The 72,089-nt window shown below is 36.1% G+C and overlaps 2 protein-coding genes and 1 long non-coding RNA gene across 6 annotated transcripts; all 3 read right to left on the bottom strand.

Annotated features, from left to right (window-relative positions):
• Window positions 1-31,444: 31,444 nt before the first annotated feature.
• Window positions 31,445-53,997, bottom strand: LOC119692143 (cytochrome P450 4C1). 3 transcript variants are annotated; one of them, XM_048630642.1, is made up of 10 exons: window positions 53,781-53,997; window positions 53,543-53,632; window positions 49,824-49,934; window positions 49,396-49,581; window positions 49,000-49,199; window positions 35,193-35,241; window positions 34,900-35,089; window positions 34,465-34,616; window positions 33,752-33,931; window positions 31,445-32,266 (listed from the first exon to the last, which is right to left on the bottom strand). In XM_048630642.1, the coding sequence occupies exons 1-10, from the start codon at window positions 53,941-53,943 to the stop codon at window positions 32,112-32,114; spliced, it is 1,476 nt and encodes a 491-aa protein (XP_048486599.1). In that variant the 5' UTR covers window positions 53,944-53,997; the 3' UTR covers window positions 31,445-32,111. The 3 variants fall into 3 exon arrangements, with proteins under 3 accessions (XP_048486599.1, XP_048486600.1, XP_048486598.1); XM_048630643.1 differs by lacking the exons at window positions 49,000-49,199; window positions 49,396-49,581 and adding exons at window positions 35,446-35,645; window positions 36,468-36,653; XM_048630641.1 differs by lacking the exons at window positions 49,000-49,199; window positions 49,396-49,581; window positions 49,824-49,934; window positions 53,543-53,632; window positions 53,781-53,997 and adding exons at window positions 35,446-35,645; window positions 36,468-36,653; window positions 39,308-39,418; window positions 43,544-43,633; window positions 43,940-44,230.
• On the bottom strand, window positions 36,950-38,097 carry LOC125490676. The gene is made up of 2 exons (XR_007267829.1): window positions 37,834-38,097; window positions 36,950-37,310 (listed from the first exon to the last, which is right to left on the bottom strand). It is a non-coding gene; the product is annotated as an uncharacterized LOC125490676 (long non-coding RNA).
• On the bottom strand, window positions 47,164-71,450 carry LOC105387052 (cytochrome P450 4C1). 2 transcript variants are annotated; one of them, XM_048630640.1, is made up of 10 exons: window positions 71,092-71,450; window positions 70,265-70,354; window positions 67,545-67,655; window positions 64,378-64,572; window positions 63,361-63,560; window positions 59,847-59,901; window positions 58,411-58,600; window positions 57,686-57,837; window positions 57,118-57,297; window positions 47,164-47,375 (listed from the first exon to the last, which is right to left on the bottom strand). In XM_048630640.1, exons 1-10 carry the CDS (start codon window positions 71,252-71,254, stop codon window positions 47,221-47,223), a joined length of 1,491 nt encoding a protein of 496 aa, XP_048486597.1. In that variant the 5' UTR covers window positions 71,255-71,450; the 3' UTR covers window positions 47,164-47,220. The 2 variants fall into 2 exon arrangements, with proteins under 2 accessions (XP_048486597.1, XP_048486596.1); XM_048630639.1 differs by lacking the exon at window positions 47,164-47,375 and adding an exon at window positions 56,391-56,599 and having other exon boundaries at window positions 71,092-71,449.
• Window positions 71,451-72,089: the final 639 nt, after the last annotated feature.

The following is a 72,089-nucleotide window of genomic DNA, read 5'->3' as shown; positions in this document are numbered from 1 at the left end:
CTGTAATTGAGGCAATACTGTTTCTGTGTTTCTACCACAAACCTTTGTGTGGAGGTGAAATTATTATTGTTTTTGGATTAACGCAGTTGTAATTGTTACGTGTTGATATCGCGTTAAAGGATTACTTATATTTAGGCCCTGTTTCACAATGTCTGGTTAGTTACTACCTGTGAGATAAAATACACACAGGTAGCCACTAACCAGATATTGTGAAACGAGATACCTATGTAACCAATAGGTAAATAATATTGATTTTGGCCAAACGCTATAACTTTTAAGTTTTGGTGTAGAGAAAGTTTTGGAGAGTCTTACAATAATGAGATATATTATTTTCCCAAGGTATAAAAAAAAACTATAATCCGACTTGCAAATACGACACAGAGGATGTTGTGGTGGGTAGTAACAGAAACTGAAACATCATAGCGTAGCTATATCGAGATTGATGCAAATGTCTACAACTAGTAACTGTAGGAAATGGCCAATTAACCAACTTTGCGGTGACTTGGCTGGGACTAGGAGTTTAGTTACCGTGGCTTGTGGCTGATATTAATTATTTTATTAAAGGAAAATTAATATGATTAAGTATATTGTGATTTGTTTGAATATGAGACAGCAACAATAAGAAAAAACATAATTTAGGTACACATAAAAGCTATAATTATAGCTAAGCTAATTAAATTAAAATAATAGTAAAAAAAACTAAAGAGAACATGTTGGCTATATCGACGCCACTATCAAATAGGGTAAGTACCCAAGAGGCTGGCTACGTCTAGCAATGCTTAGGCTTTGTGCGAGGTAAGAGTCAGCTTAAGCTTCCCGTGAGGCTTCTATCAGCCTGTTCAAGATAATAATAGGTATTTTAATAATAATTATATTGCTGAAATTTTGAATTACAACTGGAATATCAGCCCTTCAAGGCATGACGTTGACTCTTGGGACATCCTGTATATTCGCAACGAGGACCACTAAGCCATGCCATGCGGTAGTCAACAAGTTCCCTAGTTAGTGGTCTTCATTTGAACACTCCTACTGTAATGGCTTTCCGGATGGATGACTGAATTTAATGAACACTTCACAAGATCACAAACGAATCTGATGTACTTACTATCGGGGAAATCCATGCTGGCCTGATTTCAAAACATTATCGCTTACGCACCCCGTCGCAACAGCCCCGCCCCTTCCATACGTGTGAACCAATGGCGTGTAAGGAACAGGTGTACAGTGTAGAGCCATGCTGTTATCGACAGGAACTTGTAATAATAACGGCCTCTTTTGTATATATTTCTTCTTTTTTAACTGTCAAAAGAGTGATTTTTTGGTTTTGACTTTGTAACCTCATTTAGTCATTGGTCGAGCGCGTGTATGTGTGGGTGCGGCAGGTAGCAGGCTGCAAGCGGTTCTAGCCTTAAAGGTAGGCCACCGGCCGATTCCCCGATAGTACCTACTAGAGAAGCAAACAACCGTATCCAAAGAATAAAGGGATCTAAATATAGAGCGGTAAGGCATGAAAATAATAAGACGCAACCACGATGATAAAATCAAACGCGTTCTTAGTTAGACAAAGGCGGTTGAAAGCCAGCATTCTTTATGTAGGAGTTTAATAGGCCGCGTTATCTCATTTTCATTTTGCAAACGGCACACAATACTTCGGGGCTAGTTCTGTGTGTAGGCATTTGGTTTTGTTTCGGCTAATTTACTACCTATTTTTTGGGCGGATGAGCTAGCTCAAGATAGTAAACAATTGCGGCGCTTCACTTCGGCCCTTTGCTCCCCAGCGGAAATTGAGAATTAGTAAGTAGGTATTTGTATGTTTGTTATTTTAATAATAAAAAAAAAATGTTTAACCAAAAGAGATAGACCAGTGGGCATTCTAAAGAACTTTGAGTCTGCCACTTTTGAAAATTCGTTAAAAAAATTATTGATTTTTCTAGAAACTTATGCTAGTTACTCGATATTTTATCAAAAGTGTTGTATTTCAAGGGTTTTTAAAGTTGGTTAAGGAAGGTTAGCTAATGTAATGTAGCCCTTATTTTTTTCGGCTACACCCGTCCCATCACTATTGCAGAAAGCGAAAGACACGTCATTTACATGAAGAGGCAGACACGAATTGAATGAGGAATGAAGTCAAAGGTACCCGGCAAATAAGTACCCTCAACGTTCTATTTATACAGGGTGCTGCGAAAAAGGTAACCTGCCTTATGAAGTAGGTCACACAACTGATAATTTTGTGGATTTATTTCGCTATACATATATTATACTTATCCATATAGTAGTGTGACGACAAGCCTTACATAATTATATCTACATACATATACATGCTTATTTTGACTGTAATTTTTCCAAATCAATGCGAGACTAACTAAACCCACTGATATTTATTCTGTATTTAAATAAAATTCTCTCCGCCGGAAATCGAATAGAAAACACGAACAATGATTTGGAAGTTTAATTTAATTGTACATTTCCGTTGTTTTCAACTCGCCTGTTTATTTTGTATGAATTGTATGATTGGTAAAAGTTGTGAATCAACGAGTAACAAATTGGATTCTCCCGGTGGGGCAAGTCTGCTATTTCTCAAATCCGCCGAATTGATTGTAAGGAAAAACATTGTGAGAAACCCTCCACATCTAGATATGATATTATGAGTTAAGGCAGTTTGTCCTTGTAAATGGGGATAAATGCATAATATTCTATTCCAGTCAGGCTTAGGCACCAACAACAGAACAAATCCACTTAATAATCCGCCACTTAATCGCCGGAGAATCGATTGTTGATGAACCGTCCAGAATCTGTCAATTTAGTACCTGAGATTAAAAAATAAACTTCAGCAGACTCCGACCGGTACGATAAATACAATGTCACACTTTGTTCCGATCGTCAATGTTGACATTTGAATAAATGACGACACGAAAATTCGGCGAATCACGAATTTACAAACCATTTCCCCACGGCCAATCAACGGTAACTTTAGCATAGTTATACTGGTTATACCTACCTGTTCCTAATTGTTTATCATTGCTGTGTAGGCAAATCTAGATAGTCTAACCCTTTGACTTAAGCATACATATTACTAACGTTAGGACAGGGCCAAATGCTCAAGAAAATGGCAACCTCAAGCTTTTTGAATTTGGGCTAGCGCGTGGGTGACATTTTCTTTAAGCAAAAAGCTTTTGAAATCATTGGTCTAACCATTCATTGGTAGTTAAGGAATGGTGAATGTCGAAAACAATGGGATGTTAGATAAGTTGTATAGTAGGTACTTACCTGAGCGAAAGAGGATGACTTTTATGAAAAAATTTTTGCTCGACGACTTTAGGAAGTTAGCTAACTAACAAAAATAAATAAACCGCCTTGGATGGACATGGAACTCAAAATTATTTACGGTTTGAGAACTGAGCTGCGAGTCTTGGCTTTTGTACAAGTTATGTTTTTGTTGGCATATTGTACTTATTTTTTAACTTCACAACATATGTAATTTCCCAATATCAAAAACCCTTATTCCTTTGTTTTTAAAGAACAATGCCATTCCTATACGAAGTTAGTAAGATTTATTCCTTTTCCGGGCTATTCTGAAGCAAATCGTAAAAAAACGGCGAAGCTGCCTGAAACTAAATTACTTCGTGCTTTACAGACTGTGACTAAATTTTGAGTAATGGTAACTTACCTTGCAAATTGGTACAGTGCGAACGGAAATAAACTTTAAATGCAACCGTTTAGGTTGAGTTTCCGCTAAAGCTGGGCACAAATTGAACGGCAGAAGGTAGAATGTAAATTAGTTTTCTTGCACTTTGAAAACGTACTTTATGTAAAATTTTCACCGTATATTAATATCTTGTTTGTTGTTTTTGCAACCTCGACCGCAGTAAATTGAGGTGTAATCTTCCGGTGAATGTATACAGGTGGTGGGTGTGGCTGGATGAGGACAGTGGTGCCACTCTTGAAAGGCAATGTTTTGCGTCTGTCTTGCGTTCCCAACATTAAAAAATCATAACTTCTCTTCAGATGCGTTTTTTCAAAAAGTAAAAATACTAATATGATCAGCTAGGTAATGCCTATATGGAGAACCTAGAAAAAATAATATAATGTTGAGAACGCAAGACAGACGCAATACATTGCCTTTCAAGAGTAGGGGGGCAGAGTATTGTGGTGCTTGGATGAGACTTTAAGGTAAGAATCCACCTTTCCCAAGGGATGCGTTGCATTCAATATTCTTTGTATAGGAATTTAAACAAGTGTGTTTACATTATCGGCATTGCCAACGCCGTTTCTGCATACATTTATGAAAATCCGTTTATTCCGACGAATTGAAATGCATTAAAATATAACAGCACATAAAAATATTTCTTTTCAACTAAAAACGTTAACAAAAATCGAATCCTAAACTAAATGTTTTAAAAAAGTGTGCTATTTAGTGTCGGAATTTTGTAAGTGGTCATTTTTCATTGCACGCGAGTGTAATGACGAGTGTAGTACCTTAGGCAAACGTAGTGTGGGACGCCCTCCGGCTAGATGGAGTGACGACTTGCGAAAGGTTGGTTGGTTGGCTGGTTATGATTGGATGTGGAAAGATAAAGATCGCATCCAGTGGCGTGCTTTGGGAGAGGCCTACGACCAGTAGTGGACTGCTATAGGCTGATGATGATGTAAAAGGTAAGTAACGTGGAACATTGCAAAGCAATTGACTGGATTGAGCCGACTGTTTTTGCGTCAGCGTACATGACTCAAACGCGAGGCCTTCGTTTTTCATGAGTGTACTACAGGAAAGTAATTTTGTATAACTTTTTTACCTACTCAATAATAAATGCATGTGCCACTGCTTGGAAATGTGTGTTATTAAACTATGCTATTTAACTATTTTGTTTTTTTTATATTTGAGAATTTTTGTTTTGATAAGCAATAAATAGGTAAGTATCTAAATAAAATTTTGCCACTTTTTGGAAATCGTAAACTAAACGTAGTCCTATTTTATAACCAGTTTGAGACTTCTGATCGTCTTTAGATTTAAATGATGCCAGGACTATTACCAGTTTGAAATCAGAAGTAAGTATAATATTGCATTCATCTTCTTTTTATTAATGTATTTATTTATATTTAGATAACAGGGTCCACAATAAAAAAAACAATAATTAGGTACTTACTTGAATATTAATGCACTGTGGGTATGGGTAATAATACATCAACTTCAATTAAAATATATCACAGTGTTAGAAATACACCACAAACTAAAAATAATAAAGGGCTATTAATGAATTCCTCATTATGATCGCTTCAGACACAATTTCGGTAAGTTCGTGTTAATAAACCAGTAGGTATGGTTCTAGGTTCAATTGAATCAATCAATCAATCAATCATCATTGTCATGGATATTGACGTTCATTAGATAATGTCATGTGCCAGTGACCCACTGTGACTTGATGAATGGATTAGTAATATTGTTTGACAAAGGCCGAGTTTCTGATTTAAGTTACTCTACCTAAGTATGACCTTAAGTAAATCCTGCCCACTGATTATACAGGGTGTTGCAAAAAGGGTATAATAAGCCGAAACCTACATTAGCAGCATGGTATATCTAAGCCCGAAACTGAAATCAGAATTTCAAAATTCGCGAAAAAATTAGCTTAGTATACCCTTTTTGCAACAACCAGTATAGCTAAACACAGCGATTGGTTTCAAACTTTACTTGTACTTTAGTTGACGTTCTTGAATGCGAAACTGACAGTTATGCACATTCAAACATCTTTATGATTTGTAATTAATGAGTTGTATTTCAATCATAGTCAGCGGTGACACGCAAGCGACCCACCTGATTTGTGAAGTAAATATGTAACTACCTAGGTATATATTTGCTATGTCGCAAGCCTTTTACCTAATTATTTTCTGTACTTAGGGTGGGTGGACCAAAGGTGCACCAAAAAGTTAATCAAAATTAAATGTATGATCTCACCGATATTGTACTGTAAAAAACAAGATAGTAATTGATTTAATTGTGTATAAACGTTTGGTGCAAGTCACCCTTAGTTTAGTAAGCTGACTCTACATTACCATAATTATACGCTACTTTTCATGCCTGAATTCTCACGGAACTTTTAACGGCAAGTTATATATATATATATATATATAACTTGCCGTTAAAAGTTCCGTGAGAATTATTATATATATATATATATATATATATATATATATATATATATATAAAACACATATATATATATATATGTTTTATAATGTTATATAATGTTATAATGTAATATATATAAACACTCACACCTTGTACTAATGTACTCCCTTGTGGGGTAGGCAGAGGTGCATTGCTGTCCCAATGTAATAGGGGGCGGGCCTATTGCCATTTTACGGGCACATCCAAGACCCGAAAACAAATATCTGTGTTTAAACAAATACTCGTATCTGCCCCAGCCGGGAATCGAACCCGAGACCTTCGGCTCAGTAGTCAGGGTCACTAACCACTACGCCATTCGGTCGTCTACACAGTTGCACATTTTCAAAATCCACCTTTGCCCTGGGGGAAGTGGGAAGGGTTGGGGCGGGGCGGGGTAATTGGAATCGTGCTTCAATTATTCGATATTTGTCGAGAGAGCTCGCGACTATCGCGACGCGAATCGTGCTGTGCCGCGTTTGAATGATTATTTATTTTTCTTCTGATGATAACCGCTGTTAATGAATATCCACTCACGACTGTAATCCCCAAAGGGGTGGTCAGAGGTGGCTCATAAGGGAGCCACCCACTTTTCGCAGCACATTTGTACTCACGTGATAGGTTGTGAACCATATCGTCGTTTTGAGATAAGTACAATGCACTTAGGATACAGGTTTCGTCACGATGTTTTCCATCAAGAGCACGTGGTATAGAACACCATCCTAAACACCCTTAAACGTTGTTGTGGTAGTACTTACGTACCTAACTCAGTGGAGTTGTAGCCAGTGGGCTTGTACAATTGTTTATTGTACTTTGTACAATAAACGAAGTGGATCTTAGTGGCCTCAGACACAAGAAGTCGCCACTGGTCTTTATCCTGCCTCTTCAGTCGCCTGCCTGTAGTTGGCGCAGGTCCTTGCAAGCGGTATTTGAGAGCAAATTTTGGGTACCAAATACTACTGTGGTATTTCAGTAAGCGTTAATCAAAATATATTAATCACTTAGGCTGCAAACCATGAAAAACAAAAGAAATACAGTTTCCCATTACATTTTATGCCATTCATGCGGATATTAAAATATAAAAATAAACACTTTCTATTTAACTTGTTCATTCCAACGCGATGAAATGGACAAAGCTTGTTCTATTAACTACAACGGCACTAGGATTTTGTTATATTCCAATTTGTAATGCTTGCATGCTTTTTGCACACCTGGAACGCTTGATCACCTATGTAATAAGTAAGCTTATTTGAGAAAAAAATACATAAAATAATGGTAGCACAATTATGTACATACGTACCTACATAATTGTGCTGTAAACTATAATCTCCGAAGAGGTATGTAGACATACAAAGGTGACTCACGAGTGAGTCACCCGCTTTTCGCTGTAAATTTAATTTTGTAGGTATATACTCAAGCGATAGGTCGCGAGCCATATCGCCGTTTTTGTTTTATTTCCTTACTCCATTACAATAGGAAGGTGAGGTGTTTGTCAAATGAAAAAACTGCAATTATTACGAAAGTGGAATAACGGAGATTAAATTTTAGATTCCATTAGTACATAGACATGTGTAAATGAAATAGGCTTCGTAAAACAAAAGTTGATCAGAATAACCCTCAGTCACCCTAGATATCGGCTGAAGATATCACCTTTAAAACACCCTAAATAAGAAAAGAAAACACTTCTAGAGGTCATCCGTAGGCATCGGGTATTGTTTTTAATATCTTCCCGAGACTTACCAATGAGAAATAGTACTTAGTATTGGGCCCTAAGGCATAATAATATAGTTTACGAAAGTAAATTAAATGCAACTCTGAAACAAAGAATTTGCCTCGTACACTATTTTCACTCTACTAATAGCAAGCATACTTCTTTAAACTTGTACTGCGCCAAACGAATTAAAACCTCCATTCCTTGCTGTTGAAAAACACTGAAAAACATAACAACTTTTTACTTAGCAGTTTGCGTTTAAAAACAGCCGGTTTAGCTAGCAGTTCGTAAGGAGTTGCAACTTTTTTTTTACTTGTTAACCTGGGGAGGCAAAACTTTGTAGAGTTTATCTTAGAGCCGGTGTTAGCATAGCAAATTATCATATTGTTTTTTTCTTTTTCTCGTTAGTTTTAAACGTCGTTTTTTTTAAGCGTCCAATTTACGGAATCGTACGCAACGGAGGCATCGCATTCAGTATTCTTTGTATACAGGGTGAGTCTTTCGCAGGTGCATATCCGGAAGTATGTTACAGAGCTCTTCATTCTGAACAACTTTTGTTATATTGACGTTGGGATATTCTCAAAAAAAATATCTACTCTCCATACACAGTGTCACGTAAACAACCATTTTTTGTATGGGGAAGCATCTTTTTTCCGTTATATCCCGGATATGCACCTACCAAAGAATCACCCTGTATAAATTCACACAATTGTGTCCTTTGCATCGGCATTGCCATAAGTTTATGACAATCCGATTGGTGCGATACGTACGAAACCGATAGGTGGACGCTTATGGGTCGAGTACACCTAACGACTACAGTGGTGAGACAGTATCCTCGGCGGCCGATCCTCGACCAATGAACGGCTAGCAAGTGACCGAGCGCGCGGCCGAGGACACTGACTCGCTACTGTACTCGTTAGGTGTAATCGACCCACTACTTTTCAAACATCATTTTGCAATCTGCAGTGAAGAGTAAACAAACGAAAATTTTCATGAGTAAAGTACAGCAGCACAGTACAAATTAGAGTTTACTTCTCACTGTTCGAATGGTGAAAAATCTTTTACTAGGCCCTACTACATATTATGTATTCATAAAATAGTTGGAAAAAAAAACATAAAAGTTTATTTATTTATTATTTATACCAAACATTGTGTAACATAGTTATTTTGTTGAAGTTTACGTGCCATTAAACCTGAAGGGTTTGTCTTGACACTAAATACAATCGTGGTCGACAAATCAGTAACATGAATATAACAATAGGTATTAATTATACATAGGTATTAACATTACTTATTTAGATAGTCATACAATTTCATTTCTAAGGTAACATACATAGGTTAACATTATTTGTGGACAGAGCGGATTACTAAAAGATGCTAAAAGTACATACTAGGTGTCATACAGAACGCGTCATCTACGCGTTTCGTACAGAGGCTCGCTTGTCCATACAAGTAGGAATTGTCACGAAATAATAATTAGTTTGACAACATATCACCACAGCATAGGCATCGCTCGCCGCGCCGGGCGGCCGCGAAACCGGTTCGCTCCCTACTCCCCGCAAAAAATATGCGACGCACTATACAGGATGTTTAATGTAGTGCTAATGAGTATGGTGATATGCATTTAGTTTTATTGCAACTTATGCCTTTTACCGTGGAAAAGTACAGTATGGTTTTGTGGTTGTTAGTAAATAAAATATTTATAAATAAATAAGTATACTCATATGATATATTATAATCGTAAATACATATATTGTAAATAATTGTTGTAGGTTGGTATTGAGTGGGTATATAATTGAAAATATTTATTAAATATTTATTATTTATATAATGTAAACGTCTCTCTTGTGTTTATATTTATGGGTAAGTATAATATACCTGAGTATATCTGTATTCACCGTAATGAACATTTATGATATATTTAGGCTTAGTAAACTCGATAAACTGCACCCTTGTCTTTTGGTAAGTCTTGTTGCCATCACGATCCCGGAAACTATCAAACCTTGTAAACTCTCATGCTATAATTTCTATAAGGCTGACTATAACGAAATTATATCTGCTTTGAGTGTAATTAAATGGCAAGATCTACTAGAAAGAGCAGCAGGGGATGTAAATGAAGGGCTGTCAATTTTCTATGACGAGGTCAAACAAGTTATTGATAAAATGGTACCGAAACATAACCCCAAAAAAATAAAATTTCCACGGTGGTTTAGTAACAGTTTAATCAAATTACTAGCTGAAAAGGAAAAACTAAGGCGAAAAGTAAAAATCTTTAACAACCCCCGCGATAAATATGAGTTCAATCTAATTCGAGAGCGCGGCCACAAGGTTATGAAGCAGTGCTATGATAAGTTTCTTTCTAGTGTGGAGGATGGCATAGGGAAACATCCTAGAGTTTTCTGGCGCTTTATAAACGAAAAACGTGGTACTGATCATGGTGTACCCGCTTCTATGAAGCTAAACAACACTGAAGCACAAACGGGTCTTGATGTTGCAAATCTATTCGCAGATCATTTCTCTTCGGTTTACAGCTCCCCCAATCCATCAGTGGTTCCATATTGCCCTGTCAGTAAATCTCAGTCTCACTGTATTGGTCTCCTTAGCTTCAGTGAATATGATGTCATGAGACAAATTAAACGACTAGATATATTTAAAGGAGCTGGACCAGATGGAATACCGCCCGTGTTCATCAAACGCTGTGGCACCGTATTGGCTTTACCACTGACTATAATTTATAATCAGTCTTTGAATACGGGTGTTTTTCCCACTGAATGGAAAAAAGCACGTATAGTTCCTGTTTACAAGAAAGGGGATAATAGTGATGTAAAGAACTACCGTCCGATTTCAATATTGTCATGTGCTGCGAAGCTATTCGAGAGAATGGTGTATCCACTCCTTATGAACCACACAAAGCCTTTTCTAACGGATAGTCAGCACGGGTTTATAACAAAACGCTCTGTTAACACCAATCTTGTCACCTTTGTATCTGATCTTTGCCAGGAAATTGATAACGGTAGTCAGATAGATGCAATATACACGGACTTCAGTAGTGCTTTTGACAGGGTCAACCACTGTCTTCTTCTCCGCAAGCTCGAATCATTTGGAGTGTATGGCCCTTTTCTCGAGTGGTTTAGGTCTTATCTTGATAAAAGAACACAGACAGTGGTTGTGCGTGGTTATGAGTCTCTGAACTACTATGCAGATTCTGGCGTCCCTCAGGGGTCTCATCTTGGTCCTCTATTGTTTTTATTGTTCATAAACGACATTACCTCCTCTATAAGGCATTGTAAATTCGCGCTCTTCGCTGATGATTTAAAAATCTACAAGAAAATTGAATCTCGCAACGATATGGAACTAATACAATCGGATCTTAATAGCATTAGTACATGGTGCAACAATAATAGTATGGTACTAAACGCAGGCAAGTGCTTCCACATTAAGTATACGAGAAAGCGAGAGCCAATTCTGACATCCTATCACATAGATGGAACAGTACTCCAAGAAGTTGATCAGATCAGGGATCTCGGCGTTCTGATAGACAGTAAACTTTGTTTTACTGCACACATTGACAAAATAGTCAGTAAAGCTTCACAGATGCTGGGATTTCTCAAACGCAACTGCAAGAGTTTTAGGTTTGCCCGCACAAGAATATTACTATATAATGCTCTTGTGCGAAGTCACCTAGAATTTGCCTGCACAGTCTGGAGTCCACTATACGCTGTTCACTCGCAGCGGATTGAGTGCATTCAAAGAGCGTTCACACGGCATATTGCCTACATCTCCCAGGGCATCTCTCACAGAGCGCCTTATGAAGACCGATTGTCATTTTTCAAAATGAACTCCCTCCGCAACCGACGTGTCGTGCTTGATCTGAAGTTTTTATTTAAAATATTAAATGGGTTTGTCGACTGCCCGGGCATACGAGAACAGCTTTCCATCACTGTGCCTAGGCAGTGTCCCCGTTATCCCATAACCAAGACTTTTTGCCCACGATTTTCAAGGACAAATCTCGGACAGTTCTCTCCTATCAATAGATTAATGACTGAATACAACAATTTAAATAATCGGGTCGGAGATGTTGACATCTTTCATATGTCTTTGGCCAAGTTTTCTCAATTGTTAGCTGATTTTTTTTAATAATGTAATTATTATAATTAACTAAACTAATTTAATTAATTAATAACTAATTTAATCCAACAAATAATACCAAATAATTTAATTTATTTCAAAAATTGTACATAATTTATACTAATTAATTATTTTTTTTGTTTGTGTATAAAGTTTTATTTTCATTTTATTGTATAAATTTGATATCTTCTAATAGTTAATTAATATTGCATGTTTTTTGCCTATATTTTGTAATTTAATTTAATACATTATTTGTAAATGCTGTGCATGTCTGTTATGTGTGCACACTTCGGACCTACATTATTATAAACTTAATTTTAATTCAATGTTTGTAGTGTGTGCTGTTGACGTGCCAATAAATAAATAAATAAATAAATAAATGATGACAACGACCTTAATTTGTATTCCATAAGAATGCTTTTCGTAGAACAAAAAAATAACGCTTCTAATGGTACAGTTAATTTAATGTTCATTGTGGCAGCTCGCTTGATATACAGCCTCCTTAATTAATATTTTTCAACTTTTCATAATATCATTTTTATTTTTTCATGTGGCCACACCATTTATGGGTAAAAGAGGCTGCACTGCATATTATTTTGATTTCAAGTTTTCTCTACCCTTAATCAAATATAGGGAAATTATTTCCCACTTGGTCTGAATCGAAAAAAATATTTTTATTTTTTAACTGGTTACTCTGATCAATATCAACATTAGAAACAAAATAATCTTGATTAAGTTTTAAATTTTATTAATGCCAACACTTTTAAAAAAACCGCAAGCTGTCATCGTACGTCAATGTCAAAATCACGATTTCAATTTTTCTGTGTCAAAAACCGGTTCTCGTGACGATATTTCAAAATTTTTGGAGAAAAAAATCTGCTAAGTACCTAACCACAATACTATTATAAACTTAAAATGTTTTATAAATGAATTTTATGGTTATTGGCACGGTAAAACTGGTGTTTCTTGCTTTTTCGTAGGTTCAAATAAGTGGAAAATTATTTCCCACTGTTCGTTCCTGCAGTAAAAATATACTAAATTTATCTATACATAAAATATAATGTTACTTTATTGAACGAACTAATATGTATGGTTTTTGATAAGTATAAGCGGTTTATTACTCCAGATTCTTCTTATTTATTTGCAGCATTTTGAAACAATTATTAAAAAGAAACGTAATCTATGAAGAATTTAGAAGAGACTGTCGAAAACATAGCTGACATTTCTGATTTATCAGACACAGATTCGGAAGACGACTCATGCTATGTCAACAGTATTAATTCTCCTTCCGATAGTTACCTCAAACAACTTAACGACTGCATATTTCCTTATTAAAATATTGTTCTTAATACTATTGTATCATTTTACTTTTTTTTTCTAAAACAAAAAAAATATTTATAAAATAACAAGCAAAGTAGCGGCATCTGGCTTGTATAGAAACTGTAGTAAATATTAATTAAAATTTGTGATCTGTACCGGATAGTGGGAAATAGTTTCCCACTTGATATTATTTTGCTTAGCAATCACGAATAGTGGGAAATTATTTCCCATAGCAAAACCCCCCTTTCCCCCCACTAAAAAAATTTTAAAACATTTTTTTCGTAATCTACGGACCCAACTTACCTAAAAACCATACATGGTTTACATTTTTATCAAAAAAAATCATCCATTTGATTAAGGGTTAATTGGTCCAGTTACTTGATTCCTAATACATATAACTTAGTATGTAGGCGATTTTTTAAAGTAGTTTTTATATTACGGTATATTTATACTATTGTGTACGTGTTTCCTCAGACATTCCCATCGTTCATCCAGCAACGACACATTTTCTAACTAGTTTTATTCATCCATGCCCTTTACAGCTTCGCTATTGCTTGCTACAAACAGTATTTACTTTGGCTTTTCATAAAGTGACCGATCGACTAATCGCTAGACCTTTGAACTTCATAGGGTATAATTTTGTCCGTGCTCTAGCTGTTATCAGATCTAGAAGGCAGCTTAATCCAAAAACCATATTGGCTGAATTGACGTTTAGTAGGATTTAAGTTCACGATCAAGTGAAAAAATAGGCCTCTAGGTATTAAAGAAAAATAAATCTCTCAAAGAAGAAAAGTCAACTGTAAAACTTCGCCAATGTTTTGAAAAGTTAATTTAACAAAATACATGTAATTTGTTGAAATCACACCGACTTTTCACTCGTAACAGTGACAAAGCATTGTACACGTTATGATAATAAAGATTCAACGATATAAAAGGAATTTACTATACACTGCTGGGTATGGACGTAAACTCACCTGATAGCATTACTTTTAGCCATCAATGTACGACAACACACTCTCTTATGACGTTTTGCAAACAGTTTCATGGTAGTTTGGTATTGGTCGTAATAATGGCAGGTGTTTTGTTTTAAACAGTTGTCGCATGGAATTAAATGGCTTAAACTAATGAGTTTGTATTTTTCAGCTGTCTAATAAACGCAGAATCATTCTTCAGGTTAATGATTTATTAATGATTAATGATTTTGACGACCAAATGGCGTAGTGGTTAGTGGCCCTGACTGCTATGCCGAAGGTCCCGGGTTCGATTCCGGGCTGGGGCAGATATTTGTTTAAAGACAGATATTTGTACTCGGGTCTTGGGTGTTGATATTTATATTTAGTATCTATCTATCTATGTATTTGTGTAGATATATCAGCTGTCCGACACCCATAACACAGGTTCTGCCTAGCTTGGGGTCGGATGGCCGTGTGTGAGATGTCCCCACATATTTATTTATTTATTTATTTATTTATTAATGATAGGTACAGTCAGTCTCGGAGGAATTTGACTCGCGCTTTTTGGTAAGTACTTATTAAATAGATAAGTTAGAAAACATATCAACTTGGAACTATCCCAGTTAAGAATGGTGTTGACTGATAAAGCCAACCTAAATATGAATATGGGGGGGTCAGATATCTGCGTGGCCGACTGTAGAAATAGGATGGGATATCGAAGTTCTTTCTAATATACAATACAAGTAAGTGCACACAATATGAAATGTCACCTTTAAAAATACTGTACTTTCTGGTTTTTTTTCATCATTTTAATACTCGATGAATAATTTAAACAAAATTAAATATAAATAATTATCTTGGCCTCTGTCATCGACAGACGTGAATGGTGATATTTTTATAAATGAAATGAAAATCATTTTCAGACTCACTTCTCTTAACTGAAATATACAGCCATTCATGAAAAATACGAAACTCTATCGGGTAATTTCAGTAACATAATATTACTGAAGGCTTTTCAAATTAAAAATGTAATTTGCAGCAGATGAGCAGTTCGCCGCATTCGCTTTAGCATATTATGGCAGACAGGTGTTTCTTATCCGAACCCTCAATCTGGAAATTTTTGTATAAATAAATATACCTATTAAGTTGCAACTTGTTAATCTTATTATTCTTTGTTTGTGTACAAATAAAGTGTATTCTATCTATCTATTACAAAAAAGCCACCCTAAAATAAGAGTTTTCTTTTTATTATTTACGTTTTCCTTTTGTTTTGAATTAACTACAGGATATTAAATTTGGTTGGTAACACTATAATTTTAGAGTATTTTGGTTTATGTTAGTGACTTTACACACTTACAAAACGACCAATGTCGTTGTCAAAAAGGTCGTCAAAAAGGCAAGCTCATAGGACACTTAGCTATAGTATAATTATATATGCCAGACTATCGTATACCTACTCGTAAATAGCATTTATTACCATTTCTGTTTTTTTTAATACCTGCGTGAAGTTAGCAGCCTAAAGTTAGCAGCCTATGAATATGCGACCAAATTAAGATGATCACTTCACTCATCCTGTTCTTATTCAATTAAAACGTATGCAAAGGCTTACGTTGTGTATAGTAGTAGTACTATATGCTAATAAAAATTTAATACAAACCAATATTGTCAAAATTACCATAATTCTAACTTATTTAAATTAAAGTCAGCAGCCTAAATGGTCCATTTGTATGGAGACACCTGGAAGTTGTCCAGATGCCAGCATCTCACCTAGTTAATTTTGTGTGTTGTTTCATAAGAAAAGGCTGACAGAAGTTTCATCAACATTGAAAGAGGATAGCAGGGGTAGCCGGGCCACTTTATAACTGATTTTGGTGAAAAATCGTCATTTTGTATGGAGACACCTGGAAGTTGTCAAGATGCCAGCATCTCACCTAGTTTATTTTGTGTGATGTTTCATAAGAAAAAGCTGACAGAAGTTTCATCAACATTGAAAGAGGATAACAGGGGTAACGGGACGAAAGAATGAAATAAAAAGTTAGCAGCCTAAATGGTGAATTTGTATGGGGGCACCTGGAAGTCGTCCAGATGCCAGCATCTCACCTAGTTTATTTTGTGTATATTCCTATAAACAAAGGCTGACAGAAGTTTCATCAACATTGAAAGAGGATAGCAGGGGAAGCCGGGCCACTTTATAAAAGATTTTGGTGGAAATACGTCATTTTGTACGGAGACACCTGGAAGTTGTCCAGATGCCAGCATCTCACCTAGTTTATTTTGTGTGTTGTTTCATAAGAAAAGGCTGACAGAAGTTTCATCAACATTGAAAGAGGATAACAGGGGCAACGGGAAGAAATAATGAAAAATAAAGTTAGCAGCCTAAATGGTGACTTTGTATGGGGGCACCTGGAAGTCGTCCAGATGCCAGCATCTCACCTAGTTTATTTTGTGTATATTCCCACAAACAAAGGCTAACAGAAGTTTAATCAACATTGAAAGAGGATAGCAGGGGTAGCCGGGCCACTTTATAACTGATTTTGGTGGAAAAACGACATTTTGTATGGAGACACCTGAAAGTTGTCCAGATGCCAGCATCTCACCTAGTTTATTTAGTGTGTTGTTTTATAAGAAAAGGCTGACAGAAGTTTCATCAACATTGAAAGAGGATAACAGGGGTAACGGGACGAAAGAATGAAAAAAAAAGTTAGCAGCCTAAATGGTGACTTTGTATGGGGGCACCTAGAAGTCGTCCAGATGCCAGCATCTCACCTAGTTTATTTTGTGTATATTCCCATAAACAAAGGCTGACAGAAGTTTCATCAACATTGAAAGAGGATAGCAGGGGTAGCCGGGCCACTTTATAACTGATTTTGGTGAAAAATCGTCATTTTGTATGGAGACACCTGGAAGTTGTCCAGATGCCAGCATCTCACCTAGTTTATTTTGTGTGTTGTTTCATAAGAAAAGGCTGACAGAAGTTTCATCAACATTGAAAGAGGATAACAGGGGTAACGGGACGAAAGAATGAAATAAAAAGTTAGCAGCCTAAATGGTGACTGTGTATGGGGGCACCTGGAAGTCGTCCAGATGCCAGCATCTCACCTAGTTTATTTTGTGTATATTCCCACAAACAAAGGCTAACAGAAGTTTAATCAACATTGAAAGAGGATAGCAGGGGTAGCCGGGCCACTTTATAACTGATATTGGTGAAAAATCGTCATTTTGTATGGAGACACCTGGAAGTTGTCCAGATGCCAGCATCTCACCTAGTTTATTTTGTGTGTGGTTTCATAAAAAAAGGCTGACAGAAGTTTCATCAACATTGAAAGAGGATAACAGGGGTAACGGGACGAAAGAATGAAATAAAAAGTTAGCAGCCTAAATGGTGAATTTGTATGGGGGCACCTGGAAGTCGTCCAGATGCCAGCATCTTACCTAGTTTATTTTGTGTATATTCCCATAAACAAAGGCTGACAGAAGTTTCATCAACATTGAAAGAGGATAGCAGGGGTAGCCGGGCCACTTTATAACTGATTTTGGTGGAAAAACGACATTTTGTATGGAGACACCTGGAAGTTGTCCAGATGCCAGCATCTCACCTAGTTTATTTTGTGTGTTGTTTCATAAGAAAAGGCTGACAGAAGTTTCATCAACATTGAAAGAGGATAACAGGGGCAACGGGAAGAAATAATGAAAAATAAAGTTAGCAGCCTAAATGGTGACTTTGTATGGGGGCACCTGGAAGTCGTCCAGATGCCAGCATCTCACCTAGTTTATTTTGTGTATATTCCCACAAACAAAGGCTAACAGAAGTTTAATCAACATTGAAAGAGGATAGAAGGGGTAGCCGGGCCACTTTATAACTGATTTTAATGGAAAAACGACATTTTGTATGGAGACACCTGAAAGTTGTCCAGATGCCAGCATCTCACCTAGTTTATTTAGTGTGTTGTTTCATAAGAAAAGGCTGACAGAAGTTTCATCAACATTGAAAGAGGATAACAGGGGTAACCGGACGAAAGAATGAAATAAAAAGTTAGCAGCCTAAATGGTGAATTTGTATGGGGGCACCTGGAAGTCATCCAGATGCCAGCATCTTACCTAGTTTATTTTGTGTATATTCCCATAAACAAAGGCTGACAGAAGTTTCATCAACATTGAAAGAGGATAGCAGGGGTAGCCGGGCCACTTTATAACTGATTTTGGTGGAAAAACGACATTTTGTATGGAGACACCTGGAAGTTGTCCAGATGCCAGCATCTCACCTAGTTTATTTTGTGTGTTGTTTCATAAGAAAAGGCTGACAGAAGTTTCATCAACATTGAAAGAGGATAACAGGGGCAACGGGAAGAAATAATGAAAAATAAAGTTAGCAGCCTAAATGGTGACTTTGTATGGGGGCACCTGGAAGTCGTCCAGATGCCAGCATCTCACCTATTTTATTTTGTGTATATTCCCACAAACAAAGGCTAACAGAAGTTTAATCAACATTGAAAGAGGATAGCAGGGGTAGCCGGGCCACTTTATAACTGATTTTGGTGAAAAATCGTCATTTTGTATGGAGACACCTGGAAGTAGTCCAGATGCCAGCATCTCACCTAGTTTATTTTGTGTGTGGTTTCATAAGAAAAGGCTGACAGAAGTTTCATCAACATTGAAAGAGGATAACAGGGGTAACGGGACGAAAGAATGAAATAAAAAGTTAGCAGCCTAAATGGTGAATTTGTATGGGGGCACCTGGAAGTCGTCCAGATGCCAGCATCTCACCTAGTTTATTTTGTGTATATTCCCATAAACAAAGGCTGACAGAAGTTTCATCAACATTGAAAGAGGATAGCAGGGGTAGCCGGGCCACTTTATAACTGATTTTGGTGGAAAAACGACATTTTGTATGGAGACACCTGGAAGTTGTCCAGATGCCAGCATCTCACCTAGTTTATTTAGTGTGTTGTTTCATAAGAAAAGGCTGACAGAAGTTTCATCAACATTGAAAGAGGATAACAGGGGCAATGGGAAGAAATAATGAAATATAAAGTTAGCAGCCTAAATGGTGACTTTGTATGGGGGCACCTGGAAATCGTCCAGATGCCAGCATCTCACCTAGTTAATTTAGTGTGTTGTTTCATAAGAAAAGGCTGACAGAAGTTTCATCAACATTAAAAGAGGATAACAGGGGTGACGGGACGAAAGAATGAAATAAAAAGTTAGCAGCCTAAATGGTGAATTTGTATGGGGGCACCTGGAAGTCGTCCAGATGCCAGCATCTCACCTTGTTTATTTTGTGTATATTCCCATAAACAAAGGCTGACAGAAGTTTCATCAACATTGAAAGAGGATAGCAGGGGTAGCCGGGCCACTTTATAACTGATTTTGGTGGAAAAACGACATTTTGTATGGAGACACCTGGAAGTTGTCCAGATGCCAGCATCTCACCTAGTTTATTTTGTGTGTTGTTGCATAAGAAAAGGCTGACAGAAGTTTCATCAACATTGAAAGAGGATAACAGGGGTAACGGGACGAAAGAATGAAATATAAAGTTAGCAGCCTAAATGGTGACTTTGTATGGGGGCACCTAGAAGTCGTCCAGATGCCAGCATCTCACCTAGTTAATTTAGTGTGTTGTTTCATAAGAAAAGGCTGACAGAAGTTTCATCAACATTAAAAGAGGATAACAGGGGTGACGGGACGAAAGAATGAAATAAAAAGTTAGCAGCCTAAATGGTGACTTTGTATGGGGGCACCTGGAAGTCGTCCAGATGCCAGCATCTCACCTAGTTTATTTTGTGTATATTTTCCATAAACAAAGGCTGACAGAAGTTTCATCAACATTGAAAGAGGATAGCAGGGGTAGCCGGGCCATTTTATAACTGATTTTGGTGGAAAATCGTCATTTTGTATGGAGACACCTGGAAGTTGTCCAGATGCCAGCATCTCACCTAGTTTATTTTGTGTGTTGTTGCATAAGAAAAGGCTGACAGAAGTTTCATCAACATTGAAAGAGGATAACAGGGGTAACGGGACGAAAGAATGAAATAAAAAGTTAGCAGCCTAAATGGTCAATTTGTATGGGGGCACCTGGAAGTTGTCCAGATGCCAGCATCTCACCTAGTTTATTTTGTGTGTTGTTTCATAAGAAAAGGCTGACAGAAGTTTCATCAACATTGAAAGAGGATAACAGGGGTAACGGGACGAAAGAATAAAATAAAAAGTTAGCAGCCTAAATGGTGACTTTGTATGGGGGCACCTGGAAGTCGTCCAGATGCCAGCATCTCACCTAGTTTATTTTGTGTATATTCCCATAAACAAAGGCTGACAGAAGTTTCATCAACATTGAAAGAGGATAGCAGGGGTAGCCGGGCCACTTTATAACTGATTTTGGTGAAAAATCGTCATTTTGTATGGAGACACCTGGAAGTTGTCCAGATGCCAGCATCTCACCTAGTTTATTTTGTGTGTTGTTGCATAAATAAAGGCTGACAGAAGTTTCATCAACATTGAAAGAGGATAACAGGGGCAACGGGAAGAAATAATGAAATACAAAGTTAGCAGCCTAAATGGTGACTTTGTATGGGGGCACCTGGAAGTCGTCCAGATGCCAGCAACCTAGTTTATAGAAATGGTTAAGTTTCGGATAATGCATAATAGGGTTTAATCGACTGGAAATGCCTTCTTCTATCACCTCCTGATAGGATCCGGTCTACCAATAACCCTGTATAGATATTTGTACGGAGGCTCCTGAAGCCAGGCCATGTCAGGATTTCAACTTGTTTAATTTGTGTGAGTCATAAAATAACATAAGTTATATTATTACGACAGGAACACCTGACAGAAGTTTTTGTTTCAACTTTTTTCTTATCTTTAGGTCATAAGCCGACCTTTCCAGGAACCTTTGTTTATACCTGATTTAAACAAAGAAATTGTCCTTTCACAACAATAACACATATCGTACCTACTTTTCCCACGACTGTACCTTTATTAATTACTAGTTGTGAACTTATCTTTGATCATAAACCGACTAGCAAATGATTTTATCTTAGGCAGGTAGGTCGGTACACCTGTTTAAAAGAATGAAAGAATCTTTGACAATAAAGTTATAAAACATCTGCAACTAACGATAAAAATGCAGGTACTTAGATCAATAGATGTCGTTAGTGAGCTCCCTTCTACATCGCGGTATTAAGATTTTTTCTCGATTCATGACCTTCCGCCATACAAATAGTTAATGTTTCTGAGTCCATTGGTCTTAAGATATCCTTAAGCGTATTGGTTGTTTGGTTGTGAACGTTTTGTAGAATCGTTTGGTTTGGAGTCTTGTTACCATTAAATTGGACCCGATTGATAAAATGGCCCGGCTACCCCTGCTATCCTCTTTCAATGTTGATGAAACTTCTGTCACCCTTTGTTTATGGGAATATACACAAAATAAACTAGGTGAGATGCTGGCATCTGGACGACTTCCAGGTGCCCCCATACAAAGTCACCATTTAGGCTGCTAACTTTACATTTCATTCTTTCGTCCCGTTACCCCTGTTATCCTCTTTCAATGTTGATGAAACTTCTGTCAGTCTTTTCTTATGAAACAACACACAAAATAAACTAGGTGAGATGCTGGCATCTGGACAACTTCCAGGTGTCTCCATACAAAATGACGATTTTCCACCAAAATCAGTTATAAAATGGCCCGGCTACCCCTGCTATCCTCTTTCAATGTTGATGAAACTTCTGTCAGCCTTTGTTTATGGGAATATACACAAAATAAACTAGATGAGATGCTGGCATTTGGACGACTTCCAGGTGCCCCCATACAAAGTCACCATTTAGGCTGCTAACTTTATATTTCATTCTTTCGTCCCGTTACCCCTGTTATCCTCTTTCAATGTTGATGAAACTTCTGTCAGCCTTTTCTTATGAAACAACACACAAAATAAACTAGGTGAGATGCTGGCATCTGGACGACTTCCAGGTGCCCCCATACAAATTCACCATTTAGGCTGCTAACTTTTTATTTCATTCTTTCGTCCCGTTACCCATGTTATCCTCTTTCAATGTTGATGAAACTTCTGTCAACCTTTTCTTATGCAACAACACACAAAATAAACTAGGTGAGATGCTGGCATCTGGACAACTTCCAGGTGTCTCTATACAAAATGTCGTTTTCCACCAAAATCAGTTATAAAGTGGCCCGGCTACCCCTGCTATCCTCTTTCAATGTTGATGAAACTTCTGTCAGCCTTTGTTTATGGGAATATACACAAAATAAACTAGGTGAGATGCTGGCATCTGGACGACTTCCAGGTGCCCCCATACAAAGTCACAATTTAGGCTGCTAACTTTACATTTCATTCTTTCGTCCCGTTACCCCTGTTATCCTCTTTCAATGTTGATGAATCTTCTGTCAGCCTTTTTTTATGAAACCACACACAAAATAAACTAGGTGAGATGCTGGCATCTGGACAACTTCCAGGTGTCTCCATACAAAATGACGATTTTCCACCAAAATCAGTTATAAAATGGCCCGGCTACCCCTGCTATCCTCTTTCAATGTTGATGAAACTTCTGTCAGCCTTTGTTTATGAGAATATACACAAAATAAACTAGGTGAGATGCTGGCATCTGGACGACTTCCAGGTGCCCCCATACAAAGTCACCATTTAGGCTGCTAACTTTTTATTTCATTCTTTCGTCCCGTTACTCCTGTTATCCTCTTTCAATGTTGATGAAACTTCTGTCAGCCTTTTCTTATGAAACCACACAAAAAATAAACTAGGTGAGATGCTGGCATCTGGACAACTTCCAGGTGTCTCCATACAAAATGACGATTTTCCACCAAAATCAGTTTTAAAATGGCCCGGCTACCCCTGCTATCCTCTTTCAATGTTGATGAAACTTCTGTCAGCCTTTGTTTATGGGAATATACACAAAATAAACTAGGTGAGATGCTGGCATCTGGACGACTTCCAGGTGCCCCCATACAAAGTCACCATTTAGGCTGCTAACTTTATATTTCATTCTTTCGTCCCGTTACCCCTGTTATCCTCTTTCAATGTTGATGAAACTTCTGTCAGCCTTTTCTTATGCAACAACACACAAAATAAACTAGGTGAGAAGCTGGCATCTGGACAACTTCCAGGTGTCTCCATACAAAATGTCGTTTTTCCACCAAAATCAGTTATAAAGTGGCCCGGCTACCCCTGCTATCCTCTTTCAATGTTGATGAAACTTCTGTCAGCCTTTGTTTATGGGAATATACACAAAATAAACTAGGTGAGATGCTGGCATCTGGACGACTTCCAGGTGCTCCCATACAAATTCACCATTTAGGCTGCTAACTTTTTATTTCATTCTTTCGTCCCGTTACCCCTGTTATCCTCTTTCAATGTTGATGAAACTTCTGTCAGCCTTTTCTTATGAAACAACACACAAAATAAACTAGGTGAGATGCTGGCATCTGGACAACTTCCAGGTGTCTCCATACAAAATTACGATTTTTCACCAAAATCAGTTATAATGTGGCCCGGCTACCCCTGCTATCCTCTTTCAATGTTGATGAAACTTCTGTCAGCCTTTTCTTATGAAACAACACACAAAATAAACTAGGTGAGATGCTGGCATCTGGACAACTTCCAGGTGTCTCCATACAAATGGACCATTTAGGCTGCTGACTTTAATTTAAATAAGTTAGAATTATTATGGTAATTTTGACAATATTGGTTTGTATTAAATTTTTATTAGCATATAGTACTACTACTATACACAACGTAAGCCTTTGCATACGTTTTAATTGAATAAGAACAGGATGAGTGAAGTGACCATCTTAATTTGGTCGCATATTCATAGGCTGCTAACTTTAGGCTGCTAACTTCACGCAGGTTTTTTTAATGACTTCTAAAAAAGTTACGAACTTTGTTTTAAAGTTTGTGCTTTAACAATTTGGGGTTATTCAATAAGGAAACATATTATGTACATGTATTTTTATATTTGTGCAATAAAGAATTATATAAATAAATAAATAAAATTATTTACTATTCAATCATAATAACGTAGACCAAAAGTAAAAAAAATCGCAGCTTTAAACAAACTGCCAACAAATAAATTGTTGAAATATTTGGATCATTTGGGAAAACGGTTCTCTTTGTACCTATATTGACTTCAAAAATTTCAGTACAATTAATGTTGAGTTGTTGACTTCATTTACTTGGAAATAATAAAAGATTTTATACGATATATGGCGTTCATTCATGTGTTTTAATAATATTCAAGTGGAAAAAAAAAAACGTTTTGTAGATTATTAGCCATTTTACCATTGGGTAATCTAGCTATAACTAGGAAATATTAAAAGTTACTTTCTTATCGTTTCGGTGACAAAAATAACAGCCACTTTAGCGTTTGTCAATGTGGTGACAGGATTGGCCAGTCAGATAAGTGGCAGTTACTGACTGCCCATATAATGTCATATACATACACTAGGCGTCCACCTTTCGCATCGTACGCAACGGACGCATCGCATTCAGTATTCTTTGTATAGAAATTCACACAAATGAACACTTCATCGGCATTGCCGACGCAGTTTCTCCATGCATTTTTGAACATCCGTTTCGTCCTATACGTGCGATACCGATTGGTGAGATACCTTTGGGAGAACTTTCGCGACTTCATCCATTTAAAAAAACGATGCGTAAATATTACACAATCCTCTTTATTTGCACAAACACAGAAAATATTTACCTACACAAAAATAAAAAATAAAAACAGTACACATAGGTGGCCTTATTGCTTATAGCAATCTCTACCAGACAACCTTAGGATAGAAGAGTGTTCTAGAGATAAATATTCACACAATACTCCCTTACCTAAACTATTCCACCGGAAAACGGTTCTGCGACAGACATGAACAAAGACACTTGAACTGTGCAGTGCGACAAACTTATCTGTTCCGGTGAGAGCGAACTAAATTGATCCATATCTCAATATTTACTAATGAATTATGTATGTTTAAAGATTACATGGGTTTATTTAAACCGCAAGGACGATTTACCACTACAGGCAAACTTAAAATCTTATGGAATGACGAAATATTAGACATTTACGTCAGCTCTCACCGGAACAGATAAGTTTGTGGCACTGTAACTGAATGTGACATTGTTGGGATTAATTTCGTCGCGTTACAACACATTAAGTGTTAAGTGCGGATCGCTCTGGCTCTATTAACGACATCTTTACTCATCTCATCGAGTTCCATTTACAACGAGCTACGAATACACTCACAAGCAATGAAAAAGTTAGGGTAGAAAATGCTTTTAGCATTAAGTCCACCTTTTGTACACTTATATCTCATATTTGTGCAATAAAGTATTAAATAAATAAATAAATAATTAAAAAGTTCCAGTCTCATAGCAACTAATTACTCCTTAACGGAAAAGTCAAAGTCAAATGGGTTAATTGACGTAAAATTTTACAATTATTTGTCGATAGTCATCAACCACCATTTCACAAAGGCCCCGTCATTAAAACATACTAATAATAATGAATATAAGATAATATTTCAACTAAACGCAAAAAATACTAGCCATACGGTAATATGAAGAAGAAGATCACCCTCAAATTCATAGACCGTATTGTAAATTTACAACAAGTATAAAATTGAGTTTGTTACATACGAGTTTCTCCTTTTTACGTCACTAAAAAGTTGGAATTCGTTTATTATAACGTAAATTTTACACCTATTTCAAATTGTCAAAACGCTCTATGAATTCCGGGAGAAAATTTTACAATTTATTAAATTATTACGCCGCCGGATGAATTTGACGCTCCGATGTTATTGTTTATTTTGTATTTTTTCTGTATATTACGAGTATTTAGTGGTTTTGTATAGTATTATTGTGTGTATTTTATGGTTGTTAGTGCGTCAAATAAATGTCTATATCTTTATCGTTAATACAACATTTTCAGAATCATGTTTTTTATAACATAATATAGGTAGGTATTTGCTTACTTACCATATCCCAAAACTTCCTTCGTATTCCCTGACTCAATTAGAGGGGGGTGCTAAATAATTATTGCGCTCGCCTCTCGCGCCTCGAGACAGCCATTAGAGCGAGAGAGACGAACAATACCGACACTCAATGTCAATGTCACTGTCGCGCTCTGTTTGTGGGACTTGTGAGCCGGTAGAAAGGTACTTAAATACACAATCCTAACTAATATTATAAATGCGAAAGTAACTGTGTCTGTCTGTCTGTCTGTCTGTTACTCTTTCACGCCAAAACTACTGAACGTATCTAAATGAAATTTGGTACACATACGGTTTAGACTCTGGGAAAGAACATAGGTTACTTTTTATCCCGGAATTCCCACGGGAAAACTTTTTAAGGCGAAGCGAAGCGCGCGGGAACAGCTAGTACAATATATTTACTCTATTTGCACAAAATAATAAAATACTTACATAATCATAAGAACTTGAAAATGAAACGGTGTAAAATTTGGCCTTATTGATTATAGTAATCTCTACCGGACAACTTATATTATATAGTACCTATACATAGATATGTATACACGACTCACGCTCACGACTTTTCGCTATAGATTTTTATTCAGGTGATAGGTGACGAGCCGTTTCGCCGGTTTTGAATGAGTACAATACACTTAGGGTACACATCTAGAATCTAGATGTGCAGGTTTCCTCACGATGTTTTCCTTCACCGTAAGAGCGATGGTAAGTATACATTGTACACAAATTCCAAAGAACTCATCGCCAGGATCAAAGCAGGATCACCCAGATACAAATTTTGGCACGCCCAGTTCTCATAGAAATGGATGTATTTGTGGCATCTAATCATATAAGTAGGTATGTGGCTAGACCAATGCATGGTTTGTGAAAAAACAATTTTTAATGAAATCGAAAAATCTCTTTCTTTTCATTGTCAGTTATTTACTCACAGTTAAAACAAAATACAGGTAAATTAGTCAATATAGATAAAATAGTCATAAACGTTACGTCAGTAAAAAAAATGTGCCTACTTATACCCATTTTTGTTTACATTATTCGAATGGTGCATTCACCCCGTAATCTGCCCAAACCTCACACGTCGCCGAAATAAAACAAACGTGGGGAAACCTAAAATAATATTCCTAACTGATCATTGAAAAAATATAAATTACAAGCTGTTTCCGCGCGCTTCGCTTCACCTTAAAAAGTTTTCCCGTGGGAATTCCGGGATTAAAAGTAGCCTATGTTATTTCTCAGGGTCTAGACCATGGATGCACAGACCGCGGCCCGCCGGTCAAATAATGGTGGCCCGCCGACAGCAAAAATAATACTCTCGTACATTCGAAAACTATTTAATTCTAAAAAAATATGTTCGAAAAGTACTCTATCACGGACAATTCAAAAAATTCCTTGATGACATCGTAAGAGAATATAGATATTAATTATTGTATATACAGAAATAAGGTGGCTAGGTCGTGGATTGACACTGAAACGATTTCTTAATTTAATAAGTAGATGAAATTTGAATTTTTCTGGTAGAAATGCAAAAGGATGTCCAGGAACTTAAAAATTCTTATCAATGCAGTTAGTAAATATCGACATTCAAAACGACTAAGATATACGCTACTAATTCAACGAAAGAAAAATGCTGAACTTTTACCGCTGCACTGCATTGATAAAAATACGTACAAAGAGTTGCGTATAAACTCTGCTCTGAAAATGTGCCAGCTTATTTGGTTGTACCTATTATATTATGTGAACCAACCTTTTCAATACAAAATCGACAAAAAATCTAAAACGCCTTGCAAACGAATGTTTGGAAGCAGTTTTACGTGTAAATTTCAGCACAATAAATAAAAAACGATTGTAAGCACTATACAGTGCCACGCTTCAAAATAAAACAATTCTTTTTAAATTTTAACATTATTATCGATTCTTTTTTGCCCTTAATTACCTATACTTCTGCGGCCCGCCATCAGTTCATAGTTTGTTCGAGTGGCCCCTAGTCTTGATAAGTCTGTGCATCCCTGGTCTAGACCATCTGTATACCAAATTTCATTCAAATCCGTTCAGTAGTTTTGGCGTGAAAGAGTAACAGACAGACAGACACAGTTACTTTCCCAATTATAATATTATGTATGTAATGTAATTATATAATAACTAGCTGTTCCCGCGCGCTTCGCCTCGCCTTAAAAAGTTTTCCCGTGGGAATTCCGGGATAAAAAGTAGCCTATGTTCTTTCCCAGGGTCTAGAACGTATGTATACCAAATTTCATTCAAATCCGTTCAGTAGTTTTGGCGTGAAAGAGTAACAGACAGACAGACAGACAGACAGACAGACAGACACAGTTACTTTCGCATTTATAATATTAGTTAGGATTAGGATTATATATATATATAATTTATATAATAATTATATAATTTAGTTAGGATTAGGATTCACCTATTTCGTAATCATGAGTACTAACGTCATCTTACCCTTTAATTTACTGCACTCACGTGTAATTAAAAAGTTGCACTTGCCATTGACGTTCCATAATGTCACTGCTCGTGCTCGAAACTTTTTCATTGCTCGTGGGTGTTATCCTAATCCTAACTAATATTATAAATGTGAAAGTAACTGTGTCTGTCTGTCTGTCTGTCTGTCTGTTACTCTTTCACGCCAAAACTACTGAACGGATTTGAATGAAATTTGGTATACATACGGTATAGACCCTGGGAAAGAACATAGGCTACTTTTTATCCCGGAATTCCCACGGGAAAACTTTTTAAGGCGAAGCGAAGCGCGCGGGAACAGCTAGTAAATATATAAACCAAGAAATAAACTTTTTAACATTCACTGGCGAGCAATGAATCAGTTCCACTTACAAAATTTTGACACCAAATGACCCGAATTCTTTCAAACATTGAATTTAGTTGGTAATATTAATTAATGCAAAGCGTCCGTAGTTGAGCGGGCCTCAGCGAACGTAACTGGTCACTGAGGTTAAGCATCTGGCAGTCGGGTTGCCCTCTTACCCGACAACTCTCTCAGCACAAGCTTGCTTGTGTTGGGGTCCACCAACCCGCACTAGGCCAGCGTGGTGGACTAGGCCTAAAACCCTTCCTTCATTGGAAGGAGACCCGTGCCCCAGCAGTGGGGACGTGATTGGTCGTGATGATGATTAATTAATGTAGGTACCACAATATTGCAGACGGCGTCATTTAGTAGTATTTTCCATTTAGGAGTATTTTAGTGCAATTCTCAGTGGAGCTTTTTCATTGCTCGTGAGTGTATTTTAGTTTATTTTTCCTACTTAATTAGTTTCCCAAAAAATAAAAAAAAACGATGATCAGCTAGGTCAGTCACAGCTTAACCCTAAAGCGCGCTCTATTTTCAGTCATTACATTATTGGTGGTAAAGGTCGTTATCGTGACCTTGTTTTGGCGGTCAAGCCTGATAGTAACCCGTAAGCCCGCCTCCCGGCACGAAAGCCGAAGTGGCTTATTATTTTTAACACGGCCTGCGAGGCCGGAGCGACGAAGTGAGGGTTAGATGCGGTATTTTAACGGAAAACCTAACCAAGTTTAAAGCCCCCGACATTTCAACACTAAAAGTCGCGTAACTTTGGAATCGCTGAACTAATTATGATAAAATATGGCTAAGATCACTCAGGGTAACAGTTCACAAAAAAAAGCAGTACCGTTTGGGAGCTACGCAATGTTAGCAAATTGTAAATTTTACTGGAAGAGATAATCTTTATTAATAAGGACGTCGATTGTGCTCTTTATTTTTCGTTCTATGTCTGAGAATCCTGTTTGTATGCAATAGAGAGTATTATATCTTTAGATTGATGCCGTATCCTACGCTTAACTTGCACACTTTCGCTCCAACATAAAAGATTCACAGAAAGAGTCGGGCCAAATGGCAGGTCATTACGTACTACGTAGGGTTCCTTCCGTGACTATTGTCACTTCGTTCTTCCTCCACTTTTAACCCACATGAGAACAGAAAGAGGTTCTCAGCTGCTAAAGTGGTGTAGTAAGCTGAGAGAGGTGACTCAGGGGGTCATCTGAAGTCAGGGGTCTGAAAAACTGCATCCCATAAGTAGTTAAAAGGCACGTGACCAAAAAAGTTTATATACTTATTAGAGAAGCTCCATTTATTTTCACGAGTTTATAACCACGACATACATAGACAATTGAATTAAAACATCTCCTTTTCGTTAAGCCGGTTAATAATAAAGGGTTACAGTACAGCCAACGATATCAAACCCACTCATAACAAAGAATACGGCTCCCATTAGTTTAAAAAGTACTAAAACAACCGTTTCACTTTTACTTTGTGAATCGTAAAATACATTTTCAGTCGTTAACGGTATCTGAAAACTGTCATAACATCGTTAAACGACACGACACGCCAAGAAATATAACATTTTATGACGTTCACATGTCGATAATATGCTGAAATATCAATGGGAAGTTGCAATCAAACATATACATACATATAGGTATATGTACAAACCTGTATAGATAAATAAGTTAAGTTAAGTTGTATGAAAAATACCTGAAATCACCCGGAAATATGTATGTGATATAATATGCGATAAATATGTGATATAATAAAGAATATATAAAGAAATATTTCCTAGGATACCTTACCCGAATAGTAATAAGATATTATAATGTTGCATATTTAAGAACGGTTACCTACTTAAATATGCAAAAAAATATGTACCTATACAAAATATTTTTTAAATTTATTATATTAAATACGGCGATTATTTATTATATATTAGGTTGACTTCTTGTACCAAAAGTTTAAACGAGAAATAGATTTATTTAAAGACGCTAAAATCTAATGCTTGGTGCAAGTCACCCTTAATGTAAATAAACTATCAATGCCCAGTGTATAAACTGAATTTAGGTACAAGAACAACACTCCGATGATTTTCCCCGCATAAACAAATATAAATTACTAGCTGTTCCCGCGAGCTTCGCTTCGCCTTAAAAAGTTTTCCCGTGGGAATTCCGGGATAAAAAGTAGCCTATGTTCTTTCTCAGGGTCTAGACCATATGTATACCAAATTTCATTCAAATCCGTTCAGTAGTTTTGGCGTGAAAGAGTAACAGACAGACAGACAGACAGACAGACAGACAGACAGACAGACACAGTTACTTTGGCATTTATAATATTAGTTAGGATTAGGATTTGCAGGATAAATAAACTGTACCATAGTTAGCAAAGTGGACATGAATGATAAAACCAAACCACTTACCAAAATGGTCACAATTTCCGTAAAGTTACAATTTCTAAACAAGCTCCTAGTACGTATGCGTAATTAAACCAAACTGTTCCGAAGCAGTCATTAGAGGGCATTTTCCCTCGTGAAAATTTAATATTCAACCGTACACAATGCTTTGTCGCCATCTGGCCGAGTTGACCTAAATTCGACCTAGAAAGCCTTTAGAACATTTTGCAGCGGCTGCCAACATGCCATTTTCAAGCCTTTCAGTTCTTGGCTCAAAACTGGTCGATAAGGTATTAAAATTTACGGTTTATAATTTTTTTTTTATAATTATTAAAATTAATACAAAGAAACATTTTCCCTTAAAATACACATCATAAATCCTGACAGACACTTATAGAAAAACTATGGGTATAGGGTCCCTCTCTATGTTCCGAGTGTTGCAAAAACGGTATACTAAGCCGAAAGGCGATGACTCAGGGGGTCATTTTGAACACACATTCTGTCATTCTCATATATGTTCTCGACATGCAACAAAAGTTGTTTATAACCCCTTGCGTCAACCCTTTTCGGCTTAGTATACCCTTGTTGCAACACCCTGTATACCTAAGGTGTACATAATTATGAATCATAATTAAAATCTCCTGGTGAAAGTGACCCCATGCCCCGAGGCCGGTTTGAGCAGCAAGTCCATCTGAACCCTGAGAGCCTCCTGACTGGCTGAGAGCTGAAACCGGCGGATAACATGGACTAGCGTGGTCTTCATGGTCATCATAGCGTAAGGTTTACCTGAAATAAATTATAAGCCATTCTACTTGTATTCTTGTACCTCCTGCAGGTTGGCTGGTAGAAAATGCTTTTAGCATTAAGTTCACCTTTTGTACACTTATGTTATATTTGTGCAATAAAGTATTAAATAAATAAATAAATAAATAAGAACAAAATCATTACGAAGCCAACAAGCAAAACAAACAAATGCTACCACACTTTCATTTAAAAGAAGACTAATTTATTTGACTTACTGACAGTAAAGAAAATAAAACATATTTGTAACACAACAAAAAAAGGCACCAGCTCAGCATGTGCTGTAGACAATAACGCCACAGCGCTGGTTTGCAGCTGGCTCGTATTTAGTTGCCAATTTTATTAACATCATTAAATTCTATTTGTGAATAATTCATTTCTAATTGTTATAATTTTACGGTCTTATTCATAAAAAAACCTTCATCATCATCATCATCACGACCCATTACGTCCCCACTGCTGGGGCACGGGTCTCCTTCCAGTGAAGGAAGGGTTTAGGCCTAGTCCACCACGCTGGCCAAGTGCGGGTTGGTGGACCCCAACACAAGTAAGCTTGTGCTGAGAGAGTTGTCGGGTACTGGGCAACCCGACTGACAGATGTTTTCAAGCCGCCCGAAGGCCTCTGACTAGGCTTAACGACTGCTGCCGAAGCAGCAACCGGGACCCACGGCTTAACGTGCCGTCCGAAGCACGGAAGCGTCCAGAAAAGCACCACTTGAAATTGGTCACCCATCCAATGGCTGACCGTGTCAGTTGTTGCTTAACCTCAGCGATCAGTTACGATCACTGAGGCCCGCTCGACTACGGACGCTTCAAAAAAACCTTAAAGTAGGTTTACTGAGCTCAATAGCTACTGAACACTTTAAGCCTATTTGAGGTTTCATAAAAATCTCTATTCATAATCGTTCCGTAAACCTTCAATAACTATAGTGATGCTGATAGATTTCACAGACCAAACATTTTGACATTTACCCTATTAAGTTGCCGGTCTGACGAAACCATAAACAAAAATAGCGAAGACTTTCATTCATTTATAAATCTCTATTATCTATGTTAGCCACGGCGCAGCACTTAAGAAAGTTTACGTTGGCTTAAAGGCGCAGTGGCCAAGCCAAAACCCACAAAAAAAAAAAAAAAATTTACGTTACCATAGCAACTTATTTTCAGCAAATATTAACTCACAACAAATGTCAAATCGTCAATAAAGCAGAACAGCTGTTGACCGGCCGCCATGTTTTTGTACAATAGGAGGTTTACGGAAGGTGTATAGTAGGGTCCAGCCAACTTTAGCATATCAAGGTTTTACGAATCATATCAGGTTTATGAATAAAGTTTTTTTGACATTTTCTTATAGCAGGCCTATAGGTCTCCCGTAACTTTTTATGAATAAGACCGTTAGAGTAAAAATTAGAGCGATGCCACACGATGACGTCGTCAAGGTAGGCACAAAAATGAGGCAAAAATATTCACCTATACAGCCACGTTTTCCCAAACTGAAAGGTGCGAACGAGGCTGGATGTACCGGCAACATGGAAGGTGTCAACCAACGGTCAGGGTTGAAGACGTTACGGTCTGGGCCCCACACTCGAGATCTGTTCATACCGTAGAGAGATATTGCTACCGTGCTACCGGCAGGGATTGTGTATTTCGCTGGGAAAAGAAAAATATACCTAGGTCATTTTCAAAACAAAAAAAAACACACACACACACACACTCACGCCTTGTACTAATGTACTCCCTCGCGGGGTAGGCAGAGGTGCATTGCTGCACCCACTTTTCGCCAGAGTGTTATGTTAGTCCCAATGTAATAGGGGGCGGGCCTATTGCCATTTTACGGGCACATCTAAGACCCGGGAACAAATATCTGTGTTTAAACAAATATCTGCCACAGCCGGGAATCGAACCCGGGACCTTCGGCTCAGTAGTCAGGGTCACTAACCACTACGCCATTCGGTCGTCATTTTCAAAATTGATAGGAAATATTATATTCTGTACGGAGATAGTAAACACCAACTGGTGTAGCAAAAATAACTATATTTTTTAACCACTGAAACGATTTCGATAAGTAAACCCGAGTGTTCATGACCATATTTTATCAAAACCGGCTCAGCCGTTTAAAAGTTACGCAACTTTTAGAGTTTAATGTTGGGTGTTTTTATTGTTGGATAGGTTATTTCACTTACACAATTTCATTGTCTTCTCTGTTTCTCTTACAATCACTGGCACCACCGGATACAATCTCAGTGATTCTTTAAGTACGGCTTCTAAGTAAACCAACTTTGGTAGATCGTCTTTTGTCACGTCCCGATTCATATCAATCAGAACATCTTTGATTCTGAAATAATATTTAAGTTAAGATTAATATTTTTTTAGCTTTTATTTAAGATCTCATTTCAGGGAGTACAGAGGCAGGACCCTCTAACTTTAGCAATTAATATCGTACATTTTGAATTTATTATCAACCCAACCCATTGGGCCAACCTGGTGGTCTGGACCTAAACCCTTCCTTCATTGGAAGGAGACCCGTGCCCCAGCAGTGGGGGCATGATGGGTTTTGCCGTATATGTATACACACACGTTCATTACATGTAATAAAAGTATATACACAAGACACTTACTCATTGTATACTCTTTCTTGCACTTCAGGATGCGATCCTATGAGAATGATGGCGTACATGAGTTGAGTGGCAGACGTCTCGTAACCAGCGATCACCATCGTATCCACTTCATCTTTGATTTCTTTGTCGGTCAATGCACTCTCCTTCTTGTGCTTTAGTAAATATTCCATTATTGTTTTGTGGGGCTTTTCTGGAATATTTTTGTTTTTGGTATTAGTTTTTCAACTTTTGACCAAAGAAGATAGCTGCTATATTAAAAGAGTATACTATAACCAATCATTTACGTGACATACCTGCGTTTTTATTGGATAATTGGTCGGAATTTGCTAATTCTTTGAGGATCTGAAAAAAAATAGTTTCTCATGAAGCACAACCTAATGCAACCAACTTTTCACCCGTAGAAAATTTGTAGCCTAAAATTAATTTACGCGAAAAATACAAATGTCCGTTCATTCAATCTGAGTACCACTTTCGGAACCTAACAAAATTTAGATATTAAGTACTCAAAATCAAAGATAAAAAGGTACTTATGAAAAATGTACTTGCATTTCTTGAAGACTGGTTTAAAATCTTGCAGACATCGTCAGTTTTTTTTCTTAAACTTGTCATGTTGTAAAGCCACTCTACGTGCATCCATACTGATAAAAATCTTGTTAGCACATAATTGATCATTGTTTTCACGGCATCCTTGTATATTTCTGGTTTCATAATTGTATTTTCGTCATTTGAAATACCAACGGCAGTTTCTGAAATAATTCGGAAAATATATAAAGTCACGAGCAATGAAAAAATTCCAGTGACAAACATGGCAGGTGGAACTTTTTCATTGCACGTGAGTGCAGATGAGCAACTTTGACAACACACTCTGTTCATTCTAGTTTCCCTTTCTGTACCTGAAAAATATTACTTTTTAGTAATAAGGCTTAGATAATATAACAGATTGATATAAATAGAACAATTCACTGTGTCAATTATGTAAGTACCTAAATAAGTACTAATTGTGTGCAATAAAGATTATTTATGTTTTGAGTTAATTGTGAAAATACATTCTGTGTAAAAAGTATCGGGACTAGATCAATAAAACACAAAATATTTGTTCTTCATCAAAATTTCATTTATCACCTTCAAAGTATGCTCCTGCAGAAAGATACACATACGCCAACGAATTATCCAATCATCACAACATTTTTTTAAACGCTGTTTTCAGAGTTGTGTTTAGTACTTGCGGCGATTTTTCCTTATTGTCTTCTATCGATTGAAAACAGTGCCACGAAGTGGTAATTTGAGTTTAGGAACAAAAAAGAAGCTTGAGCCGTGAGCTGCAGCTATATCTGGTGCATATGGTGGATGTTCGATGATATTTAATGAGTATTTGATCAAAAATTATTTCACAATCATGATCGTTCAATCGATGATGCGCATTATCGTGGTGCAAAATCTTTTCTCGTTTTTTTTCCACAAAGCTGGCCTTCTTCGTTGAATTTGATCCACATTTCACATAACCACACATTTGTGTTTTATTGATCCAGTCCCGATACTTTTTACACAGAGTAGTACCTCTCACTTACCACAAATAGTGTCCAAACCAATATCAAGTAACATAGAGTCCACAAGAGTTTCCTCCCGACCAACAATAGCGTCCAATTTATCCACGAGGCGACTGGCTTGCTTATTAAATATGTTTAGAAAATTATGAAGAAATTGCAGATTGAACGAAGGATTCAAAATCTTCCTGTGCTTTCGCCATGTGGCTGCTGCGAATGTAAGAAAATAATTAAAATACTAACGGGTCTTGGTAAAAGTTAATATATATATATATAGATTCGTTTAGGGATAGGGACATTGGGCATTACTATTTCTCCCTTTTATGTTAGGGTCTAGACAGATGGACTGCATTTCAACTGCAATCCAACTGCAAATTGTCGTTGGATTGCAGTTGAAATGCAGTCTAGATCTAGACCCTTAGTCATAGGGAAATAGTTACTCAACCTATTGTCGCGCTTATGAAAAATGGCTAGCTAAGTGGAGAGGAGAAATGAGAAAGCCAGGGTTCAGCTTGACACAAATTTATTTTTAGGTCAACGTGTGGGTTAGGCCTACACTACACGATCAGTCAGTTTTCAGTTGGTACGGATAGGGACTCCCCTGAGTCGAAGAGTATCGGCGTGGAATCCCGATAACGCGACCGGCGTGGAAGTCCTCTTCTCCAGTGCCCAGGTAGGTAGGCAGGCAGGTCACGTGGCCGTTGCGTGCGCGTGGCGTGTAGCTCGGCTGCGCGGCGTGGTCAGCAACACGAAGGTAGGGGGTTGCCGAACCAGCACGTAGAGGGCGAGCCGTAGAAGTAGGTAGAAGTTCGGTGCAGTCGGTAAACCGTACCGTGGACCTTGGAGTAGTAGCGTGGACCTTGGACCCTGGAAAAGATGGAAATCCAACGCATCAGTACACCGTTATCGTCTAGGTTCCACATACCGTCATCAAGACCTACAGCAGAGTACCTAATCTAACTTGATTGAGGCGGCAGTGGAAACCAGAACGGAATACCTAACATAAATTAAAGAAAAAATAGAAATAATTAGGAAAGGCCGAAAGCGGTACACTAGCTGCAGCATAATTTTGATAAAACTACGTTATTGCATTTAGGCAAGCTAGCGTAATTAAAATAAAAGAAATATAAAAGCTGATGATGATGGAATGTCTAAAATAGTCTAAATGATAATGCGTAATTGCATGTCCGCCATCTTGGCTGCTATAAGTGCGCAGTTACTAAGTAGTAAAGCTAGCTGTTCGCTAACTCGTAAGCGGCGTAAGCAGCGAATAAAATAAAATGGAAGCTACGTTAAACAAATTTAAATTAACACTTTTAAAATACAGTTGGAGACGTTTAAAACACAAATAGGGCCCTAAAATGAGCTAAGCAAGTCTGATCACACTTACCCGATATTGGGGAAGACACGCACAAGGTACCACTGGTAAGGTCTAGGTCATTCGACACTTTAGAGCGGGCTAGGCACCTAGAGGACTGCCGTGAGGTAGGGTCACGCGCAGTCGATGCCGTAGCCCGTGGCCGAATGATCGAGAGCCAGTGGTCACCGAGTGGGGCTGCCGCGATAGTGGGGACAAGAACAAAAGACCGCTTCGCTGGCTAGGGATGGGAACGCGTCGATAATTTGAAGAATTATCGACGCGAAGATTAAGATATCGATAAAGTCGATACTTATAATTAATCAATTATGAAGATTATTTACTACTATGTAAGTTATTTATTTAGAAGAAATAAATAACGTTACACTATATAAAAGCAATGAAAAGCTCCACATGTCATTACCGTTACATATATCAGTGTAACTTTCTTTTATTGCTCGCGAGTATAATATACAGGTATTTATGTATCATTAGGGCACATCTGAAGGATGAAAATAATAACTGTCCCAAACAGGGAATAACAGGAATCACTTGCCCTAAAAATTCACCCTACAGTTTTATTTTATCACCTTCATCTATTTAATCCTTAAAGGAGAATGGCAATTTCTCTATAGCGCCATGACCCAGAGCGGCCATTGATGAAACATACACTGATGTGTAGTCCGTGACTACAGTATATACTGGTATGAATTTTATTATTATGAGGCATGGGAAAACGAAGATATAAGTGCCGAAAGATCAAGTCTTTCTACTGTACTAGATGTTACCTTGAGCTAAAAATAGTTTTTAAAAGTGTTCCCGTGGGAATTCCCGTGGGATAAAAAGTATTCTATGTTACTTCGGGATAACGGGAACTTGAATAGAATGAAATAATTTTTGAAATTGATCTCTTTATAAAAATAGGATTCCGAGTGTGAAATGTGCAAAAATAATCTTGATATTATTTGCAGAAATAAAATCATGTAATACATTTTGTGATGCACTATGTATTGGGAATATCATGATTTAGATTATAAAACTTGTTTGTGCGTGTACTATACATCAAAAACTTATTTAACGAAAAAAAAATTATTAATTAATTTACTTTTGAACCCTAATATCTCAAGAACCCCATGGTTTAGATTTTTTAAAATATTTTTCTCTGATGTAGACATTTTTATCAATAACTTAAAATAGGTTTGGTTAGTGGCTGCTAACTTACGCAAAGCGGGTCAGGTTTTGCCATTCTTCTTTAATGATCAATCGAAGTCTAAGGGCCTGTTACACAATGTTTGGCTACCTTTGGGATAAAAGACTTGCTGACAATCTCTGTGATTATGTTTTAGACGAAACAGTATGACTTTTATCTCACTGGCAGCCATTATCCAGTAGGCCATAGATCAGTGACGAATGAAATAGATGAAGATAAACAATTAAAGCTAAATTATCCAGACATTGTGAAACAGGCCCTGTTATAAAACATAATAAAACAACAATGTTTACTTACGCTTAGCGCAAATTAACCCTTCCCCAATCCACCCAGAAGCAAAAGAGTACATATAACTCTTTTTAACACACGAATTCACAAAAGCAAGGGTTATTTCTGGATCCATTAACACTGAAAGAGAAAGAAAAAATAATAAATTCCTTTTAAAGGTAAGCGTGCACCTTTCGGCATCGTACGCAACGGACGCATCGCATTTAGTGTTATTCGTATCTTACCCAAGTGCGTCTACTTCATCGGCATTGCCGACGCCGTTTCTCCATAAATTTATGACAATCCGTTTGATCCGATACGTGTGATACCGATAGATGGACGCTTACCTTAAATTATTGATTACGCAATTTCATCAGACAACAAATATTGACCACCGCTGGACCTAACTAAGATTTTTCAATATGTACCTACATAATATATAATGTTGCTTAATTGAACACAACATAAATTTATTTTGGAAATAAGATCATACTATATGTATAAACATAAACAATGCACATTGCGAAATAGCAGAATCGATTAATTTCCAAGTAACTCTGTTGCGTCGAATACTTGCATCGGATATTCGATACACGGAAATTATGCTAATGTGGATGCAGCTTTAGGTTGCTGGGTATTAAATAACTAGATACTTTCATCACAATCCTGCGAGGATTATTGTAGTATCCTTAAGCTCGTCTTTTACTTATGTATTATTACCTATAATTAAATAAATAAAAAATCAGTGGTCATTAATAGTGATTGCTGCTATTCAAAAAATGCTCTCTAAAAGTCAATTAAATTGTTGTTTTGTATGGCACTTGCCACCAACCCGCACTTGGCCAGTGTGGTGGACTAGGCCTAAACCCTTCCTTCATTGGAAGGAGACCCGTGCCCCAGCAGTGGGGACGTAATGGGTCGTGACTCGTGATGATGATGATGATGGCACTTGCTCCAAAAGTCTATTTTTTTATCTCAGTTACTAAATTGACAGATTATAAAGTTCAGAACCTGTCAATTAAAGTATCTAAGATAAAAATAGACTTGTAGGTCAAACTTTATTAGATTGTCACGTCACATACACAGTAAAGTTGAAGGACCATTATATAACCGTAAAACTGGATTACCATGAAGGTCTCAGAAATGTTTGTTTTAAACGCGACGCTCCTCGCTTACGCATTTTATAGAAATTTTATTTAAATTGTCTAGTTCTCAACATCGAAAATTCATCAAACATTAATAAAAAAGCGTACCTACTTATTGTATTAAATGCTTTGACGTCCGAACCTCAACTACTAAATGTATTAATAGTATAATATAATTTTTTATATAGCCATTTCGGTGTCCCATAGTATTAATACCATAAAAACTTTTTTAACGGATTCTCGAAAACGTCTCATATACCCGGACACGCTGAGCGACGAGGCCACGTTCGCGGCCGACGAGTGGCTCGCAGGCGGCGAGGCCGAGCCGGCCACCATGTCGCTGAAGGGCGGCGGGCAACAGCTGACGGTGACCAGGAAGACCAACGCGCTGGCTGCTGGCAAGGACAAGGACAAGGACAGGAGCTCCACGCCGGCCGGGAAGGACACGCCGAGAGACACCCCGCCGCCGATCGCGCCGCATGTTGAGAAGCTCCTGTCCGACCTAGCAGACGAGATCCGCAAGCTGAAGTCCGTCATAGTGAAACAGGAGAACCGCAGCCCTCGAAGCCAACGCTAAGACAACCGAGGTCCCCGGAAATAATCTTTTAATAATCTCGACGGTGACCGTATTGAAAGCGATTTTAAATTGAAGTTTTTTAATGAAGTTGACTTGTGCATAAATAAAAAATAATTAAAAAAAAACACGCTTTCACGCCTTGTACTAATGTACTCCCTTGCGGGGTAGGCAGAGGTGCATTGCTGCACCCACTTTTCGCCAGAGTGTTATGTTAGTCCCAAAGTAATAGGGGGCGGGGCCTATTGCCATTTTTCGGGCACATCCAAGACCCGAGAACAAATATCTGTGTTTAAACAAATATCTGCCCTAGCCGGGAATCGAACCCGGGACCATCGGCTCAGTAGTCAGGGTCACTAACCACTACGCCATTCGGCCGACAATGGACAACATTTCAAAAAACTAAAGCTGCTATAAATTGAAAACCATTTCGAGATTTAGCTCTAAAGGCCACAAAAAAAATGTTTTTGTATTTTTTGGATGTATCATTTTCGAGAAAATCATAAAATAGTAAAAAAGTGCTGATGACGCCATGTATCAGGTGCGATGCATTTTGATGATCAAAGCCTGTAGATTTAAAAACAAAGTAACTGTCACTTTCATTTTTGATTGACGTTGACGTTTTATCGTGACGTTGTTGTTTATTTGGGTCATTTTCATAAATTCTGTTATGACACTTTCTGACTATTTTTTTTATTTATCATATAAAATGGTTAGTACTTATTAAGAGATGACCTCTATATAATGTGTCCCAGAACATGCCACTGCCTACACAGCTGAAAAAATGCTTATTTTTTTACATGGTAAATACTTTGTATTATCAGAAATATCAATGTCATTTGAAAATGACCCATTTGTTGGTTGGCATGTAAACAAAGTGTAAATGTCACTTGTCAGTGTCATTTATGTTTTTTTCGAGACTAAGGCAATAGACAAAAATTAAAATTGAGCCTAATATGTGACGTCACTTCCAGTTTTAAAATAATTAACTTTAAAGTTAAAAATAACATGCTAAAATTAATGTATATACAAAATTAAAAAATACGGGTCCTCTATTTTTTTATAAACTTTCCGAATAGCTAATAAAAATATAGGGTAAAGAAAATGAAATGTTGTCCATTTAAATTAAATTTCTATAAAATGCGTAAGCGACGAGCGTCGCGTTTAAAACAAACATTTCTGAGACCTTCATGGTAATCCAGTTTTACGGTTATATAATGGTCCTTCAACTTTACTGTGTATGTGACGTGACTCCCTTGCGGGGTAGGCAGAGGTGCATTGCTGCAACCACTTTTCGCCAGAGTGTTATGTTAGTCCCAATGTAATAGGGGGCGGGCCTATTGCCATTTTACGGGCACATCCAAGACCCGAGAACAAATATCTGTGTTTAAACAAATATCTGCCCCAGCCGGGAATCGAACAGTAGTCAGGGTAACTAACCACTACGCCATTCGGTCGTCTGTGCATAAATATGAAGTAAAAAATCTTTTTTAATTAATATTGTATCTTACCAATGGGTACATATTGTAAAATCTTGAACTAAATTACAATATGAATTGGTTTTATTTTACAATACAGTATCAATTGACTTCATGCAATGACTTACAAATGAGAACGTAACACACGAATAGAAACTTATATATAAGAGTAACATAAAGTAGGTTTCTGTTCGACTACCATGACGCGGTTACATCTATTTATAATAATAATTGAATTTTTTTGTAAATATGTAAGCGTAATATGGAACATATGTGATGTGCAGGACAATAATTAGATAAAATAATGTGTCTTAATATCATGCTATGCTATAGTTAATGTCACAAACAAATTCTCATGGACTGAGACCTAAAGAGAATACAGAAAATTTATACTTATCACCTTAATACGTTTTCAATATAACTTTTCTATTGTAATCGTTTTATTTTTAAATTACCTACTTATAATTTTTTATCAAGCATTAGTTAAGAGTTTTAAATCGTTCCCACTGTGCCTCCGTCATTGGTTTGATAAGCTGCGTAACTGAATCTTTAATTAGACAAATACACTGGCGGGCAATGAAAAAGTAAAAAAAATATGTTTCATGTCTAAATGGAAAATTACATTTTGCATAGACTCTCAGTTGTGTTATGTCATCACGAGGCAATATCATTGGACAGAGTGAAGAAACCGGCTAACCGGTAATTGAACTAGAGTAAACAAAATGTTATGAATTGCTATAATTTTGTATTTACTAGAATTTTGTCGGTATGTCTCAAATCAGACAGCCTTGATAAAATGTAGATAATTAAATGCAAGGTAAAAAAATAACAGTTTAAGATTGTAAATTCTGTCTGTTTACGGGAATAATACTATGGGAAAACATACTTTTCATTGCTCATAATAATTTTGTAGGACTACTAAGCTAGTTAAGTTTCAAAGTTTTTTGTCAAATGAAAATTATGTTGACAACTTGACACACTGTTGAATGTAAGTAATGAATAATTTAGTGTTCGTAATAGTTTCTAGCTTTCTACAATATAATATTAAAATTCAGGCCCTTAAACTTACTGAAAATGGGTATTGGTCCAAGCCACAGAATTGATAAACCTCCTAGTTTGTCGGTCTCTTCACTGGCGTTCTTTATAAAATCAAATAATTCTGAAAAAAAATATATAATTATAATTTTATTGAAAATTACAACATGAAACTTACAAATACACTGTAGGTATTTTTAAGTAAAAATATTTTTTTTGGAAACTTTGAGATTTCATTAGGATCTTAGTAAATAATGAACTCTTTAATTTAAGTTTCCAAGCCACAACATATTCTTTTATTCTATTATTATTATAGATCGCATTAAGTGTCATGCATTGGGAGAGGCCTACGTCGATGATGATAATCTTTCCAACACGAACTTTTAATGTATTTTTCTGAGGGTAAAATATGTATAATAAATAGACTTACCGACTTTATCCGAAGAGAACTTATGAAGATGTCCTATGATGGGTAAAGCACCCGACACACACGGTAGCTTAGAAGCGTAATGTCTTTGACATAAATAACTGATTAAAAACCTAAAAACAAACACAGACGCACATAGCACAACCAGATATACAAATAATGCCATTTTGACAAAGTATATCACTTTAAAAAAACGTTTAAAAATGCATAGAATAGAATTTAAACTGCAATATTTAATTGATGAGCACACGTGGTTTTAGGTCTACGGTTGATCACTTAATACTTTTCGGTCAGTAAAGTTACTCAATGACCTCTTGATTAACAAAAAAATCGGCTGCGAATGTCATAAATTAAAACTGGATTTTCTTATGATGATGGTACATTTACCTGAACAGCTTTTGATAATATTGATTTATTGTGCAGGTAAATTAATGGATTATTTTTTTAAGTTATAAATTTACAACCAGTATAATGACCAAAAACATATCTAAGTTAAATTGAGTTTTAGAAAAAAGAGGTATAAAAGTTTATATTTATTATTGTTGTATTTCATAAGTGAACCTCCTGGCAGCAGATCAAGTTACCAGAGCATCATTAATTGTATTTTGTGTGAGAAATCTGAAATATTACTCTTTAAATTACCTACATACACTTTATTGTATACTTACATAACAATATTAAAGGGGCAGTTCTTCTTTTTAACCTACATAATGAATAAAAAATTATCCCGAATTTGAAAAAAATAACTATAGCTTTTTGGTGAACTCTTATATTTTTTATGATAGTAGGCCGCGTAGTTTACGTATTTTTTCAAGATTTTCAGAACATAATACGTGGATAAGGCAAAGAAAATTACACCTTCGTCATAGAATCTCTTTTTTTTAACGAAATAGTCTTATTTGATTAAAATGAAACTTTTTTGATACATTAATAAACAAAATACCATTTTAGAAAATATTTATGAAGGAATGAATTTTTAGTAATAACAAAATATTTTTCAAGTAGTCATTACCACTCTGTCACAATTTCAGCTAAAATGAAGCTTGTTTTTATTATAAATATTTTTTCGCTACTAATTACAGTAAAAAATTAACAGCATAGACGTTAACATCAATGACTAAATTTAATATTATTTTTCCAAAGTTGCACTATTTATAACATAACATATAAACGACCATAAATAAGTTGACTACCAGGAGACACCAATCGTTACAGAGTGATAAACGATGTGACAGAGTTGTTATTCTATTAAATATTAGGCAGCGTTTTGTAATAAAACAGTTTTATTTAATAAGAATAATTTAATAACTTACATATAAATCATTATGGTTTCAATTTAGTCAAAGAAATAAGTGGAGATATTTTATTAGTATAACTAATGAAATCACACTTGAGAACCTCTGGAGAGAAAAATCCGTATTTTAGGAACTTTAAGGACAAATTTGTTCCAACTAAATAAAATAATGTTTAAATCTGCACAAATAATATTTTCGACAATTTAAGTAACATAATGAAAAATCACGTAATTTGTTAAAGTTTTAGTTCGAAAATACATTAGTGGCTCTTAGAACTTGAAAAAAATACTTTTTCCTTTTTTAATTACCTTAGAAGCTGGAAGGACTTGAATGGTATCATCAAACATCCGATAAATCATTCTCCACCATATTAAACAGTCAACCACATTCATCGTCTGTTCTTGAGAACAATAGCACGAAAACACCTTTTTCACTAACGAAACTTTTTATTACTGCAGCGCAAGTGTATTGGACGTTCGTTTCGCTTCGTACTTTAACCAAAACGTGTAGTTTCTCTTCAATTTTTCTTTAATGAAATGTCCTCTGTCGTGTGACAGAGGGGTAAAATGTGTTGCAAAGTGGATTAGTATTTAAACAGTAACATTAATTGTGTTATTCACATGTTTATTGCAAAGTAGTCGTTATTACCAATGAGTAAATAACAAAATAATAATTTTATTTTAACAATTATCTACGTGATGAAGCTGTCGGCGAATAAAACCACGCACCTCCTGTCACACTTTGCGGGTGGCCGATACGCGGTGTCTGGATCTCAAAGGGGAAATCTTACCAAGGGGAAAAAGAGACCTTAAACTCTGATCGATGGCAATAAGGACGAGTGCCTCAAACAAATATTTTAAATGGCAACCTACGTGACAGAGTGTAACTACTAAAACATTAGGTAGTAAAAGACAAATTTTCAACTATTTTTTTCAATATTTCAGAAATAGTTTAAAAACATTAGGGGAGGCCTATGTTCAGCAGTGGATGTCCTATGACTGTGACGGTGGTGGTAGTGATAGGCAAGGTTGGCGGAAAGCCGTGGTTAGACCATCTTACTTACTTATTCCCAATATGTTTACAGCTCCTTGGTTTGATGGTTTGATGCATCTTCGAAGTCATTGAACTTTGCATAACTACAGTGTCAGGTGAGTCTTTAAAAAAAACATCGTAGAATAGTCAACGAAGGTCAATGCAAATCATGAGCTTCCCACATATTTTTACATTGATATTTGCACGCTCGTCGAGTTTTGGTTAAAGACAGAATTTAAAAAACTTTACCCAAATCAAACCATATTAAAGTCAAGGCCTGCGAAAAAATACAAAGTCCTTGCCGGATGGGATTCAAATCCGGGACTATCGATTCGAGGGTCGGAGTAACTTACCGCTGCGCTATCCAGGCGTTAATCCAAGCAGTTGGATTATGATTCCTCATTCATTTATTAGAGTTCATTGGTCTCAACTGATAAACCCCAAAGTATGACACTTTTGAGAAGTATGAGTAAGCAAAAAACCCTGTGTTATTAAGACCCTTTCAAATTATCTTGTCACTTAAGATTATAATAATATTTATACGCTTTATGTAAGTATACATAAGTTGTATGCCTTTGCTATGTAAAACATCTTCGGATCGATAGATGAAATTACGCTCCCCGGAGCAGTCAGCTTCTAAAGCGTAGACTACAAATTGACTAATCCTTTCACTTATATACTCACTCACACTATACTATACTTACTAAAATATAGCAAGCAACCTTTACAGCTGTCAAATCATAAATTATATATCTGTCATTTGTTTTGTTTCAAAGGAAAACGAACTTTATTCCCCAGGCTTAAGCATCTATCAATCAAACGTCATAGGACTGTTACTATAATTTACAAAATATAGTCTATAACCGCTATCGCTACAAATGATCTTTAAAAACCTCCAAGTAAACTACAAAATAATTTATTTTCCTAATACCTATTTACACAATAAAGCACAACATTCTAAACTCGCCTCGTGAAAGTGACCCCATGCCCCGAGGCCGGTTTGAGCAGCAAGTCCATCTGAACCCTGAGAGCCTCGTGATTGGCTGAGAGCTGAAACCGGCGAATAACATGGACTAGCGTGGTCTTCATGGTCATCATAGCGTAAGGTTTACCTGGAATTAAAATGATAAGAACAAAATCATCATGAAGCCAAAAAACAAAATAGTGCTACCAAACTTTAATAGAAGAAACATTTATTTGACATACTGACAATAAGGAAAATTAAACATGTTTAAGTATAACACAACAAAAAAGGCACCAGCTCACCATGTGCTGTAGACAATAAACGCCACAGCGCTGGTTTGCAGCTGGCTCTTATTTAGTTGGCAGCTTAATTTCCAATCATAGTATCATTATCATTTTGAACATCATTAAATTCTATATTTGAAAAATTCATAGCTTATTCTTATTAAATTTAGAGTTAAATTAGAGCGATGCCACACGATGACGTCGTCAAGGTAAGCACAAAAAATTATGTCATTTAGTACTCACCTATACAGCCACGTTTTCCCAAACTAAAAGGGGCGAACGAGGCTGAATGTTCCGGCAACATGGAAGGTGTCAGCCAGCGGTCAGGGTTGAAGACATCACGGTCTGGGCCCCACACTTGAGATCTGTTCATACCGTAGAGAGATATAGCTACCGTGCTACCAGCAGGGATTGTGTATTTGGCTGTGGAGAGAAAATTTTAAGTCATTTTCAGAATTGATAGGAGATGATGATTGAAGATGTTGATATCTCGTTTTTGAAGGTACGGACATGGTAAACATCACCTGAACGCCTAGTACGGGGCGCAAGACGTGAGAACGTGACAAAATTTTAGCGTCGCGCTCACTCACATAGCGCGAGCGAGTGTGACGGAAAACTTTTGGCACGTCTTGACTTGAGCTTTTTACGGCCCGTGATAGGCTTTCTGGTATAGCAAAAAAAACCTAATTTTGTTTTACTTACACAATTTCATTGTCTTCTCAGTTTCTCTCACAATTACTGGAACCACAGGATACAATCTTAGTGATTCTTTAAGTACAGCTTCTAAGTAAACCAACTTTGGTAGATCGTCTTTTGTCACGTCGCGATTCATATCAATCAGAACATCTTTGATTCTGAAATAATATTTAAAAAAAGAATAATAATAACCTTTTATCTTTTATGAGTACCTTTCTGAACTCTATGATCACCAAGGCCCTGTAACCTTAACAATTGATGTTGTACGTTTTGTTATTTTTATGAAACTTATCAGCTAGTCTAGAAGAATATACACTCGCGACGAATGAAATTAAACACTAGACTTACTCATTGTATACTCTTTCTTGCACTTCAGGATGCGATCCTATGAGAATGATGGCGTACATGAGTTGAGTGGCAGACGTCTCGTAACCAGCGATCACCATCGTATCCACTTCATCTTTGATTTCTTTTTCGGTCAATGCACTCTCTTCCTTGTTCTTTAGTAAAAATTCCATTATCGTTTTATGGGGCTTTCCTAGAATGTTATTTTGTTGGCATTAGTAGAGTTTTAAAACCTTTGATTCTTAAGTAGCTATATTTAATTGTATAACCGATCACTTACCTAAAAAACCTGCGTTTTCATTGGAAAAATTGTCGGAATGAGCTAATTCATTGAGGATCTGAAAGAATAGTTTCTAATGAAGCAATCTAATGGAATCAACTTAATCAAACCAAACTAACGAAATTTTGATGTTAAGTACTCAAAAAACAAAAAGAAATAATGTGTACATTTCTTGAAGACTGGTTTAAAATCTTGCAGACATCGTCAGTTTTTTTCCTTAAACTTGTCATGTTGTAAAGCCACTCTACGTGCATCCATACTGATAAAAATCTTGTTAGCACATAATCGATCATTTTTTTCACGGCATCCTTGTATATTTCTGGTTTCATAATTGTATTTTCGTCATTTGATATACCAACGGCAGTTTCTGAAATAATTCGGAAAATAAATACCTAGTTGTAACCAATGGTCCATTCAGCACACAGCATGTTAGTAAAGCAAATATTTTACAAGTATTTTTAACTAAATATTTTACATGAATTGTAAAAATAACTCAGTTCACTTTTACTGTTTGTAGTTTGATAAAGTAATATTCTATTCTATTCTATTCTATTCTCACTCACCGCAAATAGTGTCCAAACCAATGTCAAGTAACAGAGAGTCCACAAGAGTCTCCTCCCGACCAACAATAGCGTCCAATTTATCCACGAGGCGAGTGGCTTGCTTATTTAATATGCCTAGAAAATTATGAAGAACTTGCAGATTAAACGATGGATTCAAAATCTTCCTGTGCTTTCGCCATGTGGTTGCTGAAAGTGGAAAAATAAATGAAAACAATTTTGACACATTTGAGATTAATTAAGGTAATAAGCGTCGACCAATCAGTATCGTACGGTCTAACGGATTTTCATAAAAATGTACGGAGAAACGGCGTCGGCAATGCCGATGAAATGGAAACAATTGTGTGAATTGCTATACAAATAATACTATAATTATATGCAATGCGGCCGTTAGACGGAAAGGTGGACGGTAACCTCAAATGTGTACTTACGCATAGCGCAGAGTAACCCTTCGCCAATCCACGCAGAAGCAAAAGAGTACACGTAGCTCTTTTTAACACACGCATTTACAAAAGCAAGGGTTATTTCCGGATCCATTAACACTGAAAAAGAAAGAATTGAAAAATAAATTCCCATTAAATTGATGGTGATGCAATTTCATTGGACAAGAATCATTTTCTACCGCTGATGATGATGACAGAAGATTTATGGGGCATGTCCGTTAAAGTTATTAGTCATGTTATTGATATCCTAGCACCCCACTTGGCTAATCTTTTTAACAGATGCATTGAGGTCGGTGTATTCCCCGATTTGATGAAACTTAGTAAACTAATACCGCTTTTTAAATCTGGTGAGAAAAATGATCCCAATAATTTTAGGCCTGTATCAGTTTTGCCAGTACTGAGTAAAATATTTGAAAAAATTATGCTGCATCAAATGCTTTCGCACTTTAGTATTCACGGCCTTCTCCATAACCAACAGTTCGGTTTCACCAAAGGTCGATCTACAACTGACGCTGGTGTCGCGTTGGTCAAACACATATTTAGTGCTTGGGAGGAACGTCTTGATGCTGTGGGTGTATTTTGCGATCTATCGAAGGCATTTGATTGTGTGGATCATGCCACTCTACTTATGAAATTTAAATATTATGGGCTAACTGGCAAAGCTCTTACATTATTGGAATCATACTTGAGCAACAGAACTCAACTAGTTGACATAAATGGAGTGCGTTCGGCTGGCTGTCCTGTCAGTATGGGTGTTCCCCAAGGCTCGATTTTAGGACCATTCTTGTTTCTTGTATATGTTAACGATTTACCGTTTTTGGTAGATAAATTATGTGAGATAGTACTGTTTGCTGATGACACTTCACTTATATTTAAGTTGAAGCGACAAGAAGTCAATTTTGACAATGCAAACAGTACTCTTTCCATAGTTGCTAATTGGTTCACTGTAAATAATTTATCTCTTAACTCCAAGAAAACAAAATGTATTAAATTCACTTTGCCTAATGTAAGACAAGTAGAGACATATTTGACATTGAATAACGATAAGCTAGAGTTAGTAAATGAAACGGTATTCCTGGGTATTACAATTGACCCAAAGTTGCAATGGGGACCCCATATTGAGAGGATAAGCGGTAGATTGAGTTCTGCAGCTTATGCGGTTAGAACCATTAGACAGTTAACAGATGTAGATACAGCCAGGCTTGTGTATTTTAGTTATTTTCATAGTGTTATGTCTTACGGAATTCTATTGTGGGGACGAGCGGCTGACATTAATCAAATCTTTGTTCTGCAAAAACGAGCAATTCGAGCCATATATGTATTAGGGTCTAGAATTTCATTAAGAGATACGTTTAAGGAAATAGGTATACTAACTGTTCCATGCCAATATATCTATGAAAATATTATGTATGTTCGTAAAAACTTAAATTCATTTAGTAAAGTAGGAGCCACTCACGGTATTGAGACCAGAAACAAAAATAAGTTGCTTTTCCCCACACTCAGACTTTCGAAAACAAACACATCATTCATGGGGAACTGTACGTTTTTATAATAAATTATCAAATGAAGCAATAAACCTTACTGAGCAAAAATTTAAGAATTATGTTAAAGCTACATTATGTAGTAAAGCTTACTATAGTATAAATGATTATTTAAACGACAAAAACGCGTGGTCTTGTCCACCTCAGCTAAGGCTATTGAAAAAATGAAATGGATATAGGTACTTAAGTAAAATTGTAGGTACTAGATATAAGTAAAAATTGTAATAGATTATAAGGAAAAAGTTGAAAAGATGCTCGAGGAGTTTCTTTCGCCATTTCTTTCCTTCTCAATGACGGGGCCTTTGTGAAATGGTGGTAGATGACTATCGACAAATAATTGTAAAATTTTACGTCGATTAAACCATTTGAATTTGAATTTGGACCTGAGTTGTAAGCTTTTCCAATGTAAATAATGTTGCTCAAAGGTAAGTCCACATATCGGTATCTTACGTATCGGACCAAACGAATTTTCATAAACTTATGAAGAAATGGCGTCGGCAAGGCCGATGAAGTGGATCCATGCACTTGTGTGAATGACTATAAAAAGAATACGGAATGCGACGCGTCCTTTACAAAGTTAAAGTTTAGCAAACGTTAGAAGGTGGAAGCTTACCTTACTTACTTTATTGAAAACAAAATAAATGTATTAAGGAAACTATAAACAATACATAGCAAAATAGGAAAATTTATGAATTTCCAAGTATTTGTCGCATCGGATATTCGATACACGGAAATGCTGCTAATGTGGCTGGAGCTTTAGGTTGCTAAGTATAAAATAACTAAATACTTTCTTCATTATAATTATATCAATAACATTAATTCTATGGATTATTGGAAAGTTTTGGAACAGCGGTCATTAACAATGATTTTACAGGAATATAAAATAATGATATTTTTCTGTTGTGCCTATGACTATGTATGAAATAAGTAAGTCAGCTGTCAAAAAATGCTCTCTAGGTAAGCAACAAAGATTCGTGTGATGTCGAGTTTTATTAGATTGTCATGTCACAAACAAAGTTATGCAACCATTATGCAACCGTTAAACTGGATTCCCATGAAGGTCTCGTAATTTTATAGCAATACATATTGTCCAGTACCAAACATCAAAAATTTATCAAATATGAATAAAAAAAGGCGTATTTGTAAAAAAAAACGTAGACTTCCGAACATCAACAGCTGAATGCATTAGGTCTTAGAGTATAATTAGGTAAACGTTATTTTAACGGACCCTGGAAAACATCGCGAATATTTGAGGTCTAAAAGGAAAGTTACAGTTGGCAATTCTTTAGCTACTGTCCTTTGACGGGAAGAATAGTCTCATAATCACTCTCAGATGTGTTATATAATCACGAAGCAATATCATTGGACAGAGTAAAAAAACCGGCCAACGGTGAATGAACTGTAGTAAACAACAGGTTGTAAATGGCTATACTTTTGTAATTGCTATAATTTCGTCGGTATGACTCAAAGCCGACAGCCTTGATAAAATGTAGATCATTAAATTAATGCAAGGTAAAAAACACTTCAAGCTTAAGATTGTAAATTCCGTCTGTTTACTGGATAATACTATGGGAAAACATACTTTACATTGCGCATAATAATTTCGTAGAACTAAGCTACTATCAAAGTATTGTTATGAAGGGAATTGATCTTCATTAAAGTTCGTATCGTGAATACGTTGACACAATACTTACCTAATGTACTTCGGTATTATATTATTTTGTTTTTAATTAGCATTCTTTAAAACACTACACAAATTGGCATTATTGCTTAATTTTTAATTTAAGAGAAGGACACAGTTATTAAATAAATGGTAGTTACCTACATGTACAAATTTAATTATACCTACCTATAAAAAAAGAACCATGTGAAAGGGTCATTCTGAATATAATATTTTAGTATCGCTTTTCTGACTGGCTGATCCTGTCTCCTATCAGACTGTCACCATAGAACAACGCAGACTCGGGTTTGGTCACCATATGAACAAGCCAGCAACAATCCATAAGCAGCGTCACTCGCCAGTCAAACATCTGTCAGATCCATACAAGTTACGTCAGATTTGAGAAACGAGCGGCAGATTGCTAATGTATCGGTGGTGGTACGATAGCAGTTCAAGTGACTACTAGACTCTAGTGACTCTAGCAGCTAGAGTCTAGCTAGACTCACCGAAAATGGGTATTGGTCCGAGCCACACAATTGATAAACCTCCCAGTTTGTCGGTCTCTTCACTGGCGTTCTTTACAAACTCAAATAATTCTGAAAAAAACAGGATATTGTTTTATTGGTATTATTTGTCAGTGGTATTTTTATATTACAATTGAAGTGATGTTTATGCAAATTATTCTATTATATACCACGACTCTAAAAAGGATAAATAGGTACAATAGAATTAGAATGCACTTACTGATTTTATCCGAAGAGAACTTATGTAGATGCCCAATGAGGGGTAAAGCACCCGACACACAAGGCAGCTTAGAAGCGTAATGTCTTTGACATAAATAACTTATTAAAAACTTAAAAACAAACACAGACGCACATAGCACAACTAGATATACAAATAACGCCATTTAGACTAAGTATATCACTTTAAAAAAACGTTTAGAAATGCAAACAAAACTTAAACTGTTCGACCGTTGAAATCGATAAAAAAATAAGGGCACGCGTGGTTTTAGGTCTACGGTTGAACACTAAATACTTTTCGGTCAGTAAAGTTACTCGATGACCTCTTGATTAACAAAAAAATTGGCAGCGAATGTTTATTAAAACTGGATTTTCTTATTACCATCATTTACCTGAACAGCTTTTGATAATATTGATTTATTGTGCAGGTAAATAAATGGATTATTTTTTTAAGTAAAAAATTTACAACCAGTCTAATGACCAAATACGTAAGTATCTAAGTTAAATTGAATTTTAGAAAAAAGAGGTATAAAAGTTGATATTTATTATTGTTGAATTTTATAAGTGAACCTCGCGTCAACAAATCTATATACCAGAGCAGCATTAATTGTATTTTATACTTAGAGAACTTTGGAGGATTACTTTACCTATCTATATACACTTTATTGTATAAGCACATAAAAAATAAGTACAAGAAAAAAGCTACAAGCTAAACAAGGTTACGGACTTATTGCCTAAACGCCTTTCAGTCAACCTGTATTTACAGAGACAACTAATTCTAAGGACGTGGTATTGTGGAATATTTTTATAAAATTTACCTCACGGATGACGGTTGCGATGGAATGAATGTCAAGGAACGGATGTAGAGCAGTGCGAAGATTACTTTCCAACGACATTTATCGACAAGGATGCGGGCCGCCTCCGTTTGGACAAGATGGAAAACATTAGGGTAGGCGTGTTCAGCATGCAATGGACGACCTATGGCTAAGATGTTGATGATGGTAATAGGCAAGGTTGGCGGAAGGCCGTGGTCAGAGCATCTTACATTATGACCCATCACATCCCCTCTGCTGGGGCACGGGACTCCTTCCAATGAAGGAAGGATTTAGGCCTAGTCCACCACGCTGGCCTAGTGCAGGTTGGTGGTGGTGCATCTTACTTACTTATTCCCAATATCATTACAATCTTTAGATTAAAACATCATAGAAGAATCACTCTAGCTTGAACAAGAACTAATTAACTAAAGCTGTCATGCATACCTCAAATAGTAGTTACAGACACGAGCAATGAAAAAGTTTAACTCATAATATGCCGTCACCAAATAAATAACCCTATTTTTTTACATTTAATTAAAAAATGTTACACAATTTACAACTAATTTACGTTTTTAGTTTGTAATATTCTGATGCGCTATTAACTGTTCTTCTATATTGTAGACGGCGTTATTAAAGGTGTTTTTTTTTTCGTTTCTGAGTACCTAATTAGGTGATAATAATGTCATATGAAACTATATATTTTTTGTTGAGTGTATTACTCATTACATGAATTTAACAGCATACTTAGTATCAAACCTCACAAAAAAAATGATAAAGCTCCTTGGTTCGATGGTTCGATGTATCTTTGAAGTCATCGAACTTTGCATAACTACAGTGTCAGGTGATTCTTAAAAAAACATCGTAGAATAGTGAACGAAGGTCAATGCAAATCATGAGCTTTCCACATATGTTGACATTGGTATTATTTACAAGTCTCATCGAGTTTTGGTTAAAGACCGAATTTAAAAAAACTTTACCCAAATCTATCCATATTCAAGTCTAGGTCTGAGAAAAAATGTAATGTCCTTGCCGGATGGAATTCGAATACGGGACTATCGATACATGAGCCGTCAATCAAACCAGTCGAATTATAATTCCTCATGCATTTATTAAAGTTTATTGCTCTTAATCGGTAGTCCCCGAAAAAACACTTTTCATAAAAATAGGGACATTTTTGACAAGCATGAGTAAGCAAGAACCCCCTTTGTTATCGAAATAACCCTTTCAATTCCTCATGTCCCTTAAAATTGTATTGATTGTAAAATACTTAAGTTATTAAACATCTGATTCAAGGAAAGCAGCCACCTCTCGGCATCGCACACAACGGACGCATCGCATTCAGTATTCTTTGTATAGAAATTCACACAAGTGCGTGCACTTCATCAGTATCGCCGACGCCGTTTCTCCATACTTTTATGAAAATCCGTTTGGTCCACATACGATACCGATAGGTCGAAGCTTACCTTTAAGGACGTGCTCTTGAGCTGTCAGTGACTGACACGTAGACTTCAATTTGACCAGCCAACCCTTTCGTCACTGTGACAAACCCTAGTCCATCATCGCTACAAATAAGCTAGGCCCAGCACACATGGTGAAACGCAACTGCAACGAAACTGCAACTACAGGTTAATTTAGAGTTTCATTTGAGTTTATGCCATAGATACCTTTGAGAGACAACACACGTAGGTCGCAAATAGGTAGTTTGAAACCGGTTTCAACTCAAAATTGACTAGTAGTTGCAGTTTCGTTGCAGTTGCGTTTCACCATGTGTGCTGGGCCTTAAAAAACAGGAAGTAAGCAAACCACATAATAATTTATTTTCCTAACCTATTTACACAATAAAGCACAACATTCTAATCTCTCCTTGTGATAGTGACTTCATGCCCCGAGGTCGGTTTGAGCAGCAAGTCCATTTGTACCCTGAGAGCGTCGTGATTGGCTGAGAGTCGATACTTGCGAAGAACGTGGACTAGAGTGGTCTTCATAGACATCAGGGCGTAGGGTTTACCTGGGGAAAGAAGATGAGGATGAAGAAAGAAAGAAATAAAGTTTATCTACCTACTACCGGCGTTCGTTGGTGAGTTAGTGACAAACACTAGAATTGGGCTGGCGATGGCTTATGTCACATTAGCGAAAGGATTAGGCCTAGTACGTCATACTTTGATAGATAATTAACAGTCCCGCTACGTTATTTCATGGACTGTTGGCATTAGTGAGTGTGCTGAGTGTGCTGTAACAAAACTTTAATTACCTTAATCATTAATTAGCTGATTTACTCTGTAACTAACAGTGTCAGGTGAAATTAGGTCTAGCCAGTCAAATTAGCTGTCAACCCTTATTATACGACTGCCCAAGGCTAGGCAATTAATCATAGATAATTTTATAGCAAACTTACACGATTTTTCGCCAGCAAAAAATACATACTTTGGTTTTCATTTCAAAGTATTTACAAAGTTTAATTCAAAACTTAAGTTAAAACTACCTACGTAGATACTTACCCATAAATGGTACCCAAAAATTGCTTACCTATACAACCACGTTTCCCCATACTGAAGGGGGCGTATGTAGCCAGGTTTTCTGGTAACATTGCCGGCGTGAACCAGCGGTCAGGGTTGAAGACATCACGGTCTGGTCCCCAGGCCTGGGATCTGTTCATACCGTAGATCGGTACCACAAACGTACTGCCAGCAGGTATTGTGTATTTAGCTGTGAAAACGAAAATATTATTTTAGTGATTTTTTGCTCACAGTCGTGGTTTTTTTTTATCAGGGAAATTACCTATGTACTCTTATAATATATGTTCTCTTGACAGTGATATGTTTACAGGAATGGAAACCATTGTAGTAAATCCTACACATTTAGATCTAGCACATGTGAACCTTCAATTTTAGGAAGGCTGTTTAGATCTTAAGAGGATATACATAAAGGTCCATTCAGAGCTAGGTTCATTCACCTTAAATGCTTGCAGAGAACAGAATAGCTATAGAGGTTACTGCCAAAGGAGACATTTAATGCAACTTGCTATATACATAGCTACGCCTGTCTAGCAGTTAAACACAAAAATGAAGAAGAAATACAACACCATGGAACTTACATAACTTCATAGTCTGCTCAGTTTCTCTTATAATCATTGGTATCACAGGATACAACCTTAATGTTTCTTTGATTACAGCTTCTATGTAGACCAACTTTGGCAGGTCATCTTTTGTGACATCCCGATTCATATCACCGAGTACTTCTTTGATTCTGAAATGAAATTGAAGAAATAGTTGTCACTTTACATGTTAGATAAACAATATACGAACAAGATAGTGTGTCACATACACATACAACAACATAGCAAAAAACTGTGAGCATTTTGTTTTACTGTCAAAACTGTCAAGTTCAACCTAATGACAACCATTCTAACCGAAGTAATTCAAAGTAAAAGCTCGGTCAAGTGGTTGCAATAAGTGTTATTTGTTGAATCGTTTCTCTTGCACTGACACTCCATCTAAAGCCTGTTTTTTATCTCAGATACTAAATTGAGAGATTATGAACGGTTGATTGTCCCGCGATTAAGTGACATATCGTTCGATTGGCGGGACAATCGACTATTCTATTCTAATATGAACTAAAACAGACTTTAGTTCATATTAGAATAGAATAGAATACTCTTGATTTTGCACCATTAAAGAAAACATTAGAATATCACAACTTATATATAAAATAGTACAAAAAGGCGGTCTTATTGCTTAAAGCAATCTCTACCAGACAACCTTTGGATGGAAGAGACAATTTTTACATAATACTGACGGCTAGTAAACTAGTAGTACTTACTCATTGTAGATTCGTTCCTGGACATCAGGGTGCGATCCTAAGAGGATAAACGCATACAGGAGTTGAGTGGCGGTGGTGTCGAAGCCAGCGATCACCATTGTGTCCACTTCGTCCTTTATTTCCTTATCTGTGAGTTCACTCTCCTCCTTGTGCTTTAGGAGAAACTCCAATATGGTTTTGTACGACTTTCCTGAAAATGCAGTTGTAAATTAGTATCATTAAAAACTACAATATAATAGGCCCGTTTGGACAGCTACACAAAGATGCTATTTACTCTTGATTTACTTGATGAAATACATAAAAAGACACAAAATCAGGCGTATTATTCAACGGCCGAAAGAAAAAATAACTTTTGAAGCATCAAAAGTTACTTATTGTTAAGATTTTTTATGATTTAGATTTGACACCAGCTGTCATCCCATACATTTTGGAGCTATCCAAACGGGCCTACAATATTTCGACGACTGTAAATTAGAAATATGCAAAATTTTCGAGCTAAAGCCTAATCAGTTTTAATTTAAATATAAGTAAATTTTTAGGATAGTTTTCCGGTTAAGGGTGAATTCGTCCAAACATCACGTTACTCGAGAATAACTATACCGGAATAAAATTTATACGCGAGTAAATATCCAGGATAAGTACATTTGCATTCTACCAAGTTATACCATGATTAAATTGAATGAACGAGGAACGAAACTGTAATGCAACTAAAATAAAAATAGCTGCGTTTCAAAGCATGCAATAGAAATGACATGCCAACTTAGTTTGAATGGATTATAAAAGCATGAAATTGTTTATGTTTTAATATTTTATTCGCTGTTGTTATTCGGAGACTTTGCCTTTAAACGTACTTTTGTTTATGTTTTGACAGGTGTGTTTATATGTCATTATGACGGTTTTCTAATCAGCTGATGTGCTGCCGCCATTACAAAATTACTCTCGGATAAGCTCGTTACACGTTCAATTTTGGGGGTATAACATTTTATTCTTGGGATAAGCTACTTATTTTGGTTTCAGGTTTGGTAGAATGCAAAATCTGCTTACTCGCGAGTAACTAGTACGTTACTCGACGTTGGTCGAATCCGCCCTAAATGATATAAATAGTCAAAATGATTAACGGAAATCACATAGCTATTAATTCTTATAACCAAACGTTGGTAAATAGTTAAAATTATGCCTTTGTAATAATAAGGGCTTGTTCCACAATGTCTGGTTAGTGGCTACCTGTGAGATAAAATACACGCTGTCACTGTCAAAAAAATAATAACAGAAAGTGACAGCATGTATTTTATCTCACAGGTAGCCACTAACCAGACATTGTGGAACAGGGGCTAAACATAATAAAAAAGTACATAATTATATTAAATAGATTTCTAATTATTTGAATTTTGAAAAATCGCTTCTTATGATTTAAATTAATTTAAAATAACACAAACCTGATAAATTATCATTTCCCTTCCAAGAGTTAGAATTGGCTACTTCTTGTAGGATCTGAAATAAAAAAAGTTTCAAATTAGGAACCCTAAAATTCTTAATAATAAATTGAGTATGTAACAATAATACAATCGCCACCAATGCAAATTTTTAAGAGTTTAATTTAGTTCCTATAATTGATTATACACTCACGGGCAATGAAACAGTTCCACTGAGAAAAACACGAAATTACTCCTAAACGGAAAAGACTAGCTGAATGACGCCGTCTTCAATATTGGAGTACATTTAACAGCGCATCAGAATATTGTCAATTATAAAGCTTCCACTATGTTTTTGTATTTTTGACGTTTCCTTTTGTCTGGTAAGTAAAGTTGGTTTTCTTTTGCAGTCATCAAATATGTACAGTGCGACAAACTTATCTGTTCCGGTGACAGTTAACTACATGGGTCCATATCTAATTATTTACTAATAAATTATATATTGATATAGATTAGATGGATTTATTTAAACCGCAAGGGTAAATTCCCTTTTACGGAAAAACTTAAAAACCTAGAGAATGAAGAAATATTAGAAATTTACGTGAACTCTCACCGGAACAGATAAGTTTGTGGCACTGTATGAGATTTCGATTGTCAAAAAACCAATAATATAACGGACAGAGTATAAATAATGTGCACTTTTAATTACATGTTTTAAAAATATTAACCCTAGAGTGCTCGCGCTATGAGCATTTTGCCGCGCTCAGCAAAGAATGTTTAATATTTTGTGAACTATGCACTCCTCAGGGTCCAGCGCCTATGTAGCTGCCCTCTCGGTCCTCTCCTACATGTAACGTAAATTTGGAGAAATTCAGTGCACAGGTTACAGCAGGAAGAGAGAATTGAAGAGAGTGTGTCGCACGGGGCGGCAAAATGCTCACTGCGCGAGCACTCGCGTCAGTAAAATTAAAGTTATTTTCTTTACAATTTTTATGAAATATTATAAGTTTTTCAGTGTTTTTTGGTAATAATAATGTAAATGTAATGTAGGTATGTATCTATTTCAGTTTACATTCGATTTACGATATAACTTTGTTAATTTACTAACCAGTTAATTTTACGAAGAATTTACCTGAAAGAAATAGCTCTGCCCATAACTACACCACGTATAACAATAAAATCTTACATATGGACAGTACATAAGTGTTTTTTGTTGGTCTGGTGGTACAAATCTCCCGTTTTGTACCACCGAACCAACAAAAAACACCCTAAAGAAGAGAGGGTACATGCCTATAACTACATATGTCCATATAAGAAAAATAGCAGGTCAAAAAAGGGTGCAATACATGAAGAAAGTTACTGTGCAACGAACACTTTATGTTCATGTTTCAGGATTGTATTGCTGAAATAAATGCTGCAGATGACAATAACTTCAAATTTTTTAAATAATTTTGAGATTTGTTGATTTTGTGTGGCTTAAGACGCATTTATACCTAAAAGATCAGAAATTTTCCCAAAGCATGAACGATAGCTCATATAGTGAATAATTATAATATTAAAACTATAAATATTACGTATTCTAATACCATATGATTCATTTTATTCAAATTATATACATTTATAAGATATCGTAATTATTAAGTGTCCAAAAAATACATTTTAATATGGGCGGCAAAATGCTCCCCACGCGAGCACTCGCGTCACACAAAAAGGCGCGACTACTCTAGGGTTAACTCATAATTTAGAGTAGCCATTTTGTAAGTTTAACTTTTTCATTGCTCGCGAGCTCAGATCAACTACAAATAGATTCGCAATCGCCGTGTGCACTATTCTCTTTCTCACTCAAACCATAAATGTTGCCGACAAAAAAATAAAACCTAAATATGGGGAAATTTAACTTATCATAATAACAAAAACAAAACTTGAGTATATCGTCGGTTGATAGGAAAAAGACACTAAAGGCTAATTTTTCAATAGCCAGATAAAAGTTTTGCTGGGAAATAATTTTGATGCTGTTGCGTCTCAATGTTTCTCAATGTTTGTATTACCCAGATAACATTTATCTGAATATTGAAAAATCAGCCTTAGTGAGTTTTTCCTGTCAACCGACGATATAAGAGAAAAAACTTTACTCATACTTATTTGATTTCAATATAATTATTTAATATACACAAACTGAGTGGATTGTATAATTCATTGTCTTCGTCCAATCGAAACAATCCTCTTCAAAATGTGCCGAACACAATTTTTGTATGTTTCCTTGGTTCCCAATTTGTGCGACCGGTAATGTCTATCCATTTTCTTGATATTTTTTTTTCTGTCGGAAACCTATGAAAGAGATAAATGGATGAGCATGAGCATTATAATCGTGGGCCAAATATGTGATGGGGTTTTTTTTTAAAGGAAACACGTATTTCGTATCAATACAATAAACTTTATATTATACAGAAGAAATCACACATGGAAGAAAAAAAAAGAAACGAACGTTTCCTCACAATGAGAGGCACCTCATTTGAAAGAGGAGAATGACTTCTACAAAATACAATCTTCACAAAAACCGAATTCGTGCGCCCCATTTGTAAACCCAACCCGAGTCCGTTACAATTTCTAGTATTTTCTTTGCATACTATAATATTTGTGGGTAAAATAAATTTTCAATAACTTGCAACACCATGTGATTTGTTATGATATGGTACCTCGTAATTTTTACTTAAAACTGATACTAAAAGACCTTACAGTATTAAAATTAGTATCGTTTTATATTAAAATCGAGCCAATAGATAGTACTATGATGAATGTAAGCTTGTTAAACTTGATAGTATCTACTTACATGTGAAAATATAGGTATCTCATCCATCATTCCATCGTGTTTTCGTTCAATATGCTCTATACAGCCGAACAAAATCCACCCACCATGTCACACACTCGTTAAGTGATGATAATAGTCTAATAAACTTAATAAACACCCACAAATCACTAGCAAATCAAAAATAAATAGCATTTAGAAAATTTTGTTGTAACTGTCAGCCTTTGTTTGGCACAGATTTTTCATTTGTTTCATTGTTTGGCACAGAGAACTGACGTAAACAGGCGCCTCAGCAAAAAGGACAAAAAAGTTTTACAGCTTAACGTTTCTTTCTTACGCTTAATGTAGCTAAGCGTCTCTTTTTCGCATTGTCAGAACTGTCACGATTATACCCCTGTGCTCGCGAGTGTACATTGAGTAAGTAAAGTTATGTAACTATTATACAGGGTGTTGCAAAAAGGGCATGCTAAGCCGAAAGGGGGTGACTCAGGGGGTCATCCTGAACAACATTAATTCTATAAGTTTTGAAAATTCACGAAATACCTACTATTTTCTTTTCCATAGAAACTTTGTTGGTCACGTGACTTTTTACTATGGAGAACGAATATTTTTTTTCGCGAATTTTCAAAACTCGTCGAACAAAAGTTATTCAGAATGACCCCCTGAGTCACCCCCTTTCGGCTTAGTATACCCTTTTTGCAACACCCTGTATTGTTTGAAAAAACTACTTACATTTGTTGAAGTCTTGTTCAAAATGTGGCAGGCTTCGTCGGCTTTTTTCTTCAAACTCGACACGTTGTATAGCACGTCCCAGTGCATCCAGACGGACATGAACCGTTGTAAGATGTAATCCAACATTTGTCCCACTGCGTCCTTGTATTCTGGCGCCACTACTGACGTTCTGTTTTTGTTTGAAATACCGAAGGCGGTTTCTGCAATTAATAAATAAATAAATATACTACTCACACACGGCCATCCGACCCCAAGCTAGGCAGAGCCTGTGTTATAGGTATCGGACAGCTGATATATCTACACAAATACCTAAATAGATAAATATTGAATATAAATATCAACACCCAAGACCCGATTACAAATACCTGTCTTTAAACAAATATCTGCCCCAGCCGGGAATCAAACCCGGGACCTTCGGCATAGCAGTCAGGGCCACTAACCACTACGCCATTCGACCGTCAATAATAACCCAGGTCAATAATGACCGGTAATAATACCTAATTATTATGTAGGAAGTATGTGCATCATACGCTACAGTGCTAAGCCACAGTTAGGTAATATACTCTTTCTCCCGAATTTATAGAGCTTTTTGTCACTTTTAAATACAAGTACGTAGTGATATAAGAATTTCAAATTTTATACTGACGCACCTATAGATTCAAAACTCGTGTGTTTCAAAGTAAATTTTAACCTTATCGTAAATTTACAATATGGTCTATGAATTTGAGGGTTTATACACATAAAAAAAAACACGCACTCACGCCTTGTACTAATGTACTCCCTTGCGGGGTAGGCAGAGGTGCATTGCTGCACCCACTTTTCGCCAGAGCGTTATGTTAGTCCCAATGTAATAGGGGGCGGGCCTATTGTCATTTTACGGGCACATCCAAGACCTGAGAACAAATATCTGTGTTTAAACAAATATCTGCCCCAGCCGGGAATCGAACCCGGGACCATCGGCTCAGTAGTCAGGGTCACTAACCACTACGCCATTCGGTCGTCACATTTTTAACTCACCACAAATAGTGTCCAAACCGATATCTAGTAGAATTGATTCAACATGAGTTGTTCCTTCTTGTTCTTGACCGACCACATCTCCTAGTTTGTCCACAAGTCGGGCAGACTGTCTGTTGAATATGTCTAGGAAACCATGGAGAACTTGCAAATTGAAGGAGGGGTTCAAAAGCTTTCTGTGACGTCGCCACGTAGCCGCTGCAAAAAGATAGAACATTAAGGGCCACTTGCACAAACATTTAAATCTAGATTTAGTGTGTTAAGAAACGTCAGTCCATATAAAATTTGACACTAAATCTAGGTTTAAAATGTTGGTGCAAGTGGCCCTAAGGATGACATGCACCAGAGTGTTAAATCTAGATTTAGTGTCTAATCTACATTTAATAAACGTCAGTCCATATAACCTTATGGCATAAATCGAGATTTAACACTAAATCTAGATTTAATATGTTGGTGCAAGTGGCCCTAAGTTATGTGAGGAAAGGTTTTAAGAATGGATAATATTTATGCAGATACATAATAATGGGTGTTAAATAAACTAATAATAGAAAACTTATATTTAACTAAATGAATGTATTTTGAATGAATGAATGAGATAGAGAACCGTTGTGTCTGCCCTTTGCCCCACGGGGGGGTCATAGGAGGCCAAGAAGAAGAAGAAGAAGAAGAATGTATTTGCATGTTGGTGGCGCTATTCTGTTGCACCCCACCCAAAGGTACCCATAACGCTGGCTGCGTTTCCTCTTTGTATCGCTAGGGATAACCTTTGTGAGGTATAGTTAAGAATAGAATAGAATAGAATAGAATACTCTTTATTTTGCACCATTAAAGACAATATTACAATTCACAACTTATATCTAAAATAGCACAAAAAAGGCGGCCTTATTGCTTAAAGCAATCTCTACCAGACAACCTTTGGATGGAAGACAATTTTAACAAAATTAATGGGATGAAAACAAAATATTGCACCTCTACGTGCTACGTGCAAAGTATACTAATTAAACAGTACATACTATATAAATAAATAAAACAACACAATATAAAAATATATATATATATTATCTATACCTATAATAAACTTACATATTATACAGGGTGTCCCAAAAGTCAACGTCATCCCTTAAAGGGCTGATAGGTCAGCTCATGAGAGGCCAGAATATCACAATATGACCTTAGTAAAAACTCGATAATTTTCGAGATATTGACACTTTTATAAATTTGCTGAAAATGGACACCTTGGATCAGTTTTTTGCGTGCCGCCGGTACAAAAATCCATATTGTTAGAATTTGTTTGGTGTTGCATCATCCTGTATAGCCCTGTTATTGATCGCAGTCAAAAAAGATATCGAGTAATGCTGTATGTTAAAAAAAACACGGTTTTCAAAGTCATAAAAGGTAATCGTATTTTTTTATAAACAACTTTGACTCTACATACTGTAAAAAAAATATACCACGCAAACCTGGCACCTTATTTGAAAAGATTGCTCATTTAATGCAGTTTCCAAAATGGTATGAAACGTTGCTATTGTTTCAATTAACAAAAAAGTTATTGCTATTTTAGTACAAAACGACCTCGATGTAAATTGTTTGAAGGAAATTTATCTGACTGAATTTATTAAAGGTGAGTCATGTTGGAATGAGTAAAAGTAAAATAGGTGATGGGGTCAGCCGTGACAACATAGATGACGCAAAAATTTCTAAGAAAAAACTTACCAAACTCTTATAAAACATATTTTGCGTTTTTTACACCTTATTTAAAAAAAAACATTTATTGACTTTTATTTTTATTTCTCAAAATTATAACACCACGTTATTATATTAAGTACATAATCAGCAAAAAATAATAGTCAATAATGGTCATAATCATAATTTTGAGAGTTTGGTTTTGTTTAACAATAACTTTAAAATAAATAACAAGTAATTAGAGGTAATGTTAATGACGCCTTTTTTGGATACTGTGGCTGTACAATGTACATGTGTAAGCGTTTTACTTCATTATATCACACATTAGCACTACTCAGGAATGTACGTTTCCATGCGCTACATTTATGGGGAATGTGGAGTTGCTATAGTCCACTTTTTTCGAGAAAGATACTCAAAATGCGTTTTTTTATTAACTGTGACAACGTTGTCTCTTTTCCCACTCCCGGTCACACCACCTATTTTACTTTTACTCATTCCAACATGACTTACCCTTAATAAATTCAGTCAGATAAATTTCCTTCAAACAATTTTACATCGAGGTCGTTTTGTACTAAAATAGCAATAACTTTTTTGTTAATTGAAACAATAGCAACGTTTCATACCATTTTGGAAACTGCATTAAATGAGCAATCTTTTCAAATAAGGTGCCAGGTTTGCGTGGTATATTTTTTTTACAGTATGTAGAGTCAAAGTTGTTTATAAAAAAATACGATTACCTTTTATGACTTTGAAAACCGTGTTTTTTTTAAACATACAGCATTACTCGATATCTTTTTTGACTGCGATCAATAACAGGGCTATACAGGATGATGCAACACCAAACAAATTCTAACAATATGGATTTTTGTACCGGCGGCACGCAAAAAACTGATCCAAGGTGTCCATTTTCAGCAAATTTATAAAAGTGTCAATATCTCGAAAATTATCGAGTTTTTACTAAGGTCATATTGTGATATTCTGGCCTCTCATGAGCTGACCTATCAGCCCTTTAAGGGATGACGTTGACTTTTGGGACACCCTGTATATTACATAAGTTAAGTAGTATTATTTATTATTATTTAATCCTTTATTGCACAAATATAAGTGTACAAAGGGTGGACTTAATACTAAAAGCATTTTCTACCAGTCAACCCACAGTATGCACATACTCAGTGTGTGTAACATTGATAACGAACGTTCGATATGGGATGAGATCTGATAGGTATTTATATTTAAAACATGTATTTTTTTTATTAAATAATTTATATTTTTTAATTTGGCTTTCCGAGTGGTCTAAATTATGGTAAAAAGTAAACGGTACTTCTTAAAAAAATTGAGAACTCATTTTTTTTTGAAGTCCGTTAAAAAACTTTATTAAACTGAATAGCATATACCTACTTATTTATATATTATATAGCATATACCTACGTATTAACGAGTTGAAACTATAACGATCCTATAATAGTTTAGTAAGTATATATACTTACGCATTGCACTGACCAATCCTTCTCCAATCCAAGCAGAACCAAAAGAGTATACATAACTCTTTTTTACACAAGAATTTAAGAATGAAAAAGCTATATCTGGATCCATCAAAACTGGAAAAGAATAAAATAAAATAAAATTTAGCTTCATGTCTATAATAATCATAATTTTCACTCTTTTTGTAATTTATAAAAAATCAAGGTTTATTTGTTTATATTTTCTGTAATGTTGATAGACGTTATATTATCTTGACAATCGACAAATAGCTGCATAAGTAGCTGTACACTTTTGTACCTAGTCAAACTTGGGAACTGCCTATTCAAATATTGAAAGTTGGTTATGTAGGTAGTTTGACAAGGTACAAAAGTGTATATTATGTAGGTACACACGGCAACGTTAAATGGTTGGCAGGGCACACTAACGTAGGTAGTGTATGTGTGTGTCAGCGACGTCGACGTAATTATTTAGTTCTGGGCAACCCACACACGGATATTGTAAGCATGTAGTTGTGCCAGTGACAATGATTCATTGTTTTTATGATATGAAGCAAAATTTTGCAATGCATTGTAATAGATTGAATGGCTCAGTTGGTATGATAGTAGACTTACAATAATCGGTATGGTGGTTCAAATCCCTGTGAACTTGCAAAATTCCTTTTTTGTTTTTTTTTATAGATTTAGTTTATTTTTTAATATGGCTAATAATAGTATTGTAGTATATACGAATAAAAGCAACACAGAAAGTAAATGAAACAAGTTATTAAGTGTTAAAATTACAAAATTTATTCTTGCCGTAACATAAACATTAACCCCCTTATTCATAGAGAAGTTACAATACGTTTTAACTAATATACTGTTTTGTCCCTCTCCGACAAAGAACAATTTGTTCCTTGACAGAGAGGGACAAAACAGTATATTAGTTAAAACGTATTGTAACTTTTCTATGAATAAGGGGGTAAGGATGTTACGTTTTTGTTGTTTTTCGTTTTAAAACATAGTTGTAGTTTATATTAATAAGGAAAATTTTCAATTTGCCGTTTTAAATCATAATAAACATCAGAAAAGGATGGACTGGCTGTTTTACTAAAGTAAATAGGCAAGTCATTAGTTATATGAATCAACATGTTAATTAGCTAGAAATAAGATAACTTATTCCAACCTCAGTAACAATAACATCATTAACACATTGGCTTACCCATAATTGTAAATAATAATAAGTATTTAACAAAATAACTAAAATCTTATACAAATGGAAAACTAAAAATTACTGAGCTAACCCCAATAACTATAATTTTCACCACTTTTTCGCCATAATATCTTACCATCCATCCTTGTCTGACTTAAAGGACTTTTCATCACTAAATATCACCACATTGTTGCACCAATCAAAGTTTAAAATAGTCAGTCGCAAAACGCACTCTGTTTCGACGATGCTGATCGGTTAGAGCAATTTTCTTCGTCGGCCTCCGACACCGCAACCCTGCAGCACGCAAGTGAACCCGTACGGTTTGTAGGGATAGATTATGTGTTGTGGCCGTAGAACGGGTGCTGCAGAACGGATCAGCGCTATGTGCAGCTACGATTTCTCGATGGCGTGGTGATGCATCCGTATAGACGACTACTGTCCCGAATCTGCGTATCGGTGAACCCATAATTGAACAGTTCTCCTCTGCAAACAAAAAAAACAAATACTTAGCTTATACAAATACAAATATTCTAACAGTCAAATAAAATATTTACAATTCTATGTTACTTACCGTTAAACGTCTTGCGATTTCACTAAATGTAATATTTTGTTCATAGAATACAATTATCTCCGCCTTTTTGAACATGGTCAAATGACTTTCCATAGTGACTGCGAAGATAAATTAATTATAAATTGACAAATCACAAAGTGAATCACTATGCAGACGCAGAGGTGAATTGTCACTAAAACTAAAAACTAATTTCGTTTATTCATATTGTATGAGGGTAGAATGGTTTTACTTCTCAAATGAAGAACGAATCATATATTTTTAGCGAAGAGAAATAGTCGACAGCTATGCAGCTTGTAGTCATTTGTCAATTTCAAATAAATTTATTTTATACTCAACAGCGTTTAAATTAACGCTAAATTTAAATAAAGTAAAATAAAAATACCCATCAGTGGACTCGAACTCACGACCTATGTTTCATAAGTCTAACATACTACCAATGAGCTACGAAGAGTATAGCTACAAGTTGTGAAATTTTGCTTCAAGTCAATTTTATAACTATTTGACTTACTCGACCGGTTGATATTTTTATGTCACAGCTGGTGTAAGGGCGTTTGCCTACGCGCAAACTCGTTTGTGCTGTTGTGTGTGTGTGTGTGGTTTGTTACTAGTGTATTTACCGATTTCCGCTTTATTGCACACATAGACCACGTTAGTGTGCACACATACACTACGTTTGTGTGCCCTGCCAACCATTTGGAGGTGCCGTGTGTACTTATGCAGCTGACCTATGAATCTATCCTAACTAATATTATAAATGCGAAAGTAACTGTGTCTGTCTGTCTGTCTGTCTGTCTGTCTGTTACTCTTTCACGCCAAAACTACTGAACGGATTTGAATGAAATTTGGTACACATATGGTCTAGACCCTGGGAAAGAACATAGGCTACTTTTTATCCCGGAATTCCCATGGGAAAACTTTTAGTGCGAAGCGAAGCGCGCGGGAACAGCTAGTTTTTTATAAACTTACTGAAAATGGGTATGGGGCCAAACCACACAGTTGACAGACCTCCATGCTTGTCCGTCTCTTTACCAGCGTGGATTATAAAGTCAAATAGTTCTGTAAGAATAAATAAGTCATAATCATAAGTAATACAATATAACTTTATTGAAAAACACACACAACATACATTAAATTACAAAAGGAGTAAGCACAATAGGCGGCCTTATCGCTAAAAGCGATCTCTTCCAGGCAACCTTTGGGTGAGTGAAAGACTTATGGAATAAAAGAAGAAGGTGTACACGTATTGCATTTAAATAAAAGTACTTGTGATAAAAAAATTATGTAGTCCTAACTCCGTAAATTGTTGCGTAATGCTTATTATATTTATTATCATTCGCACCGGAATTTTTTTCAATGCTCGCGAATGTACTATAATGGTATTTTCTACACAAAAGAGATTAAGGGCTTGTTTCACAATGTCTGGTTGGTGGCTACTTGTGTGATACAATACATGCTGTCACTGTCAAAAACTAATAACAGAGAGTGACAGCGTGTTTTTTATCTCACAGGTAGCCACTAACCAGACATTGTGAAATTGGGCCATCACGAGGGTCAGGTAGACTACACGAAAAAGAGTAAAGTTAGCAAAAGGTAGTCTTCAAAAAAAAAATAAGGGATACTCGTGCAAAGAATAGAATTATAATATCCTTCCACCCAAAGGTTGCCTGGAAGAAATCGCTTCAAGCGATAAGGCCGCCATTTGTACATATGTGTTAGATTAAGTTTTTTGTAATTTTTGTCCATGTTTTTGTGTACAAATAAAGAATATCAATTCTATTCTATAATATACTTACTGACTTTATCTGTAGATATCTTGTGAAGGTGCCCGATTAACGGCAAAGCTCCGGACACACAAGGAAGCTTTGAAGCGCAGTGTCTCCGGTATAACAAACTTATTAAGAGCCTTAATAAAAACACTGAGGCACGTAACACTACCAGATGCACCAACAACATCATTTTATATATAAAAAAAACTCTTAAATTACTGACAAAAACTGTATAACCAAAAATAAATATGTACACTTTAAAAAATAAATAATCTATCTAACAAAGCTTTGGTATTAACGCCGTTGTTATTAAACAGTATATAAACAGATACAATTCGAGAGCGCAACAACGTGATATTAGGTCCACAGTTGACTACTAAATAACTTTACTATGCGGATGACCTTCTCAATTAGCTAGCTCCGTAAATTGTTGCGTAGGAACCATGTCGGATTAATGTTGAAGTGACATCACTGAATACGAAGAAATTTAAAGTAGAATAGAATAGAATACTCTTTATTTTGCACCATTAAAAAAACATTACAATTTCATCACAACTTATATATAAAATAGTACAACAAAAGGCGGTCTTATTGCTTAAAGAAATCTCTACCAGACAACCTTTTACCAAGTACCTAAGTACAGATAACAAAAAGAAACGATTGATAAAAGTAAAACTTACTAAATTATTCTTAATATTATTATGATTAAAATGTATAAATTATATGATAACCAGGATGTTAGTTCATTAAGGGTGGCTTGCATAACAAAGTTAATCAAAATTAAATAGTTTTTCTCTTGCACTGACAGTATAATGTCAGAGCAAGAGGTCATAGATTTAAATTTGATTAACTTTGTTGTGCAAGCCACCCTAAGTGCCAATTTCACCATTCTCTGTTAGAGCATAACCAGGGAGTAGTGGTTAACTTTTGACACATCTGTCATGAATTTTATATGGAGATGACGTTTAATTTATAAATCAATCACTGTCGGTTAGATAACCGAGAATGGTGAAATTGGCACTTAG

Source organism: Plutella xylostella, chromosome 26 (assembly GCF_932276165.1).
Source record: "Plutella xylostella chromosome 26, ilPluXylo3.1, whole genome shotgun sequence".
Taxonomy (NCBI): Eukaryota; Metazoa; Arthropoda; class Insecta; order Lepidoptera; family Plutellidae; genus Plutella; species Plutella xylostella.
This window is presented reverse-complemented; position numbering and strand designations above follow the sequence as displayed.

Bases quoted from the DNA above. Each gene is read 5' to 3' on its own strand.
- LOC105387052 (XM_048630640.1), bottom strand. From the start codon at position 71,254: ATGATGTTGTTGGTGCATCTGGTAGTGTTACGTGCCTCAGTGTTTTTA. The intron at 70,355-71,091 runs GTAAGTATATTA...TTATTCTTACAG, and splicing joins GATATCTACAGATAAAGTCA to AACTATTTGACTTTATAATC. The intron at 59,902-63,360 runs GTAAGTAGTTTT...TTTTTATTTCAG, and splicing joins TGAACAAGACTTCAACAAAT to ATCCTACAAGAAGTAGCCAA.
- LOC119692143 (XM_048630642.1), bottom strand. From the start codon at position 53,943: ATGGCGTTATTTGTATATCTAGTTGTGCTATGTGCGTCTGTGTTTGTT. The intron at 35,090-35,192 runs GTATGTCACGTA...AAAATATTCCAG, and splicing joins ATTATCCAATAAAAACGCAG to AAAAGCCCCACAAAACAATA. The intron at 34,617-34,899 runs GTAAGTGTCTTG...ATATTATTTCAG, and splicing joins CAAGAAAGAGTATACAATGA to AATCAAAGATGTTCTGATTG.